The sequence below is a fragment of the Mesoplodon densirostris genome, chromosome 8, assembly GCF_025265405.1.
Source record: "Mesoplodon densirostris isolate mMesDen1 chromosome 8, mMesDen1 primary haplotype, whole genome shotgun sequence".
NCBI classification, from domain to species: Eukaryota; Metazoa; Chordata; class Mammalia; order Artiodactyla; family Ziphiidae; genus Mesoplodon; species Mesoplodon densirostris.
Window position 1 is genome coordinate 8875100 of NC_082668.1, and position 71810 is coordinate 8946909.

Below are 71810 nucleotides of genomic sequence, written 5' to 3' on the forward strand. Positions count from 1 at the left end.
AGGATGGGGCTTATCTTAGCCATTCTCTAGGAAGCAAAGATGGGTCTCAGTCCCGTTTAACATTTGGGAGGCAGAACTCAAGTCTCAGTAAAGAAAGACCTTCTCTCTTCAACTATTCACAGCAAATACTGAAGGTAACAAAAAAATAATGAGTAAACCACCCTTTATACCAGAGGCTTGCAAACTCACTTGCCCACCAGGACCAGGACCAGGCACATGGCATATTCAGATGAAGAGCAGCAGAGGAGTGGCAGAGGTGGGTGGGAGGGAGGCAGGAAACTGGAGAGGACAACATGCCCCATCCTTCACCCAGAAAACCAGGTTTTTTACATGCAATCTCCCAAGTTTCAAATGTTGGCAACAAATACAAAAGATTTTTAAACACAGCAGAGGCTACTGTCTTGTGACTTCTGCCTTAGACAATTTCCTAACTTAAAAAAAGCTCCTGCCCCCCATCAAATAACAAAACTTCAACCAAATTATTACAAAGAAATGAACAGAGAAATAGAAAAATATAGCAGCTTCAAAAATACCAGTCTTGGGGCTTCCCTGGTGGCACAGTGGTTAAGAATCTGCCTGTCAATGCAGGGGACACAGGTTCGATCACTGTTCTGGGAAGATCCCACAGGCCGTGGAGCAACTAAGCCCGGGTGTCACAGCTACTGAGCCTGCGCTCTAGAGCCCACAAGCCACAACTACTGAAGGCCGCGTGCCTAGAGCCTGTGCTCCGCAACAAGAGAAGCCACCGCAATGAAAAGCCCGCACACCGCAACGAAGAGCAGCCCCCGCTCGTGGCAACTAGAGAAAGCCCGCGCACAGCAACGAAGACCCAGTGCAGCCAAAAATAAATAAATAAATTTATTTTTAAAAAATACCAGTCTCCCCATTTTATTTTATTTTTTTTATTCTTATTTTTTAACGTTTTCATCTTTAATGAAATGACTTTGGAAATAACATTCATTTCCATGAAACCAATACTACAGTTTTCGGAGTCACAGTAAGATACACAGAATTATATCTGTAATTAATATGAATGCCAACATTTCAAGCAGTAACTTCTGTTATATGGCAAACAAAATCAAGAAAGCAACCGTCAAACAAGAGACCCATAGCTTCAGACAAGTCAAATCCCAGGATAGCGTATGAGAACAGCTGCTGTTTCAGTGAAGGGTTTCTGGCAAAACCAATGAGGCTGCCAAAGGCTGTTCCAATAACAGCACCAGAATCAGCCACTCCTACTGCTGCAGCACACCTGCACCAGTAAAATTGGCTGTAGTATCAATGTCTCTGCTGATTGCACTGGTCTACAACTCCCTTTGGATTAACTGAGACACACCATTCTGGGCCCCTTTAAGTACTGAAGAGCCCTCTCCAGTCCTAGCCTCTGGTCGAGATAACACTGATGCAGAAATTGGTCTGGATCCAACTCTGGATCCAACTCGGATCAGAGCAGGGCACAGGCGAACATCTTGCACCCTTCAGGGCAGCTGGAGAACTTGGTTGACAGGCAACGTGGGCTCCTCTCCTGTCCTCTCTTCCCAGGAGGTGCCAGTGGCCGTGGTGGTAGAGGTCAAAGGAATGGGGCTCCCCATTGTAAAACAAAGTCAACAGCAGTTCATTTTGTGTAGGAGGAAGTCAGCTGTATCCTTCCTGTCATCCTACCTGCCCTCACACTGATATGGACTAGGCTCCCTATTGTAGAGAATAAACTGAGTCATAGAGCAGGGAGGGCCCCTCCTTAACATCAAAGAGCTCCTCGGCCACAGAAGGCTCCCCATTCCACATTTGGTCGCCATCACAGCAAGAGCTGAAATAACTCATACAAGTTATGTAGCATCTTGCAGAGTGCTGGGCACAACTGCATGTCTGCTGAGTGAATCATGCATGAATGAAGGAATTTAGCTGCTTCCCTTAGACAGTGCTTTCTACTTGGGAAAATCAGGAGCTGTCCTTGCCATTCCAAAGACTGGGTTTCTCCAGGGGCAGGTGAGAAAGACAAGGGAGCTAATACAGAGTTCCCTCTCTGAGTGAACCGTCAGATGGTCTTCCCAGCTTTTAAGGGAACATCATTGACCCTGACTGACTCATAAACAGAGAAAAAAAGGATTGAGGAACTCGGCACCTCTGGGCTTCGTCTGCTTTGACCTTGGGTTAGGACCTCAGATCAAGAATAAATCCTATGCTCTTGTAATCCATAGCCGCAACTTTCCTTCTATTTGGTGCTGTGGTTAGTTCCCAGCATCTTTATTCTCAAAGAATGCGGCACAGAAAGTTAATGTCAACATGAGGAAGAAAGATGGACATTTCTGGGTTTCCCTGGTGGCGCAGTGGTTGAGAGTCTGCCTGCCGATGCAGGGGACACGGGTTCGTGTCCTGGTCCGGGAAGATCCCACATGCCGCAGAGCGGCTGGGCCTGTGAGCCATGGCCGCTGAGCCTGCGCTCTAGAGCCTGTGCTCCGCAGCGGGAGAGGCCACAACAGTGAGAGGCCTGCGTACTGCAAAAAAAAAAAAAAAAAAAAAAAGAAGATGGTCCTTTCTTCTCAAGAATGTGCAAAGCTATTTATGCCCTGGGCCTGCAGCACAGGGACCATACTGGCTCTGGCCCAAAAGGCCTCCAGGGTGGCAATGCATCTTTATTCTGGCTTGCTCTGGGAGCCAAAGCCCCAGGAAGCCCAACTCTCTCTGCTCTGGGGGACTCTTCCTAGAATTTGACAGGGAGGAGATTGTCTCATCTACAATTTCTCCAAGTTGCCATGATGGGCATTTTGAATGGAACAATTTTGTGCTGCTGGAGATTGCCCTGTACATTGTGAGATGCCCACTAAATTCCAGGGGTGTCCCACAGTCGCAGTGACTCTCCCAACACACCACACATGCACACACACACACACACAAATTTCCAATACTGCCTGTAGGGGTAGCCTGGCCGCTGGCTGAGAGCCACCGGGCTGGTAGCGCCCTTATGTGTTTGAGAAACAGAAGACCCAAAGGTTGAGTGACAGGTCCAAGGCTCCCCTCTCAGATCTGATGACTTCTAGTCCAGCTGCTCTTGAAATGATGGATACTCATGCAAACAATCATGGGATGCCACAGCACCGCAGAACCTCAAAGCAGATAGCCAGCTGTCTCAATGGCATAGAGAAACCACGGCACAGAGAGAAAAAATAACCCCACAGTGACCAGAGAGTGAGCAAATGTGAGGGGGGGGGTCAGATTCCCGGAGGATACATTTTCCTAGGTCCTGCTTAGCTTAGTAAGTCCCGCTGCCTGGTTGGTAACAGGTCAACGCAACAGCCCCCTGGCAGGTGGGGCTTTGTAGTTACCAGCATCCCAAGGTCAACATGGAGGCAGGGTAGCTCAGTGAGAGCCAGCCCCCTGTCTGTAGGTTAGAGCCGGGGCAGCCAGGGGTCCAGCCTTCATCTCAAGTCTCCGGCGGGCTCAGCGGGAGTGGAGGCCACTCTATCACAGGCTACCAACCCCTTTCTGGGATCCTCGCAATCTCCATTGGGATATACGGCTGTCAGGGCCACCTCCTCCTCCGGGTCCTGGAAGTTATCTGGAACACAAGAGAAGGAATCACCCCATGAGAAGATCAAGTTTATGAGTGGGTAAGCTGGGAATGAAAGGGAAGGAGTTGACCCCAGTGACTATCTACTTTAAAAACACAACAAAATACGGAGCGAAAACCTTAAAAATGTACATACCCTTTGACCCAGCAATTCCACTTCTAGGATTTTATCCTAAGGAAATAATTAGGAATAATTAGTGGAACTGCTCCAGCCATCTTACTACCAGCCTACGGATGAAACAGCACTGAGGACGGCCCAGCAAAGAGAAGGAAAAAGCCTGGGTCCTTGAAAGTGTTGCTGGACCCCTAAATCAACCAGCCCTGAAACTGACTCCACCTCTTGACTGTCTTTTAGGTGAGATGATGAATTCCTTGTCTGCTTCTGCTAGTTTGAGTCATGGCTTCTTTACCTATAACTGAGAGCATCCTAACTGATTCGATATCTGACAAAGGGATTGGCTGAGTAAAGTGTGGCTCAGTCACATTACGGGATTCAGGCATTAAAAATGATGTATAGGACTTCCCTGGTGGTGCAGTGGTTAAGAATCTGCTTGCCAATGCAGGGGACATGGGTTTGATCCCTGGTCTGGGAAGATCCCACATGCCGTGGAGCAACTAAGCCCGTGGGCCACAACTGCTGAGCCTGCGCTCTAGAGACCGCAAGCCACAACTACTGAAGCCCACGTGCCGAGAGTCCACGCTCCGCAATGAAGAGTAGCTCCCGCTCACCACAACTAGAGAAAGCCCACACGCAGCAACGAAGACCCAACGCAGCCAAAAAAAAAAAAAAAAAAAAGATGTATAAAACTCCATAGGACTAAACACACACGCACACACACACACACAAGTAAAATTCAGGAAATCTGAATAAGGTCTGTGGATTGTTTCAATGTCAACACCCAGGTTGTGATATTATCCTATAGTTTTGCAAGATGTACATGGGGGAAAACTGGGCAAGATGAACACAGGATCTCTTAATGTGATTTCTTACAACTGCATGTGAATCTACAATTACCTCAAAAAAAAAAATAAAGATGAAAGATGTTGACATATAATTATCGCTGTGGAATACTGCACAATCACAGTATGTTATTGATAAAGAAAGCAGATTCTAAAACAGTGTATGTAAATGTATGTATGTACAATCTGCTATTTATTATGTATATTATAAATGTTTATGTATAGTCTGCACATGCAATTTGCATTTAATACATTCACTTCTACATGAGACTCAACAATTTGGTATATGCTACAGAGAGAAGTGATCAAAGAGTTACATAAAGTTGTTTATGGGGACTTCCCTGGTGACACAGTGGTTAAGAATCTGCCTGCCAATGCAGGGGACACAGGTTCGAGCCCTGGTCCAGGATGATCCCACATGCCGTGGAGCAACTAAGCCCCTGAGCCACAGCTACTGAGCTTGTGGTCACAACTACTGAAGCCCACGTGCCCTAGAGCCTGAGCTCTGCAACAAGAAAAGCCACCTCAATGAGAAGCCTGAGCACCACAATGAAGAGTAGCCCCTGCTCACCGCTACTAGAGAAAGCCCAAGCGCAGCAATGAAGACCCAACGCAGCCAAAAAAAAAGATAAAAAAATGTTTATGATTCCTTTGCTTTTTTTCCCCTTTAGTTTCCAGATACATCCAAAATGATGATGGAAAGGTTGAAGTTAACATTTTTGCAATTAAATATATTAAATATGTGATGCATTTTGCAGATGATTTATATATTATATAGAAGTGAATTTATTAATATTTAAGTAGTACAAGGCAATATAAATAGAGAGCTAGATAGACAGACAGACCGTATGGTCTACCCTAATTATAGTTACCTCTGAGTGGGGGAATTAAATGAATGATTTTTAATATTTGTGTTTCTTCTTTTGTATTTTTTGAGCTTTTAATTGTGTAGACAGAATTCTAAGACAGCCCCCAAGATTCCCATTCCTTGGTGTACTTATCCTGAATAATCCCCTCCTCTGAGTGTGGGTGGGACCTGCGATTATGATGAGATAGTCATGCCATAGATTTGGGTATGTGACGAAGGTGATGGGGAGTCACTCCTGTGATTATGTTATGTTAGAGGAGACTGGAGATTCTCCTGCTGATGGAAGGAGCAGCTGCTGTGCCGTGAGTGAGCCTGGGAGAGGAGACAGCTTCAGGGCCTCTTGGAGGTGACAGCCAGCAAGTGCTCCAGCAGGGTGCAGTCCCCTCCTCGGTGGGCTCTGCCTCTGGTCTCTCACTGCTCCTGCAGTCCAGTATCATCTCTACACACCCTAGTCAGCGCACACCCCTGCTCAGAAGTCGCCAGGGCTCCCTATTCCTGAGAAACTTGGGTCCAGGGCCCTGATTTGGCTCCAACTCTCCTCTTCAGCCTCGGCCCTCACCAGTCTCCTTCTGCACCTCACCCCCAGGGCACTCTTGGCAGGGGTCCCTTTTCTGAGCTTGACAACATGCTGTCAAGCCTTCCTTCATGGTGCTCCCTCTCCAAATCTTCCCATTTCTGTCTAAGAAAATCCCCCAACCTCCAGCTCAAAAGTCACTTGTTAGAGCTTCCCTGGTGGCGCAGTGGTTGAGAGTCTGCCTGCCGATGCAGGGGACACGGGTTCGTGCCCTGGTCTGGGAAGATCCCACTTGCCACGGAGCGGCTGGGCCCGTGAGCCATGGCCGCTGAGCCTGCGCGTCCGGAGCCTGTGCTCCGCAACGGGAGAGGCCACAACAGTGAGAGGCCCGCGGACCGCAAAAAAAAAAAAAAAGTCACTTGTTAAACTCCCTGGATCCTCAGGGGAGACAATGCGTTTGACTCCAGGTGCCCCATCACGTAGTACGTCTGGCAACTGTCTTCCAGCCCCGCCCGCAACCCCTTCCTTAGGCAGAGACTCCTGGGGCGAGAGCCCCGCTGACCCAGCCTGAGTGCCCGCTGGCTGGGGGTCAAGGCACCTCACGTTGCTCATCCCCACACCCCGCACAAAGCAAGGGCTTTGCCGATGGTGGGCCACTCCATCCCTATGGTCCCCTGTGTGCACGTGACCGTAACCCCAAGCCCCCCTCAGGGTCTAGGAAGCCAGGAAGGTGACACACTCACCGTGAGCTGGGTCACTGGGGGAAGTGTCATCTGGGTCCTTCCCCCGGCTCCAGGGGCCCCAGGAAAAGCATGCCAGCAGTCCTGGGAGGCCGGGTCTCTCCCAGGCTCCTTCTGCTAGAAAAAAACACAAAGTCCCAGAGGCAGTGGGCTCAGATGGTGCTTGACACAACTGAGAGACTTTCTGTTCAGCCGACCAAGAGCTTCAACTGTCAACTGCCCTAGTTGTAACTGCCTGATTAAAAACGAAAGATTCTGATTTGCAAAAGGGGGTGGGTTTTTGAGCTTTAAAAAAAAAAAACAAAAAGAAAGACTGCTTTTATATACATATTATCTCATTTCATCTTTGCAAAAGCTCTATATAGGTACCATGTTGGAGAAACTACAGTAACAAAAATGACATGAAATTAATTACAATTACATAGCACCAAAGAAAAAACTCAAGAAGCAGTAATTCCCCCCCTACCCCCGGATTTTTAGTTCAAACTATTATTTAAATTTTATTGAAGTTTAGTTGATTTACAATGTTGTGTTAATTTCAGCTGTACAGCAAAGTCACTCAGTCATACATATATACTTTTTTCATATTCTTTTCCATTCTGGTTTTTCACAGGATACTGAATATAGTTCCCTGTGCTATACAGTAGGACCTTGTTGTTTATCCATCTTATATACAGCAGTTTGCATCTGCTAATCCCAAACTCCCAATCCTTCCCTCCCCCACCCCTCCTCCTCCTTGGCAACCATAAGTCTGTTCTCTATGTCTGAGAGTTTGTTTCTGTTTTGTAGGTATGTTCATTTGTGTCGTATTTAGGATTCCACATATAAGTGATACCATATGGTATTTGTCTTTCTCTTTCTGACTTACTTCACTTAGTATGATAATCTCTAGTTGCATCCATGTTGCTGCAAATGGCATTATTTCATTCTTTTTATGGCTGAGTAATATTCCATTGTGTGTGTGTGTATGTGTGTGTATATATATATATATATATATATATATATATATATATATATATATATACACACACATACACACACACACAATGTGATATATATATATCACATCTTTATCCATTCATCTGTCAATGGACATTTAGGTTGTTTCCATGTCTTGGCTATTGTACATAGTGCTGCTATGAACATAGAGGTGTATGTATCTTTTCGAATTATAGTTTTGTCTGGGTATACGCCCAGGAGTGGTATTGCTGGATCATATGGCAACTTTATTTTTATTTTTTTGAGGAAGCTCCATACTGTTTTCCATAATCGCTGCACCAATTTACATTCCCAGCAACAGTACAGAGGGCTCCCTTTTCTCCATACCCTCTCCAACATTTATTATTTGTAGACTTTTGGGGGGGGGCACGCAGCATGTGGGATCTTAGTTCCCCCACCAGGGTTCAAACCCGCGCCCCCTGCATTGGAAGCGCGGCATCTTAACCACTGGACTGCCAGGGAAGTCCCTATTATTCTATTTGTAGATTTTTAAATGATGGCCATTCAACTATTCTTGAAATGGCCATCAAACTATTTCTTAATAGAAATAGAATTAATCTTTTTTGATAATCACACACAAAACAATTACATGTCGATTCGAGTTTCCTTATTATAGTACCACCTCAGTTATCTGGGGATTACTTGAGATCCCTAACCATCTGGAATAAGGTCAACTGGAACAAAGTTTTAGAAAAGGACTCCGGAGAGCCAAGACACAGAAAATCCTTTCTCATAATTCTTTACTTGGGGCCAATTTACTCTTAATCTGTAACCAATTCTAAAAAGATTGGGTACTTGTTTTTCAACCAAAATGCATCTGAATTAAGCATAAACTGGGTAAAAGAGCACTACCAAGAGGCAGGCAACCTAAAAGTATAAGAATAGCCATCAGACAGTGAGAAAAGAGATTGGAAAACTCTGCAAGCACTAGCAAAACCTTAGTAGCATGAATCCATGGTGTAACCCACCGCAAAAGCCTGGAAGAAATTACTGGACAATGAGTTATAGTTACACCCGTGACCTTTAGTCGTTAATGAAAGGTTTCATGTTCAGTATGTTTTGATAAAAGTACATTCGACTTTAACACAATATATAGAATGATTCCCTTGCAAAATGTTAAAAATGTGAAATGTTAGTGTTTAAAAAGAGGCAAGGATTCTGCATGCCAAGCCGGGTGTCAGGAAATGGGAATACAGTGATTAAACTCACAAGGGAAAGTGACAAAACCATGCAGAAGCAGGTTGGGGGTTTCATTTGTGAACTTGCAAATGGGAGTGGGCGGGTCAGGGAAGGCTTTCTGGAGGAGGAAGTCCAGTCCTGAATGGTGAGATGGGATTGGTCAGGAAAAGGAGGATGGAAGAAAAGGCTTTTCTCTCTGAGGCAACTGCAATGTAAAAAAAGGTTAGGAGCCCAGAGCAAACTTGGCTCTGGGGAATTAAAAGTTGTTCCCTGGGGGTGGGGGGATGAATTGGTAGATTGGGACTGACATGTATACACTAATATGTATAAAATGGATAACTAATAAGAACCAGCTGTATAAAATCATAAATAAAATAAAATTCAAAAAAAAAAGTTGTTCCCTGGGAATAAGAGATGTCTAAGAGACAAAGGGCTCAGAGAATTTTCTAGGCACAGGTTCATTAGGGGACAGAAAATTTTCCCCATGGGGCCAGGTCAGCAAAGGTGCTGGCAGCAACAATCCGAATGACAATCCACCTCAGGACGTTCTCCATGTCTTTCAGAATGCTGGCCCTTGAGTTTCAAATTTAGCTGGCTTCCTCACAGACTCAACCGAAGAGTTGTGGGAAGGGGAGGGGAAGGTTAGGGCAGGCTCCACAGCTGAGAGGAATGGTCTTCACCTAGGCAGGCCAAGCTGGCAGGTAAGTCCGTGACATTTGTGACATCAGAGGTACCAGGTCTCCTTGTAGGAAAAGCCCCACCCCCGACCCCTGTAAGTCTGGCATCACCCAGTTGCTGAGTTAACACACCTATGCCCAGGGAGGAGGAACACAGCCTCTGTCGTCATTAACTCTTTAGCAAGAAGGTTGGCAGAGGCTGGAAAGCTTGGAGGGCGGCAGGTGCTGGAGAGGAGTTGGGGGAAGGAAGCTAGAAGCTAGATCACTCCGGCATTTCACAGCTTTGCCAGTTCCAGCTGTACTTAACATCCATATTTTAATCTCGGGGCACTGGAAATCTTCTGTAAAACCCTGTGTACCCGGATGGAGGAGATTCTGACCCTTTTGCTGATGGCAGCAGTCACTGGGGCCGGGAGAAGACCCGTACTCCCCTCCCCACACTTCAGGAGAGTGGGGAGGGAAGAGAGGGAGACACGGCAGTGGGTAGCCAAGAAGGACTGGGAGACCCTAGGCCCTCAGTCCCTCACATCCTTTCTCCCCTCACCTCCAAGTCCCCGGCATTTATTCCTTGCCTTCTTCTTTTGACCCCGCGGCGTTTCACCGTCGCGTCTCCAGAGCATCCCTAGCTGTGCGCGTCCTAGCAGCTCCTGGCACCGGATATTCCCCCTAGTCCCAATTTTGTCCTCCTCCCACCTTGAAACTGGTGCATCCCAAGGCTTTCCCGTCTCCTCCTGCCCTCCCCCTAGTCCCAATTTTGTCCTCCACCCACCTTGAAACTGGTGCATCCCAAGGCTTTCCCGTCTCCTCCTCTCCTCCCCCCCCCAATCCCAGATCTTTGCCCAGCTCAGTCCAGCCCTCTTTCCACCAACCTCCCCTGCCTTCCGCTTGCCCCCTCGGCTTTCCTAAGCACTCAGAATCCCATGCACTCAGGATCCTCCCGGGACAGACTCGGCCCGTTGCCCAGGGCCCGCTCCGCCCTACCTGGGAGGCCTAGTGCTAGGCACCTCCTCTCTCCCGGCCTCGGTTTACCTCGGTGTACCATGAGGGGGGCGCTGGCCAAAAAAGCTGGCCTTCCCCCAGCCGCCGCCCGCCCACGCCGTCCGGGACCTCGAGCCCACTCACCTGGTAGCAAGGGCCCGGCGGCTTGCAGGGCCCTGCAGGCGGCCGCCTGAACAGTCAAGCTGGAAGCCGGGTAGCCGGGGCAGTAGGTGGCCGCCTGCACCGGGCCTCCCGCCTGGCGGCCGAACACCGTGCGCAGCAGCGCCTCCAGTAGCCGCAGCTCCGGAGCCACCGCGTCCTCGGGCTCCGCCTCGGCCACCAGCACCCCGACCAACGCCGCGCCGGGCCGCCGCCGGCTGCGCACGTCCCGCAGCATCTCCCGCAGGTGGCGCCGCGGCTCCCGGGCTGCCAGCGATGACGCGCGGCACAGAACGAAGACCAGCGGGGAGCGGATGGCGCGCGCCCGGGTCTCGGGCACCTTCTGCGCCCCCGGCGCCCCGGGCCCCGCGCCCTCGGCCGCCGCGCCGCCCGGCTTGCCCTCGGCTCGCTGGGGCGGGAACACCGCCCGGGCGAAGTCCCACAGCAGCGCGCGGCTCTGCTCGCGCTCCCACAGTTCGCCCACCAGCAACACCTGCCCGCAGCCGCCCGCCGCCTCCACCAGCGCCTGGAAGGGCGGCTCAGCCGGGTGCGCGGGCCGGGCAGCCAGCGCCTCCAGCTCGCGCTCCATGCTCACCGCCTCCCGCCTTCTGCGGCCCCTGCTGCCCTGCCGGGCCAGCTGCCTGCCTCTCGGTGCGGCAGCGGCGGCGGCGGCGGCCGGGAGGACACGCCCCCGAGGGCTGCACCCCGCCCGACTCCCGGCCCGCGGGCCGGGATCGCCCAGCTCCAGCCGGCTGCTGGGCCGGAGCGGAGGCTCTCTCCCAGGCCTCTAATGGTGGCGCCTCCCGCGGTCCCTGAGGCAGACGCGGGGAAACTGAGCCGTTCATCTATCCATCCACCCATCCATCCATCCAACATTTATTGAACAGCTACTAGGTGTACAGGAGCCGAAGGTAGAGGAAGACAGAAAATTATCATGTGAACAAATGGACCTTCACAAGCTAGATTGGTCTGAGGCCTGGAGCAGATAGATTTCTGAGTTCTCATGGTTCGGGGACAGGAAGTTTTGGAGGCCGGGCTGCCCGTGACTGCTGCTTTGAAGTGAAGCTGGCGGGTGGGGCAGGGCACCAGATAAGGGGGTAGTGAGGTGAGAAAAGAAGGGAAGCAGGGGTCTCTTCTGTTGCTTCTGTCCTTGACTCACCTTTTGGGCCTTCAGCATTTAACAAAAATTAATTGAGGGCTCATTGTTTCAACAAGTCCTTATGACCTGCGGGGCATTGCCCCCCCACACTGGGAAGTGGAGGCAGATCGTGTTGCTCCCTGTGGAACGGAAAGTCTAGGCGAGCAGATGTGGGGCACGGATGGTGTTCTGACCTATGTGTGCAGGAGGGGGACAAGAGGATGTTAGTAGGCCAGGTCAGAAGCAGAAATGCATTTCCTTTCATTCTAAGGGTCTAAGTCAGCTTCGCCCAATAGAACATTTGGTGGTGATGGAAGTGTTTTATATTATCGGTACTGTCCAATGCAGTAGCCACTAGCCGTATGTGGCTATTATGGAGCACTTGAAATCTGGCTAGTGCAAGATTTAGATTTTATTTCATTTCAATTAAGTGTAAATAACCACATGAAGTGGGTGGCTAGGGCATTGGGCAGCGCTGGTCAACGCTCTTTACCTCTCCTCTATTACTCGGTATAGACCAAAGGCCCCTTTGGGTCAATAACTTGTTAATACTCAGCTCTCTCCTTCACCGTATAACCCACAACCTGCTCTTGTAGTTACTCTGTTTCCTGCCCCCTGTAATTATGTTGAAACATCTCCTCCTGGAGAGTTTGTATGTCCATTCAATAAAGCAAACCTTTTTTGAGCACCTCCTGTGTGCAAGCAGTGGGGATTCAAACATATCCAAGCAGCTCTGCCCTAAGTCTGATCATCCTACAGTGGTATAGCCAATGTTGGGGGGAAGGACCCCATATCTTTGTTGTGGTCTTTGTTGTGCCTCTCTATACCATCTCTGCCCATGATGGATATCCAGGGGCTTGGGTGGGAAAAACACAAGATATGGAGCAAGCAGCCCTGGGCTGGAGTCAGGTTGGATTCCAGCACCAGCTCAGTGATTCAGTCAACCAATCTGTATTTATCGAACATCTCTACCATGCACTGTGCCGGTGCTGGGAAGACAGCTGTGAACAGGCCAAGTTCCTACCTTTGTGGAGCTGACGGTCTAGTGGAGGCTGGGAGAGAAAGACGATAAACAAGTAAATGCATAAATAACAGCTTCAGATGGTGATTGGTGCAATGAAAAAAATAATGCAGGGCTGACACTATGGTAATGTGCTTGAGATGCTGGCCCATTACTGTGAATGCAATCCTGAAGATGCCACGGAAGCAAGAAGGAGGTTGAAGAGGACTGAGAAACAAACCTAAAAACTATGAGACGTGCCCCCCCCCACACACCCTACCTTCCTGGAGGCCACAGGTGGTTGGGTTGTGGTGTGTGGGAGGGTTGGGTTGTGGTGTGTGGGAGAGAAACAGAAGTCCTTTCCAGATGTTCCTAATCTTCTAAAATTAAAACAATGTGTGTGTGTGTGTGTGTGTGTGTGTGTGTACAGAAAAATATATTCAAAAAGTAGTCATACTCATCTCTAGATAGTAAGAATGACAGGTAATTTTAATTTTAATTTTGTCCTTTTTGCTTATCTGTATTTTCTAACTATAAAATAAATGGGATACCTTTGTTATAAGAAAACAATGAAAGCTATTAGTTTAATCAGATTTCTGGAAAGTATAAGCCAGTGCAGATTTAATCAATACATGAATTAAGATTCATTTCAGCTGCTAATGACACAGACTACAAATAACACTGGCATAAACACAATGAAAGTTTATTTTTCTCTCTTGTAGAAGTTTGGAGGTGGACAGTTCATGGCTGATGTAGTAGCTCTGTTTTACTAGGTCTTTGAAGACTCAGTTTGCATTCCAGATCACTATTCCCCCATCTCTTCTTCATGATTCAAACTCACAGCTAAAGCTCCAGTCATTACCTCTGTGTTCCAGGCAGCTGGATAGCAGAGGGCTGAGGAAGGAACAAAAATCAATTGACTTCAGATTTCTTAATAGTAACACTGGATTTAAGAAGATAGAGACTGTCCTGGTGGTCCAGTGGTTAAGACCCTGCACTTCCGCTGCAGGAGGCACAGGTTCTATCCCTGGTTGGGGAGTTAGGATTCTACATGCTGTGTGGCGCAGCCAAAAAAAACGATAGTTGAATAACATTTTTAAAGTATCAAAGAGAAAGAACTCTGAAGCTAGATTTTGCTAAATTATCAGGCATATACAGGAGATAATGCCTTTATCACCTACAGCCCCTCTTTGAAAGCACCGTTAGAGGAAACATTCCAACAAGAAGAGAAATAAATACAGGCAGCTCAACAATAGGGAGTAAGAGGGATTAAACCACTTGTTTAAATTATTCTTGTCTAAGTAAATGGTGCAGTGTGGTGCCTGCAAAGCACAGCTTGGGTGGGCATAAGCTGGGAGGGTGGCAGAGTGGCTGGGAGCCCTACCAGGTAAGTGGAAAAGGAATTGTCCCTATTTGGTTACCTTTTTGAGGAAGAGAGGAAAACTTATCAGCTGATTAGAGAGGAACTCTCAGAGGTGCTGGTGTTTTTGTTTTGTTTTTTTTTTTTTAGCCGCACTGCACGGCATGGGGGATCGAACCCATGCCCTCTGCATTAGAAGTGCAGAGTCTTAACCACTGGACTGCCAGGGAAGCCCCTGTGCTGGTGTTTTTGTACTTTCTCGTGAGGCTTGTCTAAAACCAACACTCTATGCCTCTCCAGCTATTTATTCTCTGTCTCTAAATTTCCAGGTAACCATACCAAACTTTCCAGTGGTGGGCTGGAAGATGGATCACACGGGGTGGGGCTTTAAACAAAGGTCAGAGTCCAGGGCCAGTGAAGTTTATCTTTACCTGTATTATTTACATGGCAAAGGTTCAGGTAGTAAATTAACAGGAAACTCCAAAGACCTTAGGAAAAAGGCAGGATGCCAAGGATATTTCTTCCTCCCCCCTGTCCATGCCCTAAAAATCATTAAACAACCAGGCTTTTTCTTGTTTCTCTGGTTTATCAATGGAGATGTAAAGTGAAACTGGGATTTCTGAAACAGTTTGCTTCTTCATGTTCACTCAAGCAGAACTTGGGAGGAGGAGTGACAGAAAAGTGCTGATGTGGAAAACAAGTAGTCTTGGTTGAGTTGCAGGTCCTTCCCTTCTCCTCTCATCTCCCTCTTTTTCATCCTATTCTCCTTTTCTTCCTTCCCCTCGCCTCCCTTCCCCTCCCCCTTTCCCGTGTCCCCACTGTTTCCTTTTCTCCTTTATCATCACTCTTCCTTCCCTCTTTCTTTCCTCCCTTTTGTCCTTCCACACTCTCTTTTCTCCCCAAGACAATTGTTTTGGGAGCTGCGAGGAAGGTGGCACCTGGGGAGATTTTATGGGCTTCCTGGTGAGACAGATAGAGGAAAAAAGATCTTAAATGTGAGGAAGACCATGGAGGGAAAGGAAATTGGGGGAGCCCCTGGACCACAGAGGAATGAGGTTGGGGTGGGAGGAGGCATGGGAGGATGTTCAAAGCCTGGGTCCAGCGAGGAACTGTGGGCCCCATGGTGGAGCAGCCCCCTCTGACAGGGACAGGGTAAAGGGACAAATTAGGTAATTAAATAGTTAATCCCACTAGGGGATTGTAAGTAAACAAAAAATAAGGGAGACCCCTGGAAGTTAATGATCACTCAAGAAAGCAGGTTTGCTTAACCACAAAACCAAGCAGACCTGCTTAGCAACAAAACCATGCAACAGAAGCATGAGACATGCCCCAAAACAATAAAACAATGGTGGCATGAGACCCACATCCTGCCCAGTGAGCTCAGTAAGTTAATGATCCCTAGGACATGCTCTCTGCACACATAAAAACACAATAATTTATGGAAAGGTGACATTTCAAAGTGAAAGACCCTCATTGTACTGAGACCTGAAATAGTTTTTCCATAGTGCCACGACAGTCTTGGCTTGACAATGTAGGGACAAGAAAACTCCCTTGCCCAACCTGGAGAAGGAGCTGATGATGGAAGCGTGATGTCTACTCAAGAATGAGGAAGAGGGGGGTCTTTTCCCCCTCCCCACTTTTCCTTTGATTATAAAACTGTAGCCCACTAAGTTCTTAGGGTGGCACCCTCTCACCCCCACAAGCGTCCTATTCTAATAAATCATTTCTTACCTATTACTTTGCCTCTCACTGAATTCTTTCTGTGCTGAGACATAAAGGACCAGAGCTCCTTGGAGCCCCCCAAAGCACCACTTAGCCGTTTCACCTCTGTGTCCTGGCTGCTGGATGACCAGACAGGGCACCAGTGTGCTAGGACTTCATTTCCTCATTGTTGGGGAAGAAAAGGATTCCTTTCCTCCATTCTGGGTTCTTTGGCTGGTTCAGTAATTAAATCGACAGGCAACAAATTAATAAGAGAAAAACAAATTTAATTATGTGCATACCGGAGCCCCACAAAGACAGGAGATGCAAAGGCAGTTGGGCGATGGAGGCTTACATGCCATCCTGAGCTGAGGAAAGGGTTAGGGGCCTGGGGATCCAGAGGGGAGGAGGGCCATCCACAGGAAGATGAGAAGAGCAGGTGGTTGGCAACCAGATGTTTGCCCTGCCATGCAGGTAAGTCTTTCAGATTAGAAAAAAAGTTATCTCTGGTAATAGCTGTCTTTTTGGTACAGGCTTCCTTTTTAAAATCTTTTAGGCAGTTAAGGGAGAGGTAGGACTTCCCTGGCAGTCCTGTGGTTAAGACTTCATGCTCCCAAAGCAGGAGGCATTTGTTCAGTCCCTGGTTGGGGAACTAAGATCCTGCATGCTGCATAGTGTGGCCAAAAAAAAAAAAGAGGAGAGGTAAAAATCTTTCCCTAAGTTTGTTGGGTCTTGATTGCCTTCACCTCAAAATAATCCACACGCCAAAGTTTTGGGGTGGCATATTCTGCTCCGCTTCATCGAATACCTGGCCAGGACTGGTTCCCATCAGGGCACTGGGAGTGCAGATCTGTGTGACAGCTGGTGTTCTTCTGGGAGTTAAGCATCTCAGTTTTCCCTGAACTCTAGGGGTCTAATGAAGGTTTGTTAAGAAGCCTGGGAGGGGATGCTGAACCAGAGACCCTGGCTTAAGCCCCTACAGTACCCCTGCTGGGCCCACGTTGGTTTGCTGCTGTCAGGAGGAGAAGTGGGCAGCCCCCCAGGGCACACCTGCACTGGCTGAGTGAAGGGTAGCGGCAGGGAGGTAATCCTCCATCAAGACACCTGTACTCAGGCCGCCCTCCAGCCATCTATTCCATCCCTCCTCTACCCATCCACTGAGGGGCACATGGTTGAAGACCCGGGAGCAACAACTGAAAGGACATCTGTGTGAAGCGCGGGCACCAGCCAGCTCTGCTTGGCATCCAGGAGTGGCTGACAAGCTCGCCTGAGCAGGGTCTGCACGTCTGCATCCTTAGCCCAGCACGATGTGGGCAAAATGTGGCCTCAACCTGCAACCTCAGAGAGGGAGTCTGCACCTGCTGCCATGGCCATGGCTTCAAGGTGACTTTGTGAGGCTCTGTCAACATCTGAGAGTCTGGTAGGGCAGAGAGGAAACAACAGCTGACCTGTGCTATAAGGACGGGGTGACCTTGAAGCCAGTCAACTTGGTCCTCCTTTAAAATCTGCCTGGCCAGATGAAGTTAGAGCTTGAGACTGAGCCCCCCAGATCCAGCCTTATGTTAGAATGGAGCTGGCCAAGAGTGGCCAGGAAGTGGCCAGGGACTCTAAGAATGGAATGGGACTGTACCTCCCCTAGGATATCGTGAATGGACTAACCTCAACCAACCAGGCACCCTTTACCTGCCAGGCCCCTCAAGGTCAGAGTGGATGAAAGGTCAGTAATCACAGGAGGCATCCTTATTCCTCAGCCAAGGCACCAAGTGAGCACCCTTTACAGACTGTCAAATACAATGCCAGCTGTGTCCATGTGGGTGGACCTGAGGGCCAATGCTCACCATGGACTCCCCGCTCCTGTACCTATACGTCTCATTCTGTGCACTTTCTCAGCCCCTTAGTCTCCAGCTGATGAGATCTAGGAAGTGTGTTTTGGGGATATGAACAGTGGGTGACTTCATGAACATTGTCCACAGGGAGCCTGGTATAGAACAAGGTGACCACTAAGTATTCATCTTATGATAACATTTCTTTCATTGTTGTGGAGCAACTAAGCCTGTGCGCCACAACTACTGAGCCTGCGCTCTAGAGCCCACGAGCCACAACTACTGAGCCCACGTGCCACAACTACTGAAGCTCACGCACCTAGAGCCCGTGCTCCACAACAAGAGAAGCCACCGCAATGAGAAGCCCACGCACTGCAATGAAGAGTAGCCCCCACTTGCCGCAACTAGAGAAAGCCTGCGCACAGCAGCAAAGACCCAATACAACCAAAAATAAATTAAAAAACAAAAAACAAAAACCTCCTCTTCTTCCATCTGATGTTTACTTGACACCCGACACAGTAGTTATGAGCTTATCTTTATCCTCTGGATAGTGGAATGAGATTCAGAAACTCACATCCTCATGCAGCTTTATAATCCTCTGGAAGAATTCTAAGAACTTTGAATTTTTTTCTTTTCTTTCTTTCTTTTTTTTTTTTTTTGCGGTACACAGGCCTCTCACTGTTGTGGCCTCTCCCGTTGTGGAGCACAGGCTCCGGACGCGCAGGCTCAGCAGCCATGGCTCACGGGCCTAGCCGCTCCGCGGCACGTGGGATCTTCCCGGACCGGGGCACGAACCCGTGTCCCCTGCATCGGCAGGCAGACTCTCAACCACTGCGCCACCAGGGAAGCCCAGAACTTTGAGTTTTTAAGCTTTATATTTTTTTCCTCTTTGGGCATGGATCTGGTACAGATCAACATCAGAAAGTCACTAGTTTCTCTGAGAGGCAAACTTGAGAAGAACAATCTGTAGTCACTGAAGCTGATTGGAGCCTCCACTGGCTTCCAGCTCCCTCAGCCATCAACACATACACCAGGGACCTGAAAACCCAGTGTGCGCTTACAGAGGAATGTATGTATTCATTACAGTGTAATTCTGAAGGCAGTGATCAATCCCCTTCTCAGCATATTTCTTGCAGAAAAAACAGAAAATAAAGACAATAAAAAAGTATCACCCACCGTCCTACTATTAACAGCTAGGGGGTTAACCTTCCAGGTTTTTAACAAAGTGTTTATTATATTCAACAAATATTTATTGAGGGCCTAGTATATATAAATCCCCGTATTATGTCTTGGAATATGACAGAATTCAAAACCAGACACAATCCCTACTCCGTGCCTCCTACCATAACCCATTTGTACAGATAGCATCACAGTGCACAGTGCTCGGATATCTGCTTTTCTCATGAACCACATATTCTGGATATCTTTCCATGTCAACATCTATAGACTGACATTTCATTTCAAAAGGCTAAATAGTATCACGTATATGATGAACGATACTTTATTTTAATCAGTGCCCTAATGTTGGGAACTTTTTAGTACTTATAAAAAGCACCTCTGTGCACAACCTGACACATACAGGCCTTGTGCACTGGTCTTATGATTTCAAGATGCTCTTAAATCATCCTCAGATGCACTAGTGTGGAAAATTGGCTCCAAGTTGCCCATAATCTTTCTGGCTTTTCTGTTTCAATGACTTCTGCCTGTACCTGGGTAATCATTTTGTGCAGGAAGCTTGACTTGTTCACATTCAGGTCTGGCTGACCGGGACTGCTTGGGAGATGATGGAAGGGAGCGTCTGGCTTCATCCTTATAATGGCCTTATTTTCTACAGTGACAGCATTCCTCTCACACCGGTGCTAGAGATAATTATTGTATTGCCTCATCACTTCTGGTGGTGGAAGGAACCAACTCCCTTCCTAGTTATGCCTTGTTTGAGACTTGGCATCCTCTTCCTGCAACATCCTGGTACTCATTAAGTGTGTATCTGAGAGATGAATGCATGAATGAACAGCTCCCGGGACTGGAGAAATGATGTGAGTGAGGGACAGACATTTCACAAGTAGGAGGTAACAAGCAGGGGGTGGTAAGCAGGCTTGAGTCCAATAACATGGGTAAGTTAAAATGAATGTTTCCGTTTCTAGGAAGAAAACACTAGAACCGACACCAAGAAGCTCAGCTAAAAAAATTAACAGATGAAATAAATGGCAAACTAAATGATAATCAACTTACCCAAAATATGACAGAGAAGGGATGAATAGAAAAATAGAACAGATGGCATACATAGAAAACTAAACCAAGTTGGTAGACTGAAATCTAACCTTGTTAATAATTATTTATATCAACACACCAAATACTTTTATGTGAAAAACAGAGATCATCAGATTGTATAAAAACACATAAAACAAGCCTCAATCAGTTTCAAAGGATTGAAAACACACAGAGTATGTTATCTGAGGTATTCAATAATAATAAGATATCTAGAAATTCCTCAAATATGTGGGAATTGAGCAACACACTTTCTAAGTAACCTGTGGGACAAATGAAAACAACACAAGTGAAATTGGGAAACTTTTTTTTTTTTTTTTTTTTTTTTTTTGTGGTACGCGGGCCTTTCACTGCTGTGGCCTCTCCCGTTGCGGAGCACAGGCTCCGGACGCGCAGGCTCAGCGGCCATGGCTCACGGGCCCAGCCGCTCTGTGGCATGTGGGATCTTCCCGGACCGGGGCACGAACCCGTGTCCCCTGCATCGGCAGGCGGATTCTCAACCACTGCGCCACCAGGGAAGCCCCGGGAAACATTTTGAATTGAATAAAAGTAAAAATAAAACACCAAACTTTGTGAGGTGCGACTGAATCAGTAGGTAGAAAGACTTTGTTGTTATAGCTATGGACTGTATGTCCCTCTTCCCCTCAACTTTTTGAATGAGAGAGCATTGCGTTTTCATGCCTCTGTCTCAGCAGTATTTGTCAGGTGTGTGGCAGGGAGCTAGCTAGTCTTTTTAGTTTACAGAACTAATCTAAAGACACATGGTGGGTGGACCAGTGGAGGTATCTGACCAGGGTTTCTGGCCCTAGGGGAGTACTCCCTGGCCATAATTGGGCCGCTGTGCAGTGAGAATCAGGCATCACTTTTCCCAACCCTAGAAGCCAGCCTGACTCGTTTCTGTCTTCATTACTCAAGCTATGGAGATGGTGACAGGAAAGGTGTCAGGCAGCTTGTTCTTGGGCCCCAACGTGGAGAGAGAGGTGTAGCCCAAGTTTGAAGAGAGTATTGGGAATCCTGTGCAAAAGGGTAGGTATGTTTAAGGATGTTCATTGTAGTACTGTTTATAAAAGTGAAAGATTGGAAAAACGTATATATCCATCAGTAGGCGACGTGTTAAAAAAGGAAAAAACCGGGCCTCCCTGGTGGCGCAGTGGTTAAGAGTCCGCCTGCCGATGCAGGGGATACGGGTTCGTGCCCCGGTCTGGGAGGATCCCATATGCCGCGGAGCGGCTGGGCCCGTGAGCCATGGCCGCTGGGCCTGCGCGTCCGGAGCCTGTGCTCCGCAACGGGAGAGGCCACAACAGTGAGAGGCCCACATACCGCAAAAAGAAAAAAAAAAAAAAAAAAAAAAAAAAGGAAAAAACCAATATTGAGAATGCGCGTGTTGATCACCTCCTCAGCCTTCTAGGCCTGCTTATTAAAATAACCCAATTTTCACTCAGATCATCTGCCTTCCCTCATGCAGTCTAGTCACCTTAGGGGAAACTAAACCAACCCAACTCACGAGTGGGCCCTGGGTGGCCTAAGCCAGTCAGCACACTCCAGTCCCTCCCCATTGCTGGGGGTCATGTGACCCAAGGTGGTCCAATTAGAGTGACTTATAGGACTCTTGCTTGGAGTGCTGGGAAATGCATAGGCTTGTGGGCACTTTCTCTGGATGTTGACAAAGACCCATTGTATCTGTAGGGGAGGCAACATTTTCCCTGTACTCTCTCAGGGTTTTTTGGCTGGGCCTAAGATTTAAACTGGCATAAGACAGATTAACAAGAGAAAAGCATCCACATTTATACAAATTTTATATGACATGGGAGCCTTCATAAGGGAATGAACATCTCAAGAAATGGCAGGGGCTTCCCTGGTGGCACAGTGGTTGGGAGTCCGCCTGCCGATGCAGGGGACGCAGGTTCGTGCCCCGGTCCGGGAAGATCCCACATGCCGCGGAGCGGCTGGGCCCGTGAGCCATGGCCACTGGGCCTGCGCATCCGGAGCCTGTGCTCCGCAACGGGAGGGACCACAGCAGTGAGAGGTCCGCGTACCACCAAAAAAAAAAAAAAAAAAAAAAAAAAAAAAGAAATGGCAAAACCTACCTGCTTTTACATTAGGTTGAACAAAGAGAGGCAATTGTGGAAAAGTTAGTAAACTGTGTGGGGAGGCTAAAGGAAGATAAGAATTATTTTAACAGGGTCTGTTTGTATAGAATTCTCTCAGTCTTAACGTTTTGTCCTTGATGATAAGAATGCTACTTTCTTTCTGGTACAGGGAGGACTTCTTTTATGTGGGAGCTTTTATCTCCTATTTTCAGGAAAGAAAGGGGAGATTAGAATGCCCTTCTTGCATCATCTGTGTTTTAAGTGTTTTTAGCTCAAAACAACCCTTATGCCAAAGTGGCATGTTTTGGGGTAGCATATTCTGCCACCCTTCGTGGTCCTGGGTGTTTAAGGCCATGGGGCCTTCCTGGGACAGACCTTTCTCCCCATGTCCTCTGCCTGCCTCGTTTGTAGAAAAGCTGTCGGCTTCCCCTCAGTTACAAAAGCCTGGCTCAAGAATTAATGACTGAAAGAATGTGAACGTGTAGTGACATAAATAGCAGTTGGGCCAGGAGAACTGGTAAGAATTTAAACAGTAAATCAGTCGTGTGGCAATCACAGAATCTTTAGTTTCTCCCTGAAGTACCTAGATAATAGTATTTGATGCACATTTCCTGAGTTGTTCTACAGATGCTAAAACCCCCACCAAATGGAAGAAGTTAAGTACCTGTTGACCATGGGCAGGTAGCCTCCAGACCTACTGGAGCCTGAGGATTGATGTTACCTCACCATCAACCAGTCAGAGAACTGCGTATGAGCTGACTGCATACCCTGTGACTCCACTCCCTTACCTTGCCTTTAAAAGTGCTTCCTTGGGGAGGGGGGAGGGATAAATTGGGAGATTGGGATTGACATATACACGCTACTATATATAAGATAGATATATAGATAACTATTAGATACTTAATAACTTATTAGATAACTAATAAGGACCTGCTGTATAGCACAGGGGAACTCTGTTCAATACTCGGTAATGACCTATATAGGAAAAGAATCGAAAAAAGAGTGGATATTGTATATGTATAACTGATTCACTTTGCTGTACAGCAGAAACTAATATAACATTGTAAACCAACTATACTTCAATAAAAATTTTAAAAAACTGCATCCCTGAAACCCATTGGGGAGTTAGGGTTCTTTGAGCGTTAGCTGCCCCCAACTCCTTGTCTGGTGCCTTACAATAAACGCTGCACTCTCCTTTGCCACAACCTGGCGGCAAGTAGATTGGCTTTACTGTGCAGGCCAGTGGACCTAAGTTTGGTTCAGTAACAGGTGGTGTTGGCAGCCATCTCACAACTGCAAGTAGAGTTAATCTTAGTATGAAGCTGACTTCATGGAAGGCAGAGTGGGGAGAAAGAAAGAAATGGGATCTTTGGATTAAGCTCACCCCAGAGCCTGCCCAACCTGTAGACTCTACAGATCACGAGCCACTGTTTCCCTTATGTCTAAGCCATGTAGAGCTAGGTCCCCTTCCCCGTCAATGACTCTGACGGGCATCATCGCCAGTGTTCACTGAGCAGTACTGGGAGCCAGTACTATACAGAACCTGCAGAGGCTCATTTGATCAATTAAGAAACAGTCATGCTGTAGAGGGACTTCCCTGGCGGTCCAGTGGTTAGGACTTCGCCTTCCAATACAGGGGGTGTGGGTTCGATCCCTGGTTGGGGAGCTAAGATCCCACATGCCTCACGGCCAAAAAACCAAAAAACATAAAACGGAAGCAATATTGTAACAAATTCAATAAAGACTTTTAAAAAAAGTTAACAGTCATGTTGTAGAGAACAAACTTATGGTTCCCGAGGTGGGGAAGAGGGGGTGGGATGAATTGGGAGATTGGGACTGACATATATACACTGCTATGTATAAAATAGATAACTAATGAGAACCTACTGTATAGCACAGGGAACTCTACTCAGTGCTCTGTGGTGATCTAAATGGGAAGGAAATCTAAAAAAGAGGGGACCTATGTATACATATAGCTGATTCACTTTGCTGTACAGCAGAAACTAACACAACAGTGTAAAACGACTATACTGCAGTAAAAATTAAAAAAGAAAAAAAGAAACAGTTATGTGATGGCACATCATGCAGCTGTTAAAATGAGATATGGCATGGAATGATTTCCATGAGAAGTGACAAGAGCGTGTAACAAATATATGGTGTGAAATCCTATATAATCGGGAAAAAATGTCCCATTTTAACCAAGGGATCTCTTGGCGGGGGTGGGATAGTGGCAGGAGAGAGGAATCCTGTTTGCCTTAGTTATTTCAGCTTGAACCCTGTCTGATGCGTGAGGGAGGAGAGGGCACCCCGTCCTGCAGGGAGACCTGGACAGAGGGTGAACCAGAAGCTCAGGGGAAGGGACCTAGTCTTTGAAATGCCACCGTGGAGGAGCCCAGACAGGACGACAAACCTTGAAACGCCCGCTGCTTACTGACACAACAGTCGTGCCAGTGGGGATCTGCTCTGTCCAGGAGGGGCTGAGATCAGAACCTCCTGGTTCTAGGGGTGAAGGGAGCAGGCAGGCCCAGGGCCTCTGGAGAGGGGAGAGCCGGCTCATTTAGAGGCTCGTCCAGCTCCCTGGATCTGAGCTTCTGGTGGGCGACAACTGTCTTGGCTTGAGTCTCCAGTCACCCAGGACTAGCGTGCACACAGGCACAGGGCAGTTCTGAATGAAGGAGGCCAGGCGAATGTGGGAGCGGGGCACAGCAAAAGTAGGGGTTTTCCACCTGCGTACCCGCCATGAGGCGAAGCTGGGCTCCTGCCCTTTTTGGTCAAGCCTGACTTCGCAGCTGGAAGTTCTGCTTTATGGCAGTTTCAGAACTTTCTCCTTTAAATGCAAGAATTATTTTTAAGGAAGCTCCTGCCCAGGGAAGTCTTGATCTGCTTAACTGTTCACAGTGGGAGTACGCAACTTTAAAGCCCTTGAAAAGAAGAATCCAATACTGAGGAATTTGCATATTCGGAAAGCTTTCAATAGAAGGCCGAGCCTTGGAGCCTGTGAATAAAGTCCTTCTGTGTTTCCTGCTCCATGTGAACAGTACAGAAGGGAGAAGAGAAAGGAGGCACATGGCATCCCGGCAGCTGTGGCTGAGCCAGTGGGGGAAGGCACATTTGCCAAGAGCCCGCGAGGATTCTGGGATGTGTGTGTTGAGTCACTTGTCCCCTGCAGGTTTCCAGGGAGCTGGTTTGCATGAGGTAAACACGTAACCTTGTTCTCATTGCCAAGGGCCACTGTTCCATGCTCTGCAGCCTCCTCTTGCCTTAAGCATATGGCCTTGCAGGGTGGGGCATGGCAGCTCAGGGGGCAGCGTTGGGGAGGGGGGGATTCTGGCTGTTTGGTGTTGATGTGGGATTCAGCCCCATGCTCAGATGGGCTCCTTTTCCATCCCTTCTCACTTCACTGGGGACCTGTGACTGGCTGTGTGAGGTGTGATAACGTACATAATTTGCAGATTATAAGCGTATATGCTGTTTCTGCATATGCAAAGGAGGAGTTGCCTGGGGAGATAGGATCTTCCTGAGCTTGCCGGTAAAGCCAGAACTTGCAAGAGCAGTGTGAAGAGCTGTCCTTCCTCCAATGGGTTACCAGTGCTGCAGGCCTAGTTTACTTCCCTGCCCGACAAGGTACTGAGCCTGGGACCCCAGGCCGGAGGCAGAAGAGGCTGTACTTCGGTGTTCCACGTGAATTTTATGACTGGATTTGTCAGTTCAGTTCTCTGAATCCTGGTTACTAACCCTACCTGTAACCCACCAAGCTTCATGGCAAGTGGGAGAGTAGTTGTCCTCTGGAGGTGGGGGTGGGATGAATGGAGACCATAGTAGTGCCTGAAAAGCTCAGGACCCTTCACCTGGTCCTAGACTCCTGGCACCAATGAGCTAGGTGGACCAGACAGCAACTGTAGGAAGATGGGTCCTTCTGGGCTTGGTTCTGCCTTTTCCTTCTTGTACTCTCATCTCTCACTCTTGAATGGATTGTTCCAGTGGGATAGACCTGACTTTCCCAAGAATAACGAAACTGTGGTCTGGAGATCACATGCAGAGCCGAGGTGTGAGTCCAGCCTGGTGAAGATGCTAAATCCTCAAGCTTAGTCTCAGCCAGGCTGTCTCCAAGCTCACAGCCTGGGCAGCCTTAGTTACTGCACTGTGTTCTCAAATATACTTTGTTCCACTTCTTTCTGGCTCTAAACTTCAAAAGCACCTCTCGGAGCTATCACTTGAAATTGGCAGTAATTAAAACACAGTTGAATCTTAGCTATTTTCAACCTCCTGGAGACTGTTCATAAACCAATCAAATAACTAGAGTGCATACTGCTTATGATGTGTAGTTTTCCATAAAAGTCATTGTTTACAAATTTGTTTCAAACGTCAAAACATAAAACATCCAAGTTGTAAAATGTAAAATAAAGAAGTTTAAATTTTCAAAAAAACAAAAACAAAAACAGGGCTTCCCTGGTGGCACAGTGGTTGAGAGTCCACCTGCCGATGCAGGGGACACGGGTTTGTGCCCTGGTCTGGGAAGATCCCACATGCCGCGGAGCGGCTGGGCCCGTGAGCCATGACCACTGAGCCTGCGCGTCCGGAGCCTGTGCTCCACAATGGGAGAGGCCACAACAGTGAGAGACCCGCGTACCGCAAAAAAGAAAAAAAAAAAAAACGATTCACCTCACGTGGACCCATCTCCTCATGAAAAGCCTTTCTGTAGGTCCCCAACTGGAAGCAATCTCTCCCTCTCTGGGCCCCAGATCACATCCTACGTGGGGTTAGAATGATTTCTATCCTCGTCTTCTCTAGGGCCAAAGTCCAGAGAAGGGGCTCAATGTGAGCTGCTTCAAGGTGACGGTGAGAGGCCAAGGAACACGGGGAATCATTGAAGGCAAGCTGGGTGTGGCCGAGGGGGGACAAGGCACCTTGGAGCTGCATCACGAATGGCTTGTTTGCAAAGATGGACTGGGATTTTCTGGACTTGCCTGAGGATCATGGTTGGAACAGTCCCCAGGCAAGGGGCTTTCTGAAGCAGGAAAGCCAGCCATGGGAAGACCTCATGGACTATTTAGGAGAGCGAGAAGAATGAGTCTAAAGGGCTGCAAAGTTAGGAAGTCAGGATGCGGGCCTGACCAGAGGGTCCCTGCTAGTTCTCGCCCTCTGGATGCATCCTGGGCACCCAGAACAAGCAGTCACCGTTTGTCCTGAAACTAGCATCTTAGATCTGGATGGCACCACAGACAGCAGCTGACCCTTCACCCCCACATGTCAGAAGGGCAGCTAATCGGCGGAGGAGACAACGTGCTCTGGTCACCAGCAGAAGGGTGTCAGAGCCTCCAGGGAGCGGGCTTTGGACTACCAAGCCCGGAGCACTTCCTTCTTCCCAATTGTTGCCCCTGGAAGGGCTCTGGGCAGCAGAGGCACTTGGTGCTCATTTAAGAGCTGGCCGGTGGCCCAGGGCCCTCAGACCCACAGATTAACCCGCTGGGGCCGCAGGCCTGGATTCCTGGATAGGAAGGGTTTCAAGGGCTGTGGCTAAGAATCCTGCATTGGGGGCGAGGCGCGCGGGGGACCGGGGCTACTCCAACACAGCGCCTTCCTTAGAGGGTTGTGAGGATTAGTCGTGAAAAGCCCTTAGAACAGTGCCTGGCTCACCATAGGCATGTTTTTTATGGTAGTTGCGATTCCTTGGAGGAGAAGACCAAGGAACCAAGCAAGGAATAGTGGACGTGGAGAGGAGGGGACGGGGCCGGGAACTACAAACTCCCGAATCTGGACCTTGGAAAAGCTTGATTGTGAGCAGTGGGCAAGGCGGAAGGGAGTCGGGTGGATTGGTGGGAGGTTTAACTACACATGAAGTGAATTCGAACATTTTTGACCCGAGATTGCCCCAGCGAGACACCTGGGGCGAGAAATCTAGTTCATATTTACCCAAAACGGAGTTACGTGGAGGCGTTAGGAGAGGGACTGTGACACGGGGGATTTGTCTACTACTTGGGGCCAGCAGGGTCAGGGAACTCCCTCTGTATTAGAAGTTTCCCACCTGGGGACGCCCGTGGCAACCTGGCGTTCCGGGCCCCCGCCCTCGGGCCCCTCACCATCCGTCTGGGTCGCCCGATCCACTAGGGGGACGCAGCCCGGCGACGCGCCCTTGTGCGCTCCGCTGGCGGCCAGCTGGATGTCCAGGGTGCCCTCGGGGCGGCTGGGGCAGAACACGGCCGTGTGCACCTCCACGGAGGCGCTGTGAGGGGCGAAGGCGCTGCAGAGCAGGGTCTCCATGCGGCTGCGCGCCTCGGCTGCCTCGTCGCCCCGGGGCTGCACGACGATCCCGACGAGCGCGTTGGGCGGGCGGCGGCCCTGGTCACGCACCTGCTGCAGGAGCAGTTGCAGCCGCGGCAGCTGAGAGCGCAGCGCGGACGCGCGGCGCGAGGGCGCCGCCAGCGGCCGCCTAGGGTCTTGGCAGCCTGACGCCGCGTCCTCCGCCAGCCCGGAGCCGGGGTTCCCAGCCGGAGCCGGAGCCGGAGTCAGAGCCGCAGCCCGAGCCGCCTCACGCTTGCGCTCTTGCGAGTCCCCAGCCTTGCGCCGGTCGCAGGGCTGCTTCTGCGTGCAGCGCTTGGACTTGGCGGCCGGGCAATCGGCGCACCTCCGCGAGCGGTCTCCGGGAGCGCTTGAGCCGCCGCGTGGCTCAGATGCTGGAGCTGCTGTGGCCGCTCGTGGCTCGGAGGGATGAGGGCCGAGAGGGCTGATCCGTCGGGCCCTGCTCCAGAATGTTCTGCAGCGTCACACAGCACTCATCCTGCTTCCAGAGCTCGCCCAGCAGCACTACCTGGCCGTGGCCCTCGATGGACTGAGCGAGGGCCTGTTGCTGCGGCTCGGCCTTCCCGTCCCCCGGGGCCCCGGAGGGCTGGGCCCCGGGTTCCATGTCCGGTCCGGCTTTCTTGCCCCTCTGGGCCCGGGCCTCCGATGGCCAAGGGAAAAGCTGTCCTTCCCTGGAGGATGTCACAGTACCCCTGTGCCCTACCTCTTCCTGTCGTGACCAAGGGCCTCTGCCCGCTATTCTTTGGAAATCTTCCAACACAGGGAAGTTGCTGTGGGTGCCAGTGTAACACTGGCAGTGATTAGTTTCGCTGTCATTTTGTACGTCTTTGGTGTCAGAAGGACAAATCCCTTTATCCCAGGGATGGATCATTGTGCCCAAGCCTCCAAGTAAAATGGATTTTTGGGCACTCAGGGCATTTAAAAAGCAGGGGGCCCGGATGCTCACTGCGCCTGGAAAGTGTGAAAGGCAGTGAGGAACATAGAGGCTGGTTCTAGGTGGCTGCACCCTGGGAGGGAGGCCCTACCCAGGCCCAGCCTGGCTGCAGTCTGGGTGATCTGGGAGCCAGAGTCCTGAGCTGTTATACACTGATGGGGCTGCAGGAGATGCTTAGGGGGGGGGGGTCCCCTCAGTTCCAGTCTTCTCTGGGTATGCATTTGAGAAACTCAGTCTTTCCTGCCTCTGTTTCTCCTTTACACCTCACAGAACACTTCATCACTGACACTTCTGGCCACCAAATGTGTGGGTCCCCCCCCCCAGACTATTCTGTATTCTACAGTTTTACTCAGTTCTGACACTATCCACCTGGAGAAAGTGTAAAATCTCACAGGTTAAGGGTGCTGTCCCACAAGACGGCCCCCACCCCTGCTTCCCCCATGCTGATCCCAAGTTCAGGTTATTACCTGTGCTTCTGACTGATCAGCTGTAAACAGGGGGCTCCCATGACCCCCTCCTCAGGTTTGATTAATTTGCTTGAGTGGCCCACAGAGCTCAGGAAAACAGTTTACCAGTTTGTGACAAAGGGATAGGATAAAGGATACAGATGAACACCCACCTGGAGATGTATGGGGCGAAGTGTGCGCGGAGGGGTGTGGAGCTTCCGTGCCCTCTCCGGGTGCACCACTCTCCCCGCACTTGTGTTTACCAACCTGGAAACTCTCCAAACGCCATACTGTTTGGGGTTTGGGGAAGGCCTCCTCATGCAGGCAAAAATCAATTATTAACTCCATTTCCAGCCCATCTGCCCTCTCTGGAGAATGGGGGATGGGGCTGAATATTCCAAGCTTCTAATCATGGCTGGTCTTTCTGGTGACCAGCTCCCATCCACAAGCCCACCCAGAGTGGCCTCATTAGAACAAAAGACACTCCCATCATCCAGGAAATTCCAAGGGATCTAGAAGCTCAGTCCCAGGAACCGGGGTCAAAGACCAAATATTTGAACAAGAGATACTCCGACTGTTCATATATATATATATATTCTGTTATCTCACAGGGCACCAAAGGTCTGTCAAAGTGCCAGGAAAGATCTTCAGGAAAACAAAACAAAAAGCATAAAAACTCCTTATCTGCCTAGCACCTGAGGTGAGCAAAGAGAGCCTGGGGGAGGGAGCACAGAGGCACCCAGGACAGCCGCAGTGACTGGGAACTCAATGGTGGGGAAAATTTTTCCATTTATTATTATTTTTTTTAAATGGACTTTACCAGGTTGCTTAAAATGATTTTGAAAAATATAAAGATGAAAGACTCTGAAAAGCCGGCTGCTAATCAGAAAACTCTGAACTGGAATCCTGCTAAAAGCTCCAGAAGCCCCAGGCCAGGGAGCCTCGGGAGGACTAGGTAAAAGCAGAAGCCCCCAGCAGCCTTGCAGAAGCAGATTGGACGGTGCTGGGGGGACTCTTTCTTTTTCCATCCTGGTTTTACAGCCTTGGCCCAAAGAGACCCAGCTCACCCTCCATCTGGACAGTGCTGATGAGAACATTCCAGCCCACTTCCCTTTCCTCAGTGAATCTGAGCAGTCAGAGTCAGGAATTTATTGGGTGCCTTTCTCTAGAATGCTGGGTCACTGTCACTGTGGGGTTTTTAAAAATTAATTAATTTTTGGCTGCGTTGGGTCTTCGTTGCTGTGTGCAAGCTTTCTCTAGTTGCAGCAAGTGGCCTTACTCCTCGGTGCGGTGCGCGGGCTTCTCGTTGCAGTGGTGGAGCACAGACTGTAAGTGTGCGGGCTCAGTAGCTGTGGCTAGTGGGCTCTAGAGCGCAGGCTCAATAGATGTGGTGCATGGGCTTAGTTGCTCTGTGGCATGTGGGATCTTCCCGGATCAGGGCTCGAACCCGTGTCCCTGCCTTGGCTGTGTGACCCAGTCCCTGGGTCACTGCATTTTAAAATGATGTTAGTTTCAGGACTTCCCTGGTGGCGCAGTGGTTAAGAATCCGCCTGCCAAGGCAGGGGGCACGGGTTTGAGCCCTGGTCCGGGAAGATCCCACATGCCGCAGAGCAACTAAGCACATGCACCACAGCTACTGAGCCCATGTGCCACAACTACTGAAGCCTGCACACTTACAGTCCGTGCTCTACAACAAGAGAAGTCACTGCAATAAGCTGGTGAACCACACCGAGGAGTAGCCCCTGCTCGCCGCATCTAGAGGAAGCCCGCACACAGCAACAAAGACCCAATGCAGCCAAAAATAAATAAATTAAATTAATAAAAAAAATTTTTAAATGATGCTGGTTTCATCCAGGATGAATCAGACCTGCCAACCCCCCACACAGGTGGACCTGAGTGTGGACTCTCAAGATTTAGATTACCGCGGGACATAGGAGGCCCTACCTGGGCCTGGGCTTGACCTGTGCTTTTTAAACCAGTTTTTATCAACAAGTTCTGAACTGGGGAGTGCCAGTTTAGGAAGGACTAGCAGTCCCAGACTCCCATTACACAGATTTGAACTGTAAGGAGGAAGGGTGCTTTCCTTCCCTGCTCTCTCCCCACTGACTGGGGGCAACAACAGGTCAAGGCCGCCAGGGGTCAGTGCCGTACCCTTCATTGCCAGTTCAACCTTCAGCTGAACAGTTATCAGAGGACCCTCGTATTTAACTGTCTGACAGAGTGGATTGCCTTCACCAGAAGGTTGGGACTCAAGTGCCACTGACAAAGGGTCCCACCTGGGCCACGCCCCTGGGCACAGTGAATCCACGGCACAGGGAGAGGAGCAGAGAGGTGTCAGGGCTTCCAGGGCTTCCCAATGGGACCCTACAGAGCAGGAAGATGAGGCTGGAGTCCAGCCATCCCTGGGGTTCTCTGGGCCCAGGCCTTTGGGGGTCATTTTTGGGGCAGGAGAGAGGGACCTAAGAATTGACACTACAGGCAAGGGCTCTATGAACTGGTGTTAAAGAGGGAACACTAAGACTCCTGAGCATACACTTGGAAGGGGAGCAGAATATGCCACCCCAAAACCAAAATGTGCCCCTTTGGCATGTGGGTTGTTTTGAGGTGAAAACAATCAAGACGCAGCAAGCTTAGGAAAAGATTTCTACCTCTCCCTTAACTGCCTAAAAGAATTTAGATAGGGGTGCTGTACCAGAAAAAGAGCTATTACCAGAGAAAACTTAAAAAACAAAATCAGAGAGACTTAGCTGCACGGCAGGGCAAACATCTGATGCCAACCATTTGCTCTTCTCATCTTCCTGTGAATGGCCCTCCTCCCCTTTGGAGGGCCTCCCCTCCTCCCCTATCCCATTCCTTAGCTTAGGATGGTATAGAAGCCTCAATTGCCTGACTGCATTGGAGTCTCATATTTTTATGGGGGCTCCCGCATGTACAAAATTAAATTTGTTTTTCTCCTGTTATTCTGTTTTATGTCAATTTAATTTTTAGGCCAACCAAAGAACCTACAAATTTAAACTCTTTCATGGTTCATCCAAGTTGATGCAACAAAGAGGTCCAAAGATACACTGTCCTAGAAAGAACAATTATTTCTTCTGAGGTCAGTGATCCAGGGGTGGTGTGGAGGCTCTTCCACCCCCAACAGGTAGCTTCCTTTCCTGTTTCCAGGGCAGCTGGCCCAGGACCCTCCATCTCCCCAGCCAGTGGGAGGATGGAAAGGCAAGAGGGAGGGGAAGGCAGCATCCTTTCTAGGGCATGACTCAGAAGTTGGGCACATCATTTCCATTCACATTCCACTGGCCAGAACTAGCTACGTGACCACGTTGGCTGCAGGGGAGGCTGAGAAATGGGGCCTCCCTGGGTGGCCAGGCACCCAGGTAATCCTTTGGCATTTCTATTACAAAAAGGAAGAAGGGGTGAGCAGATACTGAGGAACATTTAACAGATTCTCCTTGGTGTCTAATAATAATTGCCATCATTAATTGAGATCCTTCTACTTGCTAGATGTTTACTTACATCATCTTTAATGCAAGCCAGCAATGGAGAGAGCACCGTCTCCAAGTTACAGATGCAGAAACCGAGGTTCAGAAGGTTAGCTAACTTGTCCAAATTCAACCAGCTAGTGAGTGGTAGGTCTGGGATCTAAATCCAGATTTGACTGGCTGCAGATCATAGGTAGCTGCCAGGACACAGTGAGTACCACAGCATCCTGAGGCTGAGAGGTAGGGCTGACCCTCTCTCATACTGGCTTCTGGAGGCAAATCCTGACTGTGGTGAGTGGTGGAGAAGGGGACGGAAGAGATGGGGGAGAGGGGAGCACCTGGGACAAGCCCCCCACTTGGTTGCAGAGGCTTCTGGATACACGGTTTTATGGGCACAGTGGAAAAAGTTCGGGAATTCCTGCTCAAACCAAATGACTAATCCTTCCTTCCTTCCTTCCTTCCTTTAAAGGTTGGGTAACTTTCTGGCTAAAAAAATTATAAAATAAAATGTCTTCATAATAAAGGGATATCAAGAGGAAAAGACTCCAGGAGGAGGGAAGAATAGCCTTTTTACAATTTCAGATCTCATAAAAGCTCTTTATTTCTAGCTTTGGAAAGTCCGGAAGGTCTTGCTTACATAAAAGGCTGAATCCAGAGGTTTGTAAAATGAGGAGTGAGAGGCGCATAGACAGTCTCCAGGTCTCCCATCCTGTTGGGCCACTTGCTGTTGTATATGGTTGTGATATTAGGATTTCCTGTAAAATTTCATTTGAGGAAATAGTTCTGCTGATAACGCTTGGAAACTTCTGAACTAGACCAAACCGAGTAATGTTATGGGTAATTTTTATTTATTTTGAAAAATTATTTAAGTACTTTAAATAGGTAGTATATGCATATGGCTAGGTTAAAAAATAAGAATTGTGGCTGCTGTTTTGCTCTCTTGGATCACTCTCTCTGGGGGGAGCCAGCTGCCATGTTGTGAAGATACTCAAGCAGCCTTCTGGAGGGGCCACATGCACAGAACTGAGGCCTCCTGCCCACAGCCACTGAGGGAGGTGCCTTGGAAGCTTTCAGTCCTAGACAATCTTTCAGATGTTTGGAGCCTGGGGTGATATCTTAACTGCACCCTAATGAAAGACCCCCCTCTAGACTGCTCAGCTAAACTGCTCACTAATTTCTGATCCTCAGAAAAGGTGGGAGATGATAATGCTTTATGATACTAAGTTTTTGGGTAATTTGTTCCCCAGCAATTAGATGACTAATATAATCACCATTCCCTGCTCCAACCATTGTAGGAACTCTTCTTCATAAGGAAACAGACTCTTGGAAGTTATGTAATTATTCTACGTCTGTTGTAGGCAGCATAATGGCCCCCTGCAAGGTGCCCACGTCCTAATCCACACAACCTATGAATATGTTAGCTTATTTGGTAAAGGTGAATTAAGGTTCGATGGAATTGTGGCTGCTAATCATTGACCTTAAAATAGGGAGATTATCCTGGATTATTCCAGGCAGGCCCAATATAACCACAAGGGTCCTTAAAAGGGAGGCAGGGGGCTTCCCTGGTGGTGCAGTGGTTGAGAGTCCGCCTGCCGATGCAGGGGACACGGGTTCATGCCCTGGTCCGGGAAGATCCCACATGCTGCGGAGCGGCTGGGCCTGTGAGCCATGGCCGCTGAGCCTGCACGTCCGGAGTCTGTGCTCTGCAACGGGAGAGGCCACAACAGTGAGAGGCCCGTGTACCGCAAAAACAAACAAACAAAAAAACAAAAAAAGAAATGAATACAAGGTCACGTAGACAGAAAGTGGCAGAGTATGGCCTTAAGTCTGGTCTGTTGGACCCGAGGCCCACACTTTCCCCCACCTCACCCTGGTTCCCACAGAGTGGAGAGACTTTCTGCTGCAGAAAGAGCTCAGATCACTAACGACAGAGTCACCTGAGCAGGAAGTGTGGGTGCTGTGCTGCTGGTGGGGTAGGGCCGGGAGGCTAATCTGGCTGCTCTGGAGCTTGTGGTTAGAACACAGGTCAGATCTGTTAAATTAACTAAACAAGGAGGCCAGTAGACTGAGGTGGCCTGACGCCATGGTGCCTATGGAAGCAAACAAAATCTAAGCCTGTAAATGCCCCAGGCTCACGAAATCCAAATGCTAAGGACAGCCAATCACAAACACCAACTTGGCTCACGAAATCCAAACGCTAAGGACAGCCAATCACAAGCACCAACTTGGCTTTAAGCAATAGTCAATCAAATTTCCTTTCTTTGCTTCCACACTTTCTCTATATGTCTGTCCTTCCCCTGGCCCCTACGGGCTGAGTACCCGTAACCACTTCCAGTTGGGTGCTGCCTGATTTGAGTTGATTTTTGCTCAGATAAACTCTTAAAACTTTTAATATGCCTCAGTTTATCCTTTAACAGATCCTAACAGCACTGCACCATCTCCCCCAAAGTGGACAGTTACATCCTTTCCTTTCGTGGAAAAGCATCCATCTTTTGGTCATTTGGTCCATGTATATTTTTTGAGTGCCTGTGATGTTCAAGCACCGAGCATGTTCTATAAGGATATAATGGTGACTGGGATAGACAGGGGAGTTTCCTGCCCATGTGGAGGTTGCCACCTAGGGGGAAAGAGAAAGATCTGTCTTCACAATAACACTACCATGATCACCACCCCCATCTTGCAATCAAGGAGGCCACCGCTGTGCAGTTACGGCCACGTCCAGGGTCATAGAGCTACCGAGTGAGGAGCAGCAGGGAGGGGATTGGACCCCCCAGTCTAGTTCCTGAGCCAGACCCACAGTGTTTTCTGAGGACAGCACTTGTTTATTTGTGTTGTAGAATTTAGGCTGGTACCTGTTACAAACGTCCTGCAGCGAGAGCAGAGGAAAGGGAGCCCTGTGGTGAAGTACCGGAAATCAGGGAGGATCAGGACATTTAGTGCCTGGAAGAAAAGAATAAGGGATCAGGAAACGATAATCATCGCCAGATGTCAAAGAGTCTTACATTACGTCTGCATGGCAAACTAGGCTATAAAAGAACATTCAAGGCCATGCAAAGATGTTTGTGGGATGTTGTTAAATGGAGAAATTATGTTGTAAACAGTCTATCTTATGAGCCTCTCCCCCCTTTATGAGTAAAAAATGTATATATAGGGAGTTAAAAAAAAAAGCTGTATAAATACACCTCAACCTGTTAACCATAGTGTTGAGTAGGTTATGGTATAGAGTCACCAGATTTAGCAAATAAAAAATAAAGGACATCCAACCAAATTTGAATTTCAGATAAATGGCAAATAATTTTTTAGAACAAGCATGTCCCACTCAATTATTCGTTGTTTATCTGAAATCCGAAATTAATGGGATGTCCTATATTTTAACTGGCAACGCCATATAGGTGATTTTTCTTTTGGTTTACCTGTGTTTTTTTAATGATAAATGCACATCACTTTTGAAATAAAACTAGGAACCTACCGGAGTTCTGCTCTGTGTAAGAAAGAGGTGTGTACGGTGGATTCCTGGATTCTCCCCGGGCCAAGGAGGCTAAAGTAGAAAATAAACCTGGGCTTAACGTGGGCCCTGGCCGGGACGTGGATTCACGACGCGGGCTGAGCGATTCTGGCCACCAGGTGGCGGTGCGGGACTAAGGGTCGTGATCGCCAGGGATCGCTGCGTCAGGGAGAGGGAAAGATCAACAGTACCTCCTTGGGATCCAGGGGGCCTTGGGGTGTCTCCAGGGCCAGGGGTGCAGGAAGAGTTGAATACAAATTTGGAACTCTATTTCCAAAGCACACCCCCGCGCCCTTTTCCTCTACAAAGCCTCGGAACCGCTGTGACTGTGGATGAGTCCTTGGAGCTGAACGGAGGTAGCAGCCACCTGTGCCCTCCTGTGTGCCCAGGTCCCTTTCCTCCAACTAGTCCCCAAGCATCTCCCCATTGATTCAGTTCATATTTCTCCAGGGGCTGAAAGGGTCTCAGTCCCTGCCCTGGGACACTCAATCATGGGCCGACTCCAGGAGACCCGGGGACACAGCTTCTGTCCTCAGGGAAAGGAGAGTCTAGCTCCCAGGGAGAGAGAAATGAAGGGGCCTGGGCATGTGTGTGGAGATGCTCAGAAATTGTGAATTGCTGATGTAGCTGAGCTTGTGTCCACACCTTGCTTGGCCCGGCATGTGCTGAACAAAGGAGAAGTCCAGTAAATGTCTTTTAGCCAGTCAACAAATCCTCCAAGGCCCTGGCTGTGCCAGGCACTGGCTAGGCTCTGGGGATGAAGTCCCTGTCCTCTGGGGGCTTACATTTTGGTAGGAGAGAGACAACAATAAGCAGGTAGAACAATACTATAATTTCATTTGTTATTAAGCTCTAGAAGAAAATAAAGCAAGATTATGGGCTTCTATTGAAGGCTGTTTTCTGCCTGGTCCAGGCTGGCAGTGATGCAGGGTCAGGGAGGCACAGGGAAAGGCACTCCTCCCGTTCACTGGGTGCAGCCAGTCATGCTCCATTCTCTCCAGGAGGTGCTTGGGGGTGAATATAATTCTGGGAGCCACCAGAGGGATAGGATCCACCTAGCTGGAAAGAGGAAGGTCCAAGAAGGAGGAATTCAAATCCCTGGGACCTCTTTGTGTAGAACAGGGCAGGGGAGAGCTCAGGGTCAGCCCAGCAGGGAAGGGAGTAGGCATAGAGAATGAGAGAGAGAGACTCAGAGGGCCTCAGTGTGGCTCGGGTAGGGGAATGTGATGGTTAATTGTATGTGTCAGCTTGCCTGGGCCACCTTGCCCAGAAACTTGGTCAAATATGATTCCAGATGTTTCTATGAAGGTTTTTTTGGAATGGGCTTAACATTCACATCAGCAAGTCTTTGAGTAAAGCAGATTGCTCTCCCTAATGTGGGTGGGCCTCATTCAATCAGTTGAAGGTCTTGAGAAAAAGCCTAAGCTCCCTCGAGAAAGGGGGAATTTGTCAGAAGACTGCTTTTGGACTTGAACTGCAGCATCACCTCTTCCTTGGGTCTCTAGCCTGTTGGCTTACTCTGAAGACTTTGGACTTGCCAGTGTCTACTATCATGGGAGCTAATTCTCTAAAATAAATCTCTCTCTCTATACACACACATCCTACTGATTCTGTTTCTCTGGAAAACCCTGACTAATACAGAGAGCCCCGCACCCTGGCTGAGGTTGGCAGACCTGAAGAGTTCTCTGAGACTTTCGACATGTAATGAGCATCTGCTGTACGTTGAGCTCTCAGGCACCGGGCACAGTGACTCTGCACGTGGCTGCAGATGAAAGTCCAGAATTGGACGGTGTGGGCCTGTCCCTGTTGTGGCTTTAGGTGGATATTTAGCCCAGAGGGAAGGCACTGGACCCGGGTTATGAGGTGAGAAAGCCCTTGATGGACAGCTTGCCCCAGAATTCCTCTTGATGGGAACAGTCTCCAGAAAAATACCTTAGAGTTGCTTGGAGAAGTGAGACCCATGGGTGTGGGCACCACTCCTCCCCCCCTCCTCTCCCTCAGCACCTTTATCCAGCCCCTGCCCAGCCTCGCACAGGCTACTCTCTGGCTCACTCAAGAGGAGAGGAGGCGGTTTCTACCTGCCATCAGGGAGCTCCTCCGTGAGCATAACATCCAGTGAGTTGCCACACACATGCCGATAACTTAGGAAATCTAACTAAAAAATCGAGATGAAGAAATAAAAAAGAAAAGTCTCATTAATGCATTTTCCTCTTCCCACCCTTATTTTCAAACTAGATCTGCCCCAGGGCAATGGAGATCCTACCTACATTGCAAGGGAACAAGTTGATTTTTGCTTTTGAGCTTCAAGGTCCAGTTCTTGGTGGTTTAAAAGGGATCTCTGGGGCTTCCCTGGTGGCGCAGTGGTTGAGAGTCTGCCTGCTAATGCAGGGGACACAGGTTCGGGCCCTGGGCTGGGAGGATCCCACATGCCGCGGAGTGACTAGGCCCGTGTTTTGAGCCAGCTGCTGAGCCTGCGCGTCTGGAGCCTGTGCTCCGCAACGGGAGAGGCCGCGATGGTGAGAGGCCCGCGCGCTGCGATGAGGAGTGGCCCCCGCTTGCCACAACTGGAGAGAGCCCTCGCACAGAAACGAAGACCCAACACAGCAAAAATTAATTAATTAATTAATTAATAAACTCCTACCCCCAACATCTTCTTGGAAAAAAAAAGGGGGGGGGGATCTCTGAGCGTGATTTTGGCTACAGGGATTTAAGCTTTTTGTACTGACTTTTGAACCTCCCACTCACCCCCCATGAATCTGGGACTTCACAGAACAAGTCCAAATCTCTCATGCAAAGCCATCGGCAGGATTAATTGCCAGGTGAGTTTTCTCGTAAGCCTGGGGTCCAGCACAGAGTAGGCAGCCAGCAAACGCTTGTCGAGGGGTTCAAACAAGATCAATGCCCAAGGTCACAGAGTCTGATGGAGGACGACACAGCTGGGGCCTAGGGTGGCCGGCAAAGGGACCTCAAAGCAGGGGGCTTGGAAATAGGCCCTGAAGAGAGGGGTTAATTTGCATGGCTGGGAACGGGTTTGGGGCCCACCAGCATTTCCCAGAATGCCTTCTGTTTTCTTTTCGAGAAGTGGTGAGAGCCTGAAGGGGTGATGGTTTTCTCGGTGCAGTTGTAGTATGAGTGGCCCTCACCACAAGGCACCAGCGCCAAGTCAGAAAGAAAGCGAGATGAACCGCTGCCTGTCCTCTCCCAGGTTCTGTGAAAGTCTCATACTGTAGTGGGTTGAATGGTGGCCCCCGGAGATACGTCCACTTTACAATTCTGGGGACTCCTAAATATGACCTTATTTGGAAAAAGGGTCTTTGCAGACATCGTTGAGGATCTTGAGATGAAGAGATCTGTGGGATCCTTATCTGGATGGACCCTAAATCCAATGACAAGTGTCCTTATCAGAGACACACAGAGGAGAGACACACCGAAGAGAAGGCTGTATGTAGACAGAGGCAGAGATTGGAGTGACGCAGCCATAGGCCAGGGAACGTGTGGAGCCACCAGAAGCTGGAAGATACAGGAACAGAACTTCCCTTCGAGCTTCCAGAGGCAGCGTCATCCTGCTGTTACCTTGATTTTGGACTTCTGGCTTTCTGGTGAGAGCATACATTTCTGTTGTTTTGAGCCACCAATTCTGTGGCAATTTATTGCAGGAGCCCCAGGAAATGAATACAGACTCCAACCCACAGTTTCTGCTAATTCCAGAGGGTTTGTATTCCTAGGACTCTTCTTCCACATGTGCTTGTTTTGCCCTGTTTTGCCCCATTTTGTTCCATGTCTACCTGCAAGTGAGACTCAGTCCCCTCATCTCATTCCACGTAGAGTGCATTTGCACCAGGAATTTCTTGTTTTTGGGAAACCATGTGTTATGTGTTGGGGGAAAGAGAGTAGCAGAGGAGGGTTCCATTCTCCAGTGCGATCCTAGGAAAATAAAATGATCTCCAACCTTTGCAAAGCAAATCATACATCTCTGGGGTGGCCAATCCTGAGAGGCAGAATCGTGTGTATGAGTGTGTGTGTGTGTGTGTGAGAGAGAGAGAGAGAGAGAGAGAGAGAATTTGTGTTTGCACGTATGTCCCTGAGCTGTTCCCCTGTCCCCATCCTGGCTTCCAGGGGAGAAAGGAAAGGCACCCTCCCAGCCGGCCAGCCAGTCAGCCAGAGGAGCTTGTCACCTGGAATATGGGATGCTGCCCAGAATCTGCTTCTGAGGACAAAGGAGAGCAGAATAAGAGGAGCCTGCCCAGGACTGAAGACTTGTCCTTGAGTGTTCTTCTGGGCGTGGCCAAGGTTTCTGAAGGAGCAGGGCAGGCTCTGGCCATACATGGCCGCCGTGACTCTTCCCAGAGCCACAGCACGGGCCTCTGCTCTGCGTGCCTGACTGTCGTGCACCCCCATCCACTGAGGCTTCTCCAGGATGTCCTGTGAGGGCCACCACCGTCTATCTGGTTCCTCAAGCCAACCCTGGGAGTATTCCTTGACACTCTCTTGCTCATCGTCCCCCAAATCCGGCCCATCCCAGAGCCAGCCGATGTACATCCTGCCTGTCACTCGAATGTCACCTACGCAGTTCCCCTTCTGAGAACACTCTACTGGCGCTGTGTTCCTCCCGTTCGTGGCACTTGTGGTGGCTGCAGTTTGCCTGTGAGCTCCATGAGGGCAGGGACCACGGCTGCTTGTTCATCAGGGTGGCCCTCATGCTCCAAGCAATGCCTGGTGCTCAAGAAATACTTGTCAACTAATTGAATAATTGAACAAACGAATGAACAAATACAATTTTGAGCCAAGTGGGTGAAGGACAGTCCAGGGCTCCCGCTCCGGCAGAACCCGAGGTCCACTTAGGAAAAGCCCCTGGAGTCCTAGATGAAAAGAAAGGGGAGAAACCCTGGTGTGGTAGGTGGACCCCCTCCCACCCAAGCTCAAGGCTGGTACTGGTCAGGGGCCTCACAGGCCTGGAGCTTGGGGGGTGGGGATCGCCATCCCAGGGCATAGGGCCTGGGGAGACTCTCCTCTATACCTGTATGGCATTTGCCATGTGTGTTTTCCATTCATCAAACTCTTCCACTGGATTCTGGATTCAGAATGTCTGTAAGTGGCAGAGGTTTTACCAGGTGCTGAATGGGGGTGAGGATGTTCAAGGCACGTGGAATGTAGACCCTTCCCTCTTTTCGGAAGACGTAAGAAGACAGTTAGTCTAGTGTAATTTAGGAAGACTTTCTTATTTTTTATTTTTTTGGCCATGTGACATGTGGGATCTTAGTCCCCCCACCAGGGATCAAACCCGTTCCCCCTGCAGTGGAAGTGCGGAGTCTTAACCACTGGACCACCAGGAAATTCCCTAGGAAGCCTTTCTAAACTTCCCGTGTGGGTGGCAGACGTCTTGGGCCTGGCGGCAAACTATCACAACCTTCTCTGTCCACCCGGCAATCCCCCCCCACCGCCCCGACCCCAACATTTTATTTTGAAATTGCCAACAGAAAAGCTGAATACAGTGAGCACGCTTAGACCGTCCCCGAGATTCTCCAACGGTTAACATTTTGCTATATTTGCTTTCTCTTTCTCCCTCTCTCTGTATATTTTACATACTTTTATTTTGCTGAATAATTTGAAAGTAAGTTGCTGACATCTTGACACTTCACTTCTAAATATCTCAGCATCTCTTAATCAGGATGTCCTCCAACAAAACCTCAATACCATTATCATAACCATAACAGCATTTGCATTCAATAGACTTGTCCACCAAATGTCTTCTATAGCTGGATTTTTATCCTATCTAGGATCCAATAGAGGTTCACGTATGATATTTGGTTATGTCCCTTTAGTCTCTCAATCTAAAACAGTCTCTCACCTTTCTGCTGCTTTATTGCTGTTTGTTTTTGTGACATAGGTCTTTTTGAAGAGTCTCAGCCAGTAGTCTTGTAGGATGTGCCACATGGTAGATTGATCTGGTTGTTTACTCATGTTTAGATTCAGGTTTAATATTTTTGGCAGGAATACTACCTAGGTGATAATCGTGTACTTCTCATTGCATCACTTTGGTGAGCAGATATTGTCAGGTTGCGCACCCTTGGTGATGCTGACTTTGATCACCAAGTCTCTCTCCACTTTGTAATTAGTAAGTAATTTGAGGGGTCGTCACATGGTTAGAGGATCAGCTGAATATCCAGGTCTCCCAGTAGTCTTAGCAATCATTGATGAGACTCGCGCAAATCAAGTACTGCAATGGGGGTCACAGAAGTGGTGGGTTTTCATTCTTTTATTAATTCCACATTTACTAGCTGGCATTTTTCTGTAAGAATCCCCCCACCCCCTTTCTTTCTTCTGAAAATCACTGTGGCTTCATGGATTTTAAAACTGTGTTATAACCTAATACTATTGTTATTCATTTTGATGTTCTCAAGGTCCCACACTGAGAGGTGGGAGCCTCTAGGTCACAGCCTGAATCTCTTTAACACAATCACATTTATCTTGTGTACTTTTTTACTTTCTGGCACGACAAGATATTCCAGGCTCATGTCGTACATTTTCAGCCCCAGACCTAGAATTAACCATTTCTTCAAGCAGTCCTTGTTCCTGGTTCCCTTAGTGGTGAACAAGAACTTAGTGTTGTATGTGCTCATTGCTGTAGGGGTGTTGTTGCTTCTGGGCCCATCAGTGAACAAACCAGGAAACATTAAAAAAATAATAATAACACGAGTTCAAGCTGATAGTTCCACCTCAGATTTAATCTCATATGTATTTTCTTTAACGTCTTAATTTTTTTTTTTCCTCAGTACGCGGGCCTCTCACTGCTGTGGCCTCTCCCGTTGTGGGACACAGGCTCCGGATGCGCAGGCTCAGCGGCCATGGCTCACGGGCCCAGCCGCTCGGCGGCATGTGGGATCCTCCCGGACCAGGGCACGAACCCGTGTCCCCTGCATCCCCAGGCAGACTCTCAACCACTGCGCCACCAGGGAAGCCCTCTTTAACTTCTTTTACTGTACTGTACTTATTAGTAGTATCTTTTTTCTCTTACAATAAAATATGTATTTGCTTAATACTGTATAATACATAGAAGTTTCAGAACTACAAGACCAGTACTACAACTAACAGTACACCTACTAAGTAAAGTACAGTTGACCCTTGAACAACAAGGAGGCTGGGGCACCCACTCTCTGTCCAAAATCGTGTATAACTTATCGCTAGTCTCTGTATCCCTGTTTCTGCATCTGCAGATTCAACCAACTGAAAGTCGTGTAGTCCTGCAGTACCTATTTAGTGAAAAAAATTCACATACAAGTGGGCCCATGCAGTTCAAATCCGTGTTGCTCAAGGGTTAACTGTATAAAAATGTTTTTGTTCTTAGAACAATTAGAGTGCTTGAATCAGTTCCTTCTGTGTGGTCATGTTATCAGTTTGATTATAATCAGTTTGTTTTGTTTCTGTTTGCACTTCATTGTAGGATTTGCTTTAGCCCGTCTTTTTAAATTTAATTTAATTTTTCACATACATAAAACGTTTATATAATTCAAAGTTAAAATGATATAAAAAGGTGTACAAGTCTCACTGCCACCCCCAGTCCTTCTACATTGTCCCCTCCCACCTCCGTAGTTAACCCCTTTCATCAGTTTCTGTTATACTTTCTGTACTTCTTTTCATGAAAATAACGCACACATGTTCCTATTTTCTATTTTTTGTTACACAAAAGGCAGTATAATGTATATCCTCTTTTTCATATTATCCTGAACTTTGTTACCCATGCAAACAGACCTCTGGTGCTCACTTTCATTTCTTCCTGTTTTGGAACATTCTGCCTTAGGATGGAATCCATTCGGTGTTGGTTTTTGTCTAAACTATTGATGCTGGATATTTGGGAGGATCAAATGTGATACCCTTGATGCAGGGCATGGGAATACCTGCATCCTTCCGGGGCTGGCACAGCCTCCGGATTCTGAGAGTGATGAGAAGGCGGTAGGACGAAGGTGCAAATTAGGGCAAAGGTCACGTTGCAGGCTGACCTCTCCTGTCCGGCCTCCAGTCCTCAGGCGTCTCTTGGGAGGTGGGTGGCTTTGGGGGGGTTTGGGAGGAGGGTCTCCGACACTGGGGGATAATGAAGAGTTGCAAGGAGAGAAGCAGCTTCTGTGACAAACACTTGCCTTAGTCAAAGTGCACACACACAAAAATTGAGGTAAAAGTCACATAACATAAAATTCAACACTTTAACCATTTCAAAGTGTACCTTTAGTGGCTTGTAGAACATCCACAGTATATTGTAACCACATTTCCATCACCCCCAAAGGAAACCTCATACCCGTTAAGGCGTCACTCCCTGTTTCCCCTCCGCCGACGCATACGAGGTCACTAATTTGCTTTCCATCTCTATGGATTTGCCATTCTTGACATTTCAGATAAATGGAATTATAAAATAGGTGCCCTTTGTGTCTGGCTTCTTTCATTTAGCATGTTTTCAAGGTTCATCTGTGTCGCAGAGGTGTCAGTATTTCATTCCTTTTTGTGACTAGTGTGTGAATGAAAAACATTGCCGGCCATATCAGTAAACAAGGGACGTTGCAGCCACCAAGCCACTAAAGGCCTCCCCAGCTATGCGCACACCCCCTACGGTGAGCGCTGAGGGAACTCAGGATGGAGACCAATGGGCTGCCCACTGCCAAGCCCTCAGCCCCTGCAGCCACCTGCAACGGTGCACCCTGAGGGGGCTAAGGAGGGCAAAGCACAGGATACCGGCCCTGGATGGCTAGGGTGCACAGCAAAGGAATGATTTCAGTGAGCCCAGACTCTTGCATCTTCCCATACATAGAAAAGTGCAAAAAAAAAAAAGCGCTAAATTCCTTAACTTGAGATATCTGGTTTTCTTTAATTAACTTTTGAAGTTCTGACTACCTGGTCTTTGCTGCAAAAGCTCCTATATACCCTGCCTCCTCCCCACCTCTTCAGAGCAGCTCCCCAGAGCTATCTGAGATGCTGTGTCTGGGCTTAAGTCCTTAGTTCCGTCCACCAAGTAAAACATAATTCTCAACTTTTAGGCTGTGTATTTTTTTTCTTTTTTTCAGTTGACAAGTTAATTGTACAGATATACTACAGCCCGCTAGCTATCTATCAGCTGATAGATGCCAGGCTGCTTCCACCTTTTGGCCACTGTGAATGGTGTTACTATGAACATTCCTATACAAGTCTTTGTTTGAACACCTATTTTCTATTCTTTTAAAAAAAATAAATTTATTTATTTATTTTTGGCTGCGTTGGGTCTTCGTTGCTGCGCGCGGGCTTTCTCTAGTTGCGGCGAGTGGGGGTTACTCTTGGTTGCGGTGTGTGGGTTTCTCATTGCGGTGGCTTCTCTTGTTGCGGAGCACTGGCTCTAGGCGTGCGGGCTTCAGTAGTTGTGGCTTGAGGGCTCTAGAGCGCAGGCTCAGTAGCTGTGGCGCACGGGGTTAGTTGCTCCGTGGCCTGTGGGATCTTCCCAGACCAGGGCTGTTCCCTGCATTGGCAGGTGGATTCTTAACCACTGCACCACCAGGGAGGTCCCCTATTTTCTATTCTTTTGGGTATATTCCAAGGAGTGGATTTGCTGGGCCATACGCAGCTACACCATTCTACATTCTCAGCAACAATGAGGGTCAAAGCAATATGAGGGTTCCAATTTCTGCACATCCTCATCAACCCTTGTTATTTTCTGTGTTTTTGACTCTAGCCATCCTAGTGGGTGTGAAGTGGTCAAAGTATACACTTTTTGACGCAATCTTGAGATGTCACATTATATGCTCTAATGTTGCCCTTTGGTTTTGTAAGGCTACTTAAAGCTTCCATTTTCCTGTAAGTAAGATTAGTCTTTGCTTTCCTTACATTAAGTTGATGACCTCAGGGATTCACAGCCATAGGAGGAGAATCCTGGTATAGATTAAGCATGATGTTAGCTTAATGTTTGCAAGAAAAAAAGCAACAACAAAGAAACCAACTTTTTACAGCATATAGCCACACTCACAATGTGCTATGGGAGTACAGAAAAACAGAGGTGATATTATTAACTTGGGGGAAGGTTGTGAAATACTTACTGAGATAGGTGACCTTTAGGACTCTTTTAAAATCTACAGTGATGTGCGTGATCAAGGTAACCTGGCCCAGGCCTGCAGTATCCAGGCATCTTGATAAAACTACATGAATGGGGAGAGTAACCTTCTCATGATCAGCTACCCCAGGGGAATTTTTCAGCCAGGCACCTTACTGTGTTGCCCAGAGCCTTAGCGACATGGAGGCCAGGCTCTGGGGCTGGGGGACCCCTGTGAGTCAGAGCCTGAGACCTGGGAGAGTTAGAATTACCACTTCCTTTACACACACACACACACACACACACACAGACACAAAACCACTCAGAGGAATGTCAGTTCCCACCATGACCATGAATCAATCAGCTTCTTGCTCTATGACTTGGCCTCAAGTCCCCCACAAACTCCCAAAAACAACAAGGCGCTGCCTAAGGAGTGTACATGGGGGAGGTCCAAGGTAGTTTTTCTATGACTATTTCTCAGGGTTGGTAGCCAAGCAGATGTCAATAACTTTCATTTGATAATCTAGGTCTTAGCTCGTTATCCTCATGCCAACTAAAGTACCACTGAAGTTTGGAAGTGGAGGAATCCTACCTGGTGGGTCAGGAGAGGCTGGACAGATGAGGGGGCATTTGTGGGGGGCCTACTTTATTTTGTTTTTTATTTTTTTAAATTTATTTATTTTTGGCTGCCTTGGGTCTTCATTGCTGTGCACGGGCTTTCTCTAGTTGCAGCGAGCGGGGGTTACTCTTGGTTGCGGTGCGCGGGCTTCTTATTGCAGTGGCTTATCTTGTTTTGGAGCATGAGCCCTAGGCGCGTGGGCTTCAGTAGTTGTGGCACATGGGCTTAGTTGCTCTGTGGCATGTGGGATCTTCCCGGACCAGGGCTCGAACCCATGCCCCCTGCATTGGCAGGCGGATTCCCAACCACTGTGCCACCAGGGAAGTCCCGGGGGGCCTACTTTAAAGGATGGGTGGGATTGGGATGGAAGAGGACAGGGGGAGGAAGGGCGGGGACAGAGGCAGGAAGGTTCAGGTGTGTCCCACGTACATGTACTGACGGCCGAGTCTGGAACCAAGGGTGAGTGTCCTGGAGTAGAACGGACTTCTGGGACAAAACCATAAATCAGAAATGTATCCAAAAGTGATTGTGGCAATTTTATTTTAAAAGTTTAGTGGCCAAATTTAAGAAGTTTGAGGTTATGGAACAGGCATAATTATTTCTTGGCATTTTTAACTGTGAGATTTCTTCCATAGTTACTCTACTGAATATTTGTCACACTTAAAAAGACAGTCACTTTCAACTAAGGTAGGAGCAGTTTATTTTGAGGGCAGCTTGGTTACCCAGGAAAGTCACGTTTTACCCCTGGGGTCCAGATGTAGTTATTAAAAGCATCTACTCTTTCAGCCCAAAATGTCCCAGGTTAGCCAGTAAATTATATTGGCACTCTAGTTATCATGGGTTATTACTACTAGTAAATTTTTTAAATTGTGGTAAAATACATATAATATAAAGTTTACTATTTTAAGCATTTTAAGTGTACAACTCAATGGCATTAAATTCAATGGCATTCTCATTGTTGTGTAACCATCACTACCATCCACCTCCAGAAATTTTTTAATCTTGCAAACTGAAACTCTGTACTCATTAAACATTTACTCCCCATTCCTCCTTTCCTGCCAGCCCTGGGCAACCCCCATTCTACTTTCTGTCTTTAGGAATTGACTACACTAGGTTTCACATATAACTGTAATCAACCAGTATTTGTCTTTTTGTGACTGGCTTCTTTCACTCAGCATATTTTTGTTTTCCTTTTTCTATTTTTTTGGCTGTGCTGCTTGTCTTGTGGGATCTTAGTTCCCCAACCAGGGATCAAACCCATGCCCCCTGCAGTGGAAATTCTGAGTCCTAACCACTGGACCACCAGGGAATTCCCAACATAATATTTTCAAGATTCATCTATGTTATAGTGTGTGTTGGAGTTTCCTTCCTTTTAAAGGCTGAATAATAAATATTTCATTGTCTGTATATACACTACGTTTTGTTTATCCATTCATTCGTATGTAGATGGATGCTCAAGTTGCTTCCATCTTTTGGCTCTTGTGAATAATGCTGCTATAAACATGGGTGTTCAAATGTCTGTTGTGTCTCTGCTTTCAGTTCTTTTCAATTCCAGAAGTGGAATTACTGGATCATATGGTAGTTCTATTTTAATTCTTTGAGGAACTACTGTACTGTTTCCAGTAGTGGCTGAACCATTTTACCAGCAGTGCGCAGCTGTTCCAATTTCTCCACATCCTCACCAACACTTGTTATTTTCTGTTTGTTTTTGTTTTTAAATAATAGTCATCCTAATGGGTGTGAAATGGTATCTCAATGCAAATGAAATTGATTGCATTTTCCTAATGATGAGTGCTGTTGAGCAGCTTTTCATGTGCTTTTTGGCTATTTTATATCTTCTTTGGAGAAATGTCTATTCAAGTCTTTTACCCATTCTTTTTTCCGGTTTCAGGTTTTATTTTAGAATTTATGAAATTCCAGCATCATCCATATTCATGAGTCTTTACACATGTTTGCATATAATCTCCAAATTTCAGAGTTAAGGCCAAGGGATAGATGGTAGCTGTCTTTTACCCATTTTAAAATCAGGTTGTTTATTTTTTGAGTTTTAGGAGTTCTTTATATATTCTGGATATTAATCCCTTATTTTATATGTCATGGATGTTGCTTTACATGATTTTGCATCATTTTTTCCTCATAAAAGTTTGAGATATAAAGAATCCCCAAACTGTGCTTTTACTTGAATGACTCATAGTCTAAATGTATAATTGAATTGCATAACTAAAAGTTAGAATGCCATCTTAAAGGTTATTTTGTTTAATGTTGCAAACGCAAGTACACTAAACAATTTTACAAAGATTAGAATTGTGATAAAATCTACTCTATTATTTTGCTTAATATTCTCAGTTAAATCATTTTTTTAAAAACTTATTTATTTATTTATTTATTTATTTATTTATTTATGGTTCTTCGTTGCTGTGTGCTGCTTCCTCTAGTTGTGGCGAGTGGGGGCTACTCTTCGTTGCAGTGCACGGGCTTCTCATTGAGGTGGCTTCTCTTGTTGCGGAGCACGGGCTCTAGGTGCAAAGGCTTCAGTAGTTGTGGCACATGGGCTCAGTAGTTGTGGCTTTTGAGCTCTAGAGCACAGGCTCAGTAGTTGTGGCACACGGACTCAGTTGCTCCGTGGCATGTGGGATCTTCCCGGTCCCCTGCATTGGCAGGTGGATTCTTAACCACTGTGCCACCAGGGAAGCCCTGAATCTTTACATTATGTGTTGTATTATAAAGGATCCATTGCTTTTCTTAAGGTTATCTGGCTAACACATTCTCTCTTAACCATCAATTTACTTCCTGATTTATCTATTGAGAAGCTCTTAATAACTGTTTTGGTACATTAAAAAAATGCCTTTCACAATGATCATTAATTCTCGCAGGATTTTACTCCTGCAATTGGTATCACTTTTTTCCCCTTAAATATTTGGTAAAACTCACCAGTGAAATCATCTGGGCCTGCTGCTTTCTTTTTTTGAACCCTTATTAATTATTGATTATTCAAAGAAATTATTCAATTTCTTTGAATAGACCTATGTAGATTATCTATTTTTGCTTGTGGCAGTTTTGGTAGATTGTGCCTTTGAAAGAATTGGTCCATTTCATCTAAGTCTTCAAATTTGTGGGCATAGAGTTGTTCATAATATTCCTTTATTATCCTTTAAATGTCCATGGGATCACTAGTGATTGTCCCTCTTTCTTTTATAATATTAGTAATTTGTATCTTCTCTCTTTGGTTAACCTGGCTAGAGGTTTACCAATTTTATTAAATTTCCCCCCACAAACCAGCTTTTGATTTTGTTGATTTTCTCATTAATTTCCTGTTTTCAATTTCATTGATTACTCCTCCAAATTTTTATCATTTCTACTGCTTACTTTGGGTGTATATGGCTCTTTTTTCTGTAGTTTCTTCAGGTAGAGGCTTAGATTATTAATTTTAGATCTTTCTTCTCTTCTAATGTGTGCATTCATTCAATGCTGTAAATTCCCCTCTAAGCACTGCTTTTGCTGCATCCCACCAATTTTGATGTTTCATTTTCATTTAAAATATTTTAAAATATTTTCAAAATAATTTTCTTTGAGATTTCTTTGACCCATATGTCATTTAAAAATAAGTTGTTTAATCTTCAAATATTTGGGGATTTTGCAGCTATCTTTCTATAAAAAGTCCCCCACTATTATTGTGTTACTGTCGATTTCCTCTTTTATAGCTGTTAGCATTTGCCTTATGTATTGAGGTGATCCTATGTTGGGTGCATATATATTTATAATTGTTATATTTTCTTCTTGGATTTATCCCTTGATCATTATGTAGTGTCCTTCCTTGTCTCTTGTAACATTCTTTATTTTAAAGTCTATTTTGTCTGATATGAGTATTGCTACTCCAGCTTTCTTTTGATTTCCATTTGCATGGAATATCTTTTTCCATCCCCTCACTTTCAGTCTGTATGTGTCCCTGGGTCTGAAGTGGGTCTCTTGTAGACAGCATATAGATGGGTCTTGTTTTTGTATACATTCAGAGAGCCTGTATCTTTTGGCTGGAGCTTTTAATCTATTCATGTTGAAGGTAATTATCGATATGTATGTTCCTATTACCATTTTCTTAATTGTTATGTGTTTGTTTTTGTAGGTCCTTTTCTTCTCTTGTGTTTCCCACTTAGAGAAGATCTTTTAGCATTTGTTGTAAGGCTGGTTTGGTGGTTCTGAATTCTCTTAGCTTTTGCTTGTCTGTAAAGCTTTTGGTTTCTCTGTAGAATTTGAATGAGATCTTTGCCGGGTAGAGTAATCTTCGTTGTAGGTTCTTCCCTTTCATCAGTTTAAATATATTGTGCCACTCCCTTCTGGCTTGTAGAGTTTCTGCTGAGAAATCAGCTGTTAACCTTATGGGAGTTCCCTTGTATGTTATTTGTTGTTTCTCCCTTGTTGCTTTTAATAATTTTTCTTTGTCTTTAATTTTTGTCAATTTGATTACTATGTGTCTCAGCATGTTTCTCCTTGGGTTTATCCTGCCTGGGACTCTGTGCTTCCTGGACTTGGGTGGCTATTTCCTTTCTCATGTTAGGGAAGTTTTCGACTATAATCTCTTCAAATATTTTCTATGGTCCTTTCTCTCTGTCTTCTTCCTCTGGGACCTCTTTCATGTGAATGTTGTTGCGTTTAATGTTGTCCCAGAGGTCTCTTAGGCTGTCTTCATTTCTTTTCATTCTTTTTTCTTTATTCTGCTCCATCGCAGTGAGTTCCACCATTCTGCCTTCCAGGTCACTTCTCCGTTCTTCTGCCTCAGTTATTCTGCTATTGATTCCTTCTAGTGTAGTTTTCATTTCAGTTATTGTATTGTTCATCTCTGTTTGTTCTTTAATTCTTCTAGATGTTTGTTCTTTAATTCTTCTAGCTGTTTGTTAAACATTTCTTGCATCTTCTCGATCTTTGCCTCCATTCTTTTTCCGAGGTCCTGTATCATCATATCTGTCATTATTCTGAATTCTTTTTCTGGAAGGTTGCCTATCTCCACTTCGTTTAGTTGTTTTTCTGGGTTTTTATCTTGTTCCTTCATCTGGTACGTAGTCTTCTGCCTTTTCATTTTGCCTGTCTTTCCATGAATGTGGTTTTCGTTCCACAGGTTGCAGGATTGTAGTTCTTCTTGCTTCTGCTGTCTGCCCTCTGGTGAATGAGGCTATCTCCCAGCTTCCTTTTGACTAGTTTGCATGGTACACTCTGTTACTTTACTTTTCTCCATTCTTTAATTTTAATAAAACATTTTTATCGTTGTAAAATACAAATAACATAAAATTTACCATCCTAACCATTTTAAAATGTACATTTCCATTGTATTAGGTACATTCATATTCTTGTGCAACCATCACCACCATCCATCTCCAGAATTCTTTTCATCTTGAAAAACAGAAACCATATCCATTAAACAATAACTCCTTGTCCCATTCCCTGACAACCATCATTCTACTCTCTGTCTCTATGAATTTGACAACATTCCAGATATCTCATATATGTATTATATTTTTTTGTGACTGGCTTATTTCACTTAACATGTCCTTAAGATTCATTCAAGTTGTAGCATATGCAGAATTTCCATTCTTTTTAAGGCTTCCATCCCTTTAGTTTTAATCTGTTTGTATCTTTATATTGAAAGCAATTTTCTTGTAGATAACATATAGTCGGGTCTTGTTTTTGTATCTACTATGACAGTCTCTGTCTTTTAATTGGTCTATTTAGACCATTCACATTAAAATAATTATTGATATAGTTGGATTAACATCTGCCATGTTTGCAATTGGGTTTTTTTCAAGGTTTTAAAAAAAATTATTTATTTTATTTATGGATGCCTTGGGTCTTTGTTGTTGTGTGTGGGCTTTTCTGTAGTTGCGGCAAGCGGGGGCTACTCCTCTTTGCGGTGCATGTGCTTCTCATAGTGGTGGCTTCTCTTATTGCAGAGCATGGGGTCTAGGTGTACGGGCTTCAGTAGCTGTGGCACACACAGACTTTGTTGCTCTGTGGCATCTGGGATGGTCCTGCACCAGGGTTTGAACCCATGTCCCCTGCTTTGGCAGGCAGGTTCTTAACCACTGTGCCACCAGGGAAGTCCCCTGCAATTGTTTTCTTTGTTTCCTTTAAAAACCTAACACTCTCTTTCTATCTTCTCTGGCTTTATTTGAACATTTTAAATGATTCCATTTTCTCTCCTCTCTTAGCACAGCAATTATACTTCTTTTAGTGGTTGCCTTACAGTTTGCAATAGACATTTACAACTAACCTAAGTGCACTTTCAATTAGCACTATAAAACTTCCATGGTAGTGCAGTTGCTTATAATGGAGTTTTCCCAATTCTTCCCTCCTGTCCCTTATAACATTTCTGTTAATCATTTTACTTATCCATAAGCTATAACCAGCCAGTACATTGCTGTTATTGTTACTTTGAACAATTATCTATTAGATCAATTAGATTCAGAAAAATAAAAATTTTATTTTACTTTCATGTATTCCTTCTCTAACATTCTTCCTTTCTTTAAGTCTGAGTCTGTATTTTCTGAGCTATATCATTTTCCTTCTCTCTGAAGAACTCCTTTCAACATTTCTTGCAAGGCAGTTTAGTGGCAACGAATTCCTTCAGTTTTTGTCTGCCTGAGGAAGTCTTTATTTCTCCTTCACTTTTGAAGGCTAATTTCACTGCATACAGAATTCTAGGTTGGTGGGTTTTTTTCCTTCCGGCAATTTCATACTTATTCTGCTTGTTCTCTGATTTTCCTGGATCTGTAGTTTGGTGTCTATCATTGACTCTGGAAAATTCACAGTCATTATTATTTTAAAGATTTGTCTGCTGCTCTCTTTCTTCTCTTTCTGATATTTCCATTATGCATGTGTTATACCTTTTGCAATTGTCCTTTTGTTCTTGGATATTGTCTCATTTTCTTCATTCTCTTTTCTGTTTGCATTTCAGTTTCGATTGCTTGTATTTCCTTTTGATTCTTTCTTAAGGTTTTCATCTCTTTGCCTTCATTAGTCATCTGTTTTACATGTATCTGCTCTTTCTATCAGAGCTCTTAACATATTATTCATAGTTATTTTAAATTCCCTATCAGATATTCTAAAATCTGTGTCATTTCTGAGTCTGGTTCTGATGCTTGCTTTGTCTTTTCAGACAGAGTATTTTGTTGCTTTTAACATGTAATTTTTTGTTGAAGGTTGGTTATGGTGTGTGTGATAATAGAATCTGAGCTAATCAGGCATTTAGTGTGAGGTTTTATGTTAATCTGAGTAGGATCTAGGCTGTGTTTAATGTTTGCTGTAGCCATAGGTGCCAGAGACTTCAGTTTCCTAATTTTATTTATTTCTTTCTCTCTGTTGTTTTTAGGTTCCCTAAGAACTCTATCTTTAATAAAGTCTGTGTCTTGCAGCTCTCTCAGTTGTGATTTACTTTCATTATCCTGGAATTGTTGATATGGTGATAATGTAGTGGGTTTAATAATGTTCCCCCTAAATTCATGTTCACTTGGAACCTCAAAATGTGACCTTATTTGGAAATAGGGTCTTTGCAGATGTAATTAGTTACATTAAGGTGGACCCTAAATCCAAAGACGGATATTTTTATAAGAGGAGAGCACACATAGTGATACACACAGACACACAGAAAGAAGCCATGTGATGACAGAGGCAGAAATTGGAGAGATGCAGACACAAGCCAAGGAATACCAAGGATTGCTGACAACCACCAGGGAGAGAGAAACTAGGGAGAGGCAAGGAAGGATGCTTCCCTAGAGCCTTCAGAGAGAGCATCGCCCTGCCAACACCTTGATTTTGGACTTCTAGCCTCCAGAACTGTGAGAAAGTAAATTTCTATTGTGTAAGCCACTCAGTTTATGGTATTTTGTTATGGCAACCCTAGGAAACTCATACAATAAGGTACTGGGGGAGAGGAAATATTCTATAATCTTATGATTAAATCTCAGTGGACCTGAGAACCTGAGCTTGACCTTCAGAAGCATTTCTTGGCTTTTCTTCTTCTTCCATTACGTGAGACTAGAAGACTGGAGGGGGCTGGAGCTGTCTCGTTGCCCTTCCCCCAGGGCAGATAAGACTCTGGTAAAGCAGTTTCCCTTGATGGAGGGCCTTTGATAAGGAGAACAGAACGCTCTGGGCTTTCAAAATGGTTACATTCCCCTGAGTGTATTTTAAAATGGTTACTTTTCTCCTCCCCTTCCCTGAATCACAGGGATTATTTCCCTACTTTCCCAGAGGGAACCTGGTGGGGCTCCTGGAGGTAAACCGCAGGAAATTGTGGGGTCTCCCTAAGACTGGAACCACAGCAGTTTTTAACTGTCAAGCTGGTCCACACTCAGCCTCCAGCAATTCATCAAATCATTTGCATTCCTGACAGTTGCTGGCTTCAGTGGCGGCTTCTGCTCCTGGTAAGTTGTGATTCTCCGTGTTGTCCCGTCTCTCCAGATTTCAGGGTGGTGGTTTACCCTGTGACCTCAGTTCTCCTATGAATCTAAGAAAAGTTGTTGATTTTCAGTGTGTTCAGTTTTTTTTCATGTGAGGATGGAAGTGTCAACTTCCAAGTCTTTACGTGTAAGAGCTATCTTATGGTGGCTTTTTGTTATTTAGAATTGTACATAGTTTTGTATTGCGATTCAGCTTCCCTCCTAATTCTTCTTTTTTCCTTTTTAAAGGCATTTCCCCCCTCTTCTGGAGACTATAGGGAAACAGAAATGGAGTAACAAAAATAAAAAACACGGGAAAGTTAGAAAGGTCCAGAATCCTATAAAATCTCTCAGAGCAATGACTTTCTGGTCTGTGATTCTTTTTTAAAATTATTTATTTATTTATTTATTTATTTATGGCTGTGTTGGGTCCTCATTTCTGTGCGAGGGCTTTCTCTAGTTGCGGCAAGCGGGTGCCACTCTTCATCGCGGTGCACGGGCCTCTCACTATCACGGCCTCTCTTGCTGTGGAGCACAGGCTCCAGACGCGCAGGCTCAGTAGTTGTGGCTCACGGGCCTAGCTGTTCCCCGACATGTGGGATCTTCCCAGACCAGGGCTCGAACCCGTGTGCCCTGCATTGGCAGGCAGATTCTCAACCACTGCGCCACCAGGGAAGCCCCTGGTCTGTGATTCTTAATTTCCTTCTAGAAATTTCTTGAAACCTAAATTACCTCTCTTGCATCTGACCTTGGTGGATGAAGATCACTGCTCTTACCCCACTGCCAAACATTTCTTACTTTGTCCTTCTCAAAAATTGATTCTTGTGTGTTTCCTTGTCTTGCTGTTACTTTGTAGACAATTTGAGGTTCAAGCCTTAGTCTTCTCTGTCCTTGATAGATGCCTGAAGTCTTGCACAAAGCCAGGCTGTGATTAGGAATCTGGGAAAGTGGACACTTAGTTGAACTGGATTCTTTCTCCCAGTTGGTCTGGTGTAGAATGAATCACATATATTGCTGAATGACCACTTATGAGCGTATACACCCAGGCATGCACCCATGTGTCTATCATGTGAGTCTGGCTCTATAAGGGACAGATGACCCTTAGGAAGAGTCTTTTTGAATCTAACAACTAGAAATTTGCCCAAACCATCAAAGATGTTCATTATAGAAAACTTGGGAAATACAGCTAAGGATAAAGAGGAAATAAAGTTGGTCCATAATCCCATGGTCATTATTTTGGTACAATTCCTCTGGCCTTTTTACAACACATTGCTAATAATCAGGGGGAAGGAAGATGAGTTCCCTAGGAAACAACAAAAATCAAGGATTACCACTGCTGTGATTGTCATATATGTATACAAGAAGGGACAACACAGCGATTTAGGAATGAGGCTGGCCAAGAATATCGATTTTTCGGTCATGTGTTTAGGTTCAAATCCCTGTTCTGTCACTTACCTTGGGTAAAGTTGCTTCTTTGTGTCAGTTTAAATGATCAATGTACCTAAAACACTAACGCAGTGCTAGGAACAATGTGTTCAGTAAGTGAAGCAGTTGGAAGGAAAGAAGGGTGAGGGTGAGGAGATGGAAGTGGAGACCACACAGAACAGTGTGCTCACCATTGTGCTTCTAGTGGAAGATTTCCTGCTGTTTTAAATGTGATTTATGACAGATAAACCCATGTTTCAGCTTGTCTTCACAGAAGAATGCTGGCTAATAAATAAAGAAGGAATGATAGAATTAGATAATCACCATTTTGCCAAGACCTCTGTAATAACTGATCCAATCAATATCATCAATTGATGCTAAAACCATTGGGTGAAGTGTTGTGGGGTACAGGATATTTGCATAGTATCAAAGTGTCACTTCACAGATTATATATTATTGGATTGGCCAGAAAGTTCATTCGGGGTTCTCATACATCTTAACAGAAAACCGAACGAACTTTTTGACCAACCCAGTAATTACAGTGGAGAGCTCTGTCAGAAGAGACCTTATTAAAGGATCAAAATTAGATTCATAAATAATGGGACAAACTAACATTATGTGTTTCCTGATGTGATATATTAGGAAGGACACAACATCACCTAAGCAGTATTCTTGCCAAAAATAGTTAATCTGAATGACATCATGAGGAAGCAATTAGGAAAATAGATACTGGGGAATAGTGCATAAGACTGTTAAAAATATCAATGTCATGAAAGACAAAAAAGGTCGGGGGACAACTCTAGATGAAAATATATATTAAACAATCAAATACAATGTGTGAACCTTGATTGGATGTAAGATAATAATTAAGAAAAACATTTTGGAAATAATTGTGGAAATTTGAATAAGGACTGTCTATTAGATAATATTATTGTGTCCATGTTAAATTTCTTGACTGTGATGATGGTATTGTGGTTGTATAAGAGAATATCCTTCTTTTAATAGATGCAGGTGAAATATTTAAGGGTGAAAGCGACCTTATGTTTGCAACTGACTTTCAAGTGGTTCAGGGAAAAGTTGTGAATATACACTAATATGTGTGTGTGTGTGTGTGTGTGTGTGTGTATATATATATATATATATATATATACACAATTTTACATATATATATAATTGTTAAAGGGCAAATGTGTATTTATTTAATTGTCTTTCAACTTTTCTGCAAGTTTGATTTTTAAAAAAATAAAAATTTGGGTACAAAACGCAGCTTTCAGATGAATGCTAAAACAAGACTTCCCACCGGCCTAGACTTTGGGACTCCCTTGTTAGGAGAATTAGAGAGCCACTGGCTTAAAGACACTGGCATAATCTATTCTGGCTGCATTTTACCGTATGCCTCCGTTACGGACATCTGGTCTACCTAGGGGAAGTATAATCATTCTCTACACTTGCATTGTATTTGGTTTTACTTTACAGTTCTAAGAAAATTTCCATTGAGCTCACCTTTAATAGGCCGGTGAGTAGTGATACTACTAATATGCTACTAAATTTAGATACTGGGACTATCTTGATCAGGCCCAAGAGAAAGCACAGTGAAAAAGAGCCTGTGTTTAGGTTGTGGGGATTTTACAGTTTTGTAGGGAGAACAAGGAGTCTGTGTGAAAACCACTTTCTTTTCTAAGAACATCTGATTCATTGTCACACAGGCTCATGACAAGGACTCAGACCTGTTATCACATCAGGGAAACACAGAAAAATAGGAAGATAAAATCTTTTTACTGGGTGATCCCTAAAGAAATAAAAGGTAATCATTAGACAAATTACAGTGTAGTGTGGTTTGTATTTTTTTTATATAATCTCAATAGTGGACTGTGAATTTGTTTTTTCTTTGCCACTCAAAGCAGATGGAGATTATTATTGCATAAAAAAGATGAATGAGTTGGGATGCCAGCTCTTAGGGAGGGAGGATATTACCGTCACATAGTAAATGGATAAGAATACTGGGGGAATTTCAAAAGATGAATTTGTCACTAACTGCAATTGCATCAGGGGATGGCCCATAAGTTTCTTTTCACCTGTCAATTCCAGTTGTTTAATGTGGACTGCCCAGAGGATTCCTGGTTCAGGGAGAAAGAGGGTAGTAATTGATTAGAGAGGTCTCTGTTTTGATTTTTTGAAAGAGTATAATGGCATGCATATCCCTTTGCCATCTTTGAATTCCCATCACAAACTAAATTGGATGTTTGAAAAACATAAAGCCTTCAAAAAAAACATTTATTAAGGTAATGATTATAACAATAACTAATATTTATTAAGCACTTACAATGGGCCAGACAGTGATCTAAGTGATTTGTATGTATTAACTCATTTAATCCTCACAGCAATTTGATGAGCGAAATACTTTATTATCATCCCTATGTTACAAACAAGGAAATGATTCATCCTCTTCAGGGCTTTGCTCACCTTCTCAGTCCATACTGAAGATTTTCTGGTCACTGGATTTCAAATTTCAACACTGCCCCTGTCCCTGTCGCTCCCAATCCCTCTTCCCTGCCTTAGTTTTCTCCTTGATACTTGTCACCACCTGACATTCGATGTATGTTAGTTATTTGTTTACTGCCTGTCTCTTCCCACTAGAATGCAAGCTCCTGAGGGCAGGGATTTTTGTTTATTTTGTTTACTGCTATATTTCTAGAAACTTTCCTAAGCCACTGGCACTTAGTTGGTACTCAATAAATACTTGTAAGATTAGAGAATGAGGCTTAGAGGAGCTAAGCGCTTTACCAAAAAGGTCAGACAGCTGCTTAGTGGTGAAAGGAGGGTGTGGGAGAGATCTCATGGTTGTCTTTCTGTCGGGAAGTTGAAAAGGATGCCAAATATGATACAAAGAGCCCCAGAAGCTACAGAGAATCTGAGGTTTACAAGTTTTGAGAGTAAAATGGTCTTCAAGTTAAAGAGGCTTCCAAACAGACAGAGTAGGTGGACCCTGGGTATGAGGAGCTAGGTAATCACAGTTTGCTGGGATAAAGATGAAAAACCAAAGCCTGCTTCCCAGACGGGTACCCAGAGCCATTTCAGGGTCCAGTCTAGCCACAGATGCACCCCCATCTCCAAGGATTTTTTTTTTTTTTTTTTGTCTCAAGAACAAATAGGTTGAGAGATGTTGTCTGTGCACAGAAACTACCAGGAGGCTTCTGCCAATGATGTGGAAAAAAGGGAAGACTGTTGTCTGAAAGCTAAGTACGAAAATCAACAGATAATGGACCATAAGAGATTAAAGCCAAGTCCGCTTCAGGAGAAAGAAGGGCTCCCGAGCCAGAGCAAGGACTTTCTTGTCACTGTGGAAACACTGAAAAAAGACTGTGAAGGATGAGCCTTGGCAGTGCTGCCAACACTCTGTCAGGGGGTGGGGTTGGGGGAACCAGGTGCAAGGATGCACACAGCCTACCTGGTGCTAGGGGCAGCTATTGTGACTACGACTGTGGGGCTGTGTATCAGGGGCTGTGAAACATTCAAGTCACAGAACTTGCTCAGAAGTCTTCTGGTTATGATTTGGCTTTCTAGGTATCTTGGTTCAAGAGAGATAAGGTCCTGATTATCAGAAACTAGTGGCCTGCAACCTCGGGAGCTGTGGTTCTCAACATGAGCTTGGCTAATGTGAGAACACTCCATGAGACCCACCCAACAGATCTCTGAGCCTCCAAACCAAGGACCTGCCCAGGGAATTCCCCGGGGGGAAGTGATTCCAGGAGACCCGGGGGACTGCCAGCCCGTTCTTCTTGGTCCTGTGCAAAGTCACTCTTTTCATGCTGGTGGTCTTTGGCAAGGTCTCTTCTGTGTATATGTATCCTGGATGTTTCCAGCATCTATGGATTCCTGGATGACCCTGCCTCATAATGCCCTCATTACAATCCCAGGGACCCAGGATGTGCAGACTTTTACCAGGTTCTCTTCTCCTGACAGTCTCTGGGAAGGTCTATTAGTTTCCTGTGGCTGCTCTAACAAAGGACCATGTATTGAGTGGTTTAAAACAACACACATTAATTATCTTACAGTTCTGTAGTTTGGAAGTCCAACACCGGTCTCACTGGACTAAAATCAAGATGGTGGCAAGGCTGCATTCCTTCTGGAGGCTCCAGGGGACAACCTGTTTCCTTGACTTTTCCAGCTTCTTGAGGCTGCTCTGCCCACAGTCCTTGGCTCGTGGCCCCTTCCTTCATGTTTAAAGCCAGCAACAGTGTCTTGAGCCCTTCTCCCATCACATCCCCCTGGCTTTCTTTTCTGCCTCCCCTTTCTACTTTTAAGAACTCTTGTGATTACATTGGGCCCATCTGGATAATCCAGGATAATCTCCCTATTTTTAGGGCAGTTGATTAGCAAGATTAATTCCATCTGTAACCTTAATTCCCCTTGCCATGTCCCTTAACATTCACAGGTTCTGGGGACTAGTACGTGGACATCATTGGGGGATCCATTATCCCAGAAGGCCTGAGGAAGGCTCCAGGATCCACAAAACCTTCCTGGTTGCCCCTGGTCACCTTAGTCATAGTGTCTCCTTCCTCACCTCTGGCCACCTCAGAACCAGCTTCTGTGGGGTGCACATTCTCCCCAAGGCACTGCACCCCAAGTGTGGGCCCAGGCTTTACCCCAATTCCCCAAAGTCCAGTTGAAACAGGATGAAAAAAATCACTGTAACAACTGACACCAGAAGTCCTCTTAGCCAAGGAAACATCTCGACAACTGTTAGGGCAGAAGGTGGGACTTAAGGGTGTGGTCAGAATGAACTTGTGCCACAACTCAGAGGCTTCAAATGCTCTGTGGGAGGTAAGGGTGGAGAGAGAGAAAGGTCGGGAAGGCAGTGAGAGGAGCCTGCCAGAAGGAGGCTGGGGTCCGTGTGGAGGCAAGCCTGAGGCTGCTCCCCAGGGACAGGGTGGCTGTGGGTCATTTTAGCTGTGGTTAAGCTGAAGTTTGTGTTTTGTGACATGAATCCTCTTGTCTCTCTGCAGTACCCAAATTTAAAAAAATTCCCAGGAAACTCATCACTGCCTGTGGGCAGGGGGGTTTGCTGGAACTCTAGGAAGAGGCTGACAGCATGGGGGCCAGAGGGCACCATGGAGATGTCAGCCAGCCCTGCCCTGGGAGCTCCTAGAAAATTTGGGAGGGCTTTGGCTATTCTTCATCCATGGAACAGGACATCCCAGGGAGGGAGGGCTTTGGCTATTCTTCATCCATGGAACAGGACATCCCAGGGAGGGAGGGCTTTGTCCTTCTCCAGCCCCTTGAGGTCCAGGTGAGCCAGTCTCGTCTAGAGCTCAAGGGGTGGTGAGACTCCAGATGACTTCTGGATCTCATAGCTAAGCCTAGGATGTACCTTTTAATCATATATTACTAAAGGTTTGAGAATAGCAGGAAAGTATTCCGATATGGAGAACAGTCAAAGTGGTCACCAGATTTGCCAGCTCCCGGCACCCAAGTGGTGCCTTTCTCAGCCTCCCTGCTCTCCAGAAGACCCTGGCCTTCTGGAAGATTTGCCTTTGATCATGTTGTTTCTGCCTGAAGTCTAGAAACCCCCTCCCTCCCCAATTTAATCTTCTCTGGGTAGAATAAAAGGGGAAAAAATTCCTTCCTACTCTCAATTCTCAGGGTCTCAGGAAACTCCAAGTTGCAAGTGGCACAAAGCAGACCTGATAAACATTTATGTTCCTCTGGGTCAAAGGGTAAGCTATTTTTAAGGCTCTTGATCGGTACTGCCAAATTGCCTTCTAGAAACTGCATGAAGATGCCCTTTTCCCTAGACTTCTGCCAGCACTAAGAATTGTCATTTAATAAATCTCTGCCAATTTGATAGGGAAAAAAATCTCATTTTCAGTTCTTTGCTTACATGTAAAGAGGTGTTTTAAAAATATACACATTACTTTTTTGAATGGGATGAGTAATAACGAAAAGCCTATTTCAAATGTCACTAAATCTTTATTTAGATGTAAGAAAAAAATTTCAGTTCATCTGAAAAAGGGAAGGTGTTGTTATCTGTGTGACTTTTGTTATGAGAATTGAGGCTGGGGGAGGGGAAAGGAGAAAAACAAGAGGAAAGTTGAGAAGAGGGAAAGGGAAGAGCAGAAGAAATAAAAGTGGGGAAGAAGAGATAAAAAGAAAAAAATCTAGCATTTCTTTGCATGTTGTCCCAGGTGCCTTGCCTGGGATACAGGCTAGTAGGTGTTGGTTGAAATGAGCCCCACTCAGCTGACGCTGCACTCTGCCATATCATGTCCAGGTCAGCAGTTCTCAAATTATGATCTTAGGAAAACTCCACACTAGTTAAAAGTATTAAGGACCCCCCAAAGCTTTTATTTATGTAGATTATGTCTATCAGTATTTTTGATGTTAGAAATTAAAACAAAAATTTAAAATATTTACATAACATTTTTATGAAAAATAATTTTATTTTCCAAAACAAAAAAATTAGTGAGAAGAGAGGTATTATTTTTACAGGTTCCTAAATCTCTTTGATATCTGACTTAATAAAAGATGGTTGACTTTTCCTTTCTGCTTCTGCATTCAATCTGTTGTGATATCACACATCTTGTAGCCTCTGGAAAAGTCCACTGTACACTCATGAGAGGAAGTGTGTGGAAAAGGCTAATAACATCTTAGTAATATTATAAAAATGGTTTTGACTTTGTGGGTTCCCTAAAAGTGTCCCAGGAACCCTCTCCCCAAGGGGTAGCTGGACCACACTTTGAGAAGCACAGATCCAGGCAGGGGGGATTGATACCAGCCACCTCCCCCCTCCCCAGAAAGGAGTATCTAAAAATATATATCAAGGGCCATAAAAACATTAACGCCCTTTGACATCATGATTCCCCTTTGGGGGATATATTTTAAAACAATAATCCCTAAAGAAGGAAAAACTGCCCAAATAATCCACAACTGGAGAATTGTTAAATAACAATCCACTTACAATATCCACTTAATAGAATTTGTGGTTTAAAATTATAATTATTAGGAATTCCCTGGCAGTCCAGTGGTTAGGACTCCATGCTTCCACTGCAGGGGGCATGGGTTTGATCCCTGGTGAGGGAACTAAGATCCTGCATGCCACGTGGAGTGGCCAAAAAAAGAAAAAAGTAATAATTATGGAGGGAGTAGCCAAAATGGTGGAGCAGGAAGACCCTGAGCTCACCTCCTCCCACAGACACACCAAAATTACTACTATTTATAGAGTAAGTATCAATGAGGATGACCTGAAGACTAGCAGAAAAGATTTTTCACAACTAAAGATATAAAGAAGGAACCACAACAAGATAGGTAGGCGGAGCAGAGACATTGTATAGTCAAGACACACACCCCCAGATAGGTGACCCACAAACAGGAGGATAATTACAATTGCGGAGGTTCTTTTCAAGGAGTGAGGCATTCAAGCCCCACATCAGCCTCCCCATCCCAGGGGTCCTGAATTGGGAAGATGAGAAGACTGGCTTGAATGACTGGCTTGAAGGCCAGCAGGCCTTGTGTATGGGAGAGCTGGGAGGCCGTAAAAAACAGAGACTCTGCTCTTAAAGGGTGCACACAAAATCCCACATGCTCTGAGACCCAGCAGAGGGAGTAGTTTGAAAGGAGCCTGGGTCACACTCACTTACTGACTTGGTGAAGCAGGAGGCCACAGGGACTGGGACTCCCCCTAGGGACATAGATGCTGGCAAGCGCCATTTTGGGGAGCTCAATCTACCATGAGGATGCTAGTGCAAAGGGCCATTTTGGAGTCCTCCCTCTAGCCTCTTACCACAGGGGGCTTCCCTGCCCACCAGCCAGTTGGCACCAGTCCTGGGAACCCCCCTAGCTAGTCAGCCAGCCTCCCGGAGATTCAGCCTCACCCACCAGCAGGACTGTACCAGCTGTGGACCCACCAGCCCCTTAACCAGCCTCCCCAGGACCTGGCTTTGCCCACCAGCAGGCCAGCACCAGCCCCGGGATCCTCCAGGCCCCACAACCAGCTGCACCAGGACTCAGCCTAGCAGCTCACCAGCAACTGGCACATAAGGTAGGGCCTGGCAGCCAACTGGGCTTGGGGCCAGCCCCACCTGCCACCAGGCCCACAGTAGTCAGCCCTGCCACAACAGAAGGGCCCATACAGCCCACATGGGGGACACCAGTAGAGCATATAACTCTGCTGACCAGAGGGCAGTGCTGCTGGGCCTCAAAAGATGACTCCTACATAAGGCCACTTCTCCAACATTGGGAAACATAACCGACCTACCTAATACATAAAAATAAAAACAGGGAATTAGGCAGAATGAGGTGACAGAGGAATATGCTCCAAATGAAGGAACAAGATAAAACCCAGAAGAAGAACTAAGAAGAGTGAAGATAAGCAATCTACCCAATAAAGAATTCAAGGTAATGATCTTAAAGGTGTTCAATGAACTCAGAAGAATGGATGAACATAGTGAGAAGTTTAATGAAGAAGAATCAAACAGAGCTGAATACAAAAACTGAAAAAACAACAACAACAAAAAACACTAGAAGGAATCAACAGTAGATTAGATGATACATTGGAATGGATCTGTGAACTGGAAGACAGAGTAGTGAACATCACCCAAGCTGAACAGAAAAAAGAAAAAAGAATTTTAAAAAATGAGGACAGTGTAAGAGACCTCTAGGACAATATCAGGCATACTAACATTCACAATATAGGTGTCCCAGAAGGAGAAAAGAGAGAGAACACATGCTGCGGAACAACTAAGCCCGTGCACCATAACTACTGAGCCTGTGCTCTAGAGCCTGTGGGCTACAACTACTGAGCCCACATGGCATAACCACTGAGGCTCATGCACCTAGAGCCTGTGCTCTGCAACAAAAGAAACCACTGCAGTGACAAGCCCACACAACACAATGAAGAGCAGCCCCTGCTCGCCACAACTAGAGAAAAGCCCACACACAGCAAAGAAAACCCAACACAGCCAAAAATAAATAAATAAATAGATAAATAAATAAATAAATAAAATACCTTTATTAAAAAAAGAACTAATAAATGAATTCAATAAAGTTGCAGGGTACAAAATTAATATACAGAAATCTGTTGCATTTCTATACATGAACAACAAACTATCAGAAAGAGAAATTAAGGAAACAATCCAATTTGCAATTGCATCAATAAGAATAAAATACCTAGGAATAAATCTAACCAAGGAGGTAAAAGACATTTACTTGGAAAACTATAAGAGCTTAATGAAAGATATTGAAGATGACACAAACAAATGGAAAGATACACTGTGCTCACAGATCAAAAGAATTAATATTGTTAAAATGACCATATTACACAAGGCAATCTAGAGATTCAGTGTCATCCCTATCAAAATACTAATGGCATTTTTCACAGAACTAGAACAAAAAATTCTAAAATTTGTATGGAGACACAAAAGACCCTGAATAGCCAAAACAATCTTGAGAAAGAAGGACAAACCTGGAGGTATCATGCTCCCTGATTTCAAATTATATTACAAAGCTACAGTCATCAAAACAATGTAGTACTGGCACAAAAACAGATACATAGATCGTTGGGACAGAATAGAGACCAGAAATGAACCCACACGTCTATGTTCAGTTAATGTATAACAAAGGAGGCAATAGAGAAATACAATGGGGAAAAAACAGCCTCTTCAATAAATAATGTTGGGAAAACTGGATAGCTATTGATACATTCAAAAGAATCAAATGAACTACTTTCTAATATCATATACAAAAATAAACTCAAAATGGAATAAAGACTTATGTGTAAGACCTGAAACCACAAAACTGGAAGAAAACATAAGCAGTACACACTTTGACACTGGTCTTAGCAATATTTTTTTGGATTTGTTTCCTCAGGTAAGGAAAACAAAAGAAGAAATAAACAAATGGGATTATATCAAACTAAAAATCTCTTGCACAGCAAAGGAAACTATCAGTAGCTGCCCACTGAATGGGAGAAGATATTTGCAAATGATATATCTGATAAGGGTCAATATCCAAAATACACAAAGAACTCATCAAAAAACCCCAAACAACCTGATTAAAAAATGGGCAGAGGACTTCCCTGGTGGCACAGTGGTTAAGAATCTGCCTGCCAATGCAAGGGACACGGGTTCGAGCCCTGGTCCGGGAAGATCCCACATGCTGCGGAGCAGCTAAGCCCATGTGCCACAACTACTGAGTCCACATGCCACAGCTACTGAAGCCTGTGCTCCTAGAGGCCTGTGCTCTGCAACAAGAGAAGCCACGACAATGAGAAGCCCGCGCACCGCAACAAAGAGTAGCCCCGGCTCGCCGCAACTAGAGAAAGCCTGTGCACAGTACCAAAGACCCAACACAGCCAAAAATAATATAAACAAACAAACAAACAAACAAATTTATTAAAAAAAAAAAGATGGGCAGAGGGACTTCCCTGGTGGATCCCTGGTCCAGTGGATAAGACTCTGTGCTCCCAATGCAGGGGGCCCGGGTTCAATCCCTGGTCAGGGAACTAGATCCCACGTGCATGCCACAACTAAGTTCCCACATGCCACAACTAAAGATCCCGCATGCTGCAATGAAGATCCTGCGTGCCACAACTAAGACCTGGTGCAGCCAAAACAAACAAACAAACAAACAAAAATGGGCAGAGAAACTGAATAGACATTTTTCCAAAGAAGACATGCAGATGGTCAACAGACACATGTAGAGATGCTCAACATCACTAATTATCAGGAAAATGCAAATCAACACCACAATGAGATATCACCTCCCATCTGGCAGAATGGCTATCATCAAAAAGACAACAAATAACAAGTGCTTGTGAGGATGTGGAGAAAAGGGGACACTTGTGCACTCTTAGAGGGAATGTAAATTGGTACAGCCACTGTGGAGAAAACCATAGAGGTTACTTAAAAAATTTAAAATATAACTACCATGTGATCCAGAAATTTCACTTCTGGATATTTTTCCTAAGAAAATAAAAACACTAATTCTAAAAGATATATTGCACCCTCCCACCATGGTCATTGCAGCATTACTTACAATAGTCAAGATACGGAAGCAACCTAAGTGTTCGATAGATGAATGGATAAAGAAGATGTGGACTATATATATATTACATTATATATATTACAATGGAATATATACATACATATATATATATATATATATATATATATATATATATATATATCTCACAATGGAATACTACTCAGCCATAAAAAAGAATGAAATATTGCCATTTGAGACAACATGGATAGACCTAGAGGGTATTATGCTAAGTGAAGTAAGTCAGACGAAGTCAAATACTGTGTGATTTCACTTACATGTGGAATTTAAAAAACAAAACAAGTGAACAAACATAGCAAAACAGGAACAGACTCATAGATACAGAGAACAAACAGCTCATTGCCAGAGGGAAGGGCGGTGGAGGGGGATGAGTGAAATAGGTGAGGAGATTAAGAAGTATAAATTTCCCACAAAATAAATGAGTCATGGGGGCTTCCCTGGTGGCGCAGTGGTTGAGAGTCCACCTGCCGATGCAGGGGACACGAGTTCGTGCACCGGTCCAGAAAGATCCCACATGCCGCAGAGCAGCTGGGCCCGTGAGCCATGGCCGCTGAGCCTGCACGTCCAGAGCCTGTGCTCCGCAACGGGAGAGGCCACAGCAGTGAGAGGCCTGCGTACTGCAAAAAATAAAAATAATAAATAAATAAATAAATGAGTCATGCAAATGAAATGTACAGCATGGGGAATATAGTCAGTAATATTGTTTAAAATATATATATATACATATATATACATATATATATATATATTTATGAAGCCTGTGTACTAGCATGGAAAGAATATGTATGGCCTGAAGTGAGAAATGAAAATTATAAAACAGACTCTTCATGGTGCCTCCCAACCTGTGGCCTCAGTTTTTTTTATTTTTTTTATTTTGCAATAAGCATAAACAAAAGCAAGGGCTTTGTAACCTGTCCGCTGGCCCAGGTCAGTGTGATTAGGCAGGAGCAGAGAGAAGAGTCGCCGAGGGGCCTGGGGCCAGGGAAGAAGGTGGGGGTGGAGGGCATACAGAGGGAGCCAGTCAGGGATGGAGACTTGATGCTTCAGCTCATTCCATGGTGCCCTTTCAGTGGTGACATGAAAAACCTTTGGTTAAGCAGCTGTTATCAAAGGCTTGTGTGGAGGTGACAGCAAACCAGCTGTGAGGGGCTGTGCTTCACATCACAAAGGGAAGGAAGAAGCTGCAGAGCCTGAGACGTTTTGGAGAGAACCAGGTCCAGGGGGCCCCACCATGTCTAATGGAGCCGGGTGAGAGCAGCTGGAAGGCCGCCAGTGCCGGGTGGGTCTTGGCCTGGAGGAAGCGTGGATGGCAGGGCCTGATGGGCAGTTTAGCGGGCAGTCCCTGGGCTGGAGAGCTGGGACCCAGAGACTCCACCTGGGCAGGACCAGGGCCTGATCTGTGCTTTAGGAAGTCCTCACTGGTAGCCGTGTGCAGGCTGTGATAGACTTGGGGAGACTATTTGAAAATGAACACAGTGGTCCTTAAAAGACATAACTGAAGTCATCAAGTCCAGCAACGGACTCAGAGCTAGTGAGAAAGGGGCGGGGAGTGTGGCATGGGTCTTATTCCCCCTGAGCTGAAAATACAACCAAACCTCTAATTATACCTTGCAGTGTAAATGCAATCTTCTATGACCATGACTGTGCACGTACTCTTTGACTGCATTCTTGCCCTTCACATTGCAGCAGGTGTGGCCAGCTTACGTCCAAGGTGCAGCTGACCAAGGCCAAGCTTGGCTATTCAGCACATCTTAGGATTTCCATCTTTGTCTCACCTGTATTAAGGTCATTTCCTATCACTAGTATCAGCACTTCCATTTTTCCATTTTCTATTCACAGTCATAAACTATAAGGACTAACCTCAGTAAAAGGTCCCTGAGTAGCAAAACTAGGGTGATACAGACCAAGAGAGGCAGATGCACAAACAGCTGTGGGCTTCCAGGCAGGTGCTATAGTAGTCGTTCAAAATGTCGATTTGAGGGCCAATAGATCTCTCTGGGTTGGGTGTGTGAAAGGGGTGGAGGGTCTGGACTGTGGCCAAAGGTGATGGGGCTGTTGGAAAGTTGAATACACCCAAGTCAAACATGGGGAAGCTGACAATGGGATAGGTCGACCAAGGTTCAGCATGAACCTATGACAATTCTTATCTACTTTTTGGGGTTCACCAGAATATGATGTGACTCAGATGTTCTGATCTCCAGCTTGGGGCAGTGTCTCAAAGAACCCCAGTAGAGTCCTAAAGAACCACACTGGATACCCACCTGCTATGGCCCTGATAGGCCCCAGAGGTCCCCAAGGGTTCAGTGGGCCCTCTCGCTTCTGAAACTGCCAGAGCAGAAAGTCAGCCCAGCTCCAGCAGGAACACAGTCTGCCCCACTGGGACTGCCTGCCCAGCTACCACAACAATTAACTTCCGCCAACCTTCTCAGATGGATTCCTTCCCCCATCCCCTCCCACTGACTCATGACGTCTCAGCCTAACACATCAGGGTGCATCATTCTGTTGAGGATACTTTTTTTTTTTAATTGAAGTATAGTTGATTTACAGTGTTGTACTAATTTCTGCTGTATGGAACAGTGACTCAGTTATACACATATATACTTTTTTTTAAGTATTCTTTTCGATTATGGTTTATCCCAGGAGATTGGTTATAGTTCCCTGTGCTGTACAGTATGACCTTGTTGTTTATCTGTTCTAAATGTAATCATCTGCATCTACTAACCCCAAACTCCCAGTCCATCCATTTCCCCCGCCCACCCCCTGCCTTGGCAACCACAAGTCTCGAGGACACTTTTAAATGCAACCACCACTCATCATCTTAGCTAAAAAAAATCAAAAGTCAGTCTTTAAGATCATCTATCAGCCGATCTATACTCAGATTTCCCAAGTTGTCTCAAAAGTGTCTTTTGACAGCTGGTTTGTTGGAATCAGGTCAGGACCCAAATGAAGGCATGCATTGCATTCAGTAAGCCTTTCCTCCTTTTCTTCCTTTCTTTTCACGTCATTGTTTTAAGGAGAAAACTGAGTCACATGTCTGGGAGTACATTCTTTTATATATTTATTTATTTGGTTGCGTTGGGTCTTCGTTGCTGCACGCGGGCTTTCTCTAGTTGCATCGACCAGGGGCTCCTCTTCGCTGTGGTGTGCGGGCTTTTCATTGCAGTGGTTTCTCTTGTTGCGGAGCTTGGGCTTTAGGTGCGCGGGCTTCAATTGTTGTGGCACATAGGCTCAGTAGTTGTGGCTCGCAGGCTCTAGAGCGCAGGCTTGGTCGTTGTGGTGCATGGGCTTACTTGCTCCGCTGCATGTGGGATTTTCCCGGACCAGGGATCGAACCCATGTTCCCTGCATTGGCAGACAGATTCTTAACCACTGCGCCACCAGGGAAGTCCTGGGAATACATTCTTAATGCTCAGTAAATAAGTGAAACCCTCGCCCCAGCACTCACCCTCGAAATACACTTCTTACAGAAGGCAGCTGCCTCCCAGAATCAACTCCCTCTCTTTCCGCCTCTTTCTCTCTTAAATCCCAACCACCCAAGCCCACCTCCCCCCAAC

At 46.1% G+C, this 71810-nt stretch overlaps 1 protein-coding gene and 1 pseudogene across 1 annotated transcript; both read right to left on the reverse strand.

Annotated features, from left to right (window-relative positions):
- Window positions 1-1061: 1061 nt before the first annotated feature.
- On the reverse strand, window positions 1062-1718 carry LOC132494685 (ATP synthase F(0) complex subunit C3, mitochondrial-like; annotated as a pseudogene).
- Window positions 1719-3416: 1698 nt separating this feature from the next.
- C8H2orf72 (chromosome 8 C2orf72 homolog) lies at window positions 3417-11231 on the reverse strand. Its single transcript, XM_060105829.1, has 3 exons — window positions 10628-11231; window positions 6654-6767; window positions 3417-3556 (listed from the first exon to the last, which is right to left on the reverse strand). The coding sequence occupies exons 1-3, from the start codon at window positions 11229-11231 to the stop codon at window positions 3417-3419; spliced, it is 858 nt and encodes a 285-aa protein (XP_059961812.1).
- Between the last annotated feature and the right edge of the window lie 60579 nt (window positions 11232-71810).

Excerpts from the sequence above, each read along its gene's own strand:
- C8H2orf72 (XM_060105829.1), bottom strand. The coding sequence starts at position 11,231 with ATGGAGCGCGAGCTGGAGGCGCTGGCTGCCCGGCCCGCGCACCCGGCT. Across the intron at positions 6,768-10,627 it reads CGCCGGGCCCTTGCTACCAG|CAGAAGGAGCCTGGGAGAGA; the intron begins GTGAGTGGGCTC and ends GTTTTTTTCTAG. Across the intron at positions 3,557-6,653 it reads CCCCAGTGACCCAGCTCACG|ATAACTTCCAGGACCCGGAG; the intron begins GTGAGTGTGTCA and ends CTTGTGTTCCAG.